Below are 70,428 nucleotides of genomic sequence, written 5' to 3'. Positions count from 1 at the left end.
TATCATCTTTTTCATCATTTTTCCCAAATTATTTCCATCGAAACCCTAGCTAAGAGAAAGTAGCTCAAGCAAGCTTATTTTGATCAATTAGGTATGTTTTCTTGTCCTGTTTTTAATGATTTTTATATTTCCGAGATCGTAATAGCTTAATCTAGCTATCTTGGGGACTAATTTGTAAAGTTATCAAAGAAATAGGGTTTTTCCATTGATAAACATAGTTGAATTATAAATTTTATGATAGAAAATGAAAGGTTGTTGATAGATAAACAACTTTTGTAAAGTGAATTTTGATGAAAATGTGATTTAAGGACTAAATTGTAAAGATGTAAAATTCATAGAAAATTCTAAATTTTATGAAATACATGGGCTATAAATGTTACACGTAAAAATCAAATAGGCTTGGAATAAGGATTAAATTGCATGAATTTCATTTTTCGAGCCTAGGGACGAAATCGTCATTAATTAAAAGTTTAGGGGCAAAATGGTAATTTTGACTAAGATGTGAATTGAATTGAAATGAACATGAATTAATGTTAAATTCATTCATATAGATTCAGATAGAACAAATTTGAATTTTAAACGAGGAAAAGAGAAAATGTCGGATTAGTAGGTTTTACGTACACAAACATTTGTCAAGCTAAGTTCATGTAACTAAATTATGTAAATTATGTATATTAATATGTTTGGATTGAATGTTGTGTATGTGAATTGTATAAATGCCAAATATATGAAATTGGTTACATATCCGACAAAGCCCGATAAATAGTAAATCTCGATTGAATAATGGAATTCGATGGTGTAACAGCCTGTTTTTTAGTGGTGTCAAAAATAATGGTTTTCAGGCCACCAAATCCGATGAGTAAGTTCGTAAATATTATTATTTAATATTTACGAGTCAAATGTGATTTTAAAAATGTTTTTAATTTGATAATTTATGTTATATAAGTGATTTATTAAATTCAAGTGGTTTTAGAAAATGAGGTATCGAGACCTTGTTTTTATAAACTAAGCCGTAAATATTTTTATAAATATTTATGGAGTGTCATTAAGGTGATATTAAAGTTTCATTAAGAAATTTTAACGTTTGTAGTTAATTAAGATAAAAGGACAAAATTAAAAAAGTACATTCTTGAGACTCCATTCCGTAAATCGGACTTGTAAATATTTTTAATAAATATTTACGAAACTAGTTGTGTAGTTAATTAGGTTTTGATTAAGTGAATTTGCTTGAATTAAAAGTAATTAGGTATAAGGACTAAATTGCATATAGGGTGAAAGTTGAATTATAGATTAAAGAAAATTTAAGGGACTAAATAAGCAATTATGCCATTGGCATTAAATGAGGCGGCATAAGGATGAAGATATTTATAAAATTTAAACTTAAAATATATATTATAATATTATAATATTATATCTTAATTATTAAGTATATATATTATATTATATTATATTATAATTATAATTATGAAATAAAGAATAAATAGAAAGAAAGAAAGATAGAAACGAAACAGAAAGAAAAAGAAAGAAATAAATGAAACAGAAAGAAAAAGAAAAAGGAAAGAAAGGAAGGAGAAAGCCACGACCTTAGGGGCTTCAATTGTTCAAAGTTCAATTGGTTAGTCAATTTAGTCCTTTTTTCTTGTAATATTTATGTTTTTAGAATCCCGGTGTTAAATACTACCCGACCCATGTCAAAATTTTAGAAATTATCGAGTTTTTAAGTGTTGCCTATGTTGAATAATTTTAGTATTATGGACTAAATTGATAGATTTTTAAGCTAGAAATAAAAAAGGATTAAATTGTAGAACAAATTGTAAATTTTGAGTAATAGGGACTAAATTATGAAAATTCAAAATTTAGGGATTTAAGTGAAATTAGAGAGTTAAATCTAGTTTAAAGTGGAAATTGAATGAAAAAATAGAATTGATTGTGAAGAAATAAAATTAGTCTCTGTTTAGGGACTAAATTGAAATTTAGACAAATGTTGAGTAAAAATTGAAATATGCAATATGAAATTGAATTGTATTGTATTGATGAATTTTAATTGTTTTAATTCCGCAGCTAACGTCGTATCGGAATCCTCAACTAAAAAAGGGAAAGATAAAGTCGACGAGGAATAGCTCGGAATTTTTGGTTTGTATTTCTATAATCTGAATTTTGTTGTTAATTGTTATAATTCAATTTAACGTATATGGTAAGTGTTGAGGTGAGAATTATTGTGTTTTGCAATTGAAATGGATTGATTTAGTATGTTATGAATTTATTGAATTTATGTTGAGTGAATTGGTATATATATTGAATATATTGATTATTTGAATTGAAATGAATATTGGTTGTATTTGAAAAGTGAATTGAAACCCTATTAACTATAGCGGGTTGAGTCGGATATAGATGGCATGCCATAGGATTGGAAGAGTTTAGGGATTTCTTCGACTTCGAGTCGATGAGACGCTGGGTGTCAATTTACTACTTTGAATTAATTCGATGAGGCACTGAGTGTCAATTTACTTCGATTTAACAATGAGACACTGGGTGTCAAATTATTACTTCGAATTATCCGATGAGGCACTGGGTGCCAAACTGGTGTGTTTTGGTTGGATCCGTGTATCCATCCGAGTCCAAGCCGTGTTAATAGGGGTAAATGAATAATAAAGTTTTATAATTGATATTGAAATGATATGGTATGAGAAATGGAAGTGAAATAGTGAATTGAAAATAGAATGTGAAATATGTTACAAATATATAGAATATATGAGTTATATACTCATGAAATGACTATGGAATGGATATTGCAATTGTACAATGAAATGTGAACTAAATTGTGAAAAGCTATTTATATAGCAAGTATGGGAATTGAGATATTTGTGAAATAAATGAAATATGATATGGTTGTTGTAATAATTAAATATTAATATGTGTTTATATTTCAATTGTATATTTATAATTTCTTATCTTTAAATATTCGAATTATAGAAATACCACTAAGTTTAAACTCAGCGTACGGTTTTGTTTCCCGTGCCCAGGTTAGGTACTTAACTTTTGATCGCCGATTCAACATCCAACAACGATCCCGAACTCAAATGTGGTGATGTTTATCCTTTGTGTCGGCATGTACCTAGGGTGTCTAAATAATAGTTATTTTGTGGTTTGATTGTAAATGAGGTTATAAGTTTAATTTTGGTTAGTTTTATACATATAAATTGTGTTTGTTTTTGAAGCTATATTATGGCATGGTAAATTGAACTAAATTTAGATAGGTGCATGTGAATTTAATTCTATGTTTAAGTGCTCATGAACTAGGCAAAATTGATTTGGATTTGATATGTTTATAATTTGGATTAAAATGATGCTTTGATGACTTATTTTGATGATATGAAATGTTTGAAATTTCTGCCTGTTTGATCTGTAAACTCCAGTAATGCTCCGTAACTCGGTTCTGGCGAGGGATACGAGTTAGGGGTGTTACAGATGGATACAAGATTTCCCGATTGGTTGTGGTCCTGCATGTGTTGCGGACACACTACAGCTTCTACAAGCATCCCGTTATAAGCCTTTTTGAGCTTCACATTATATGGTTCCTGCAAGCATCCTAATCGGTAGTGATCTTGCATGTGTTGCAGACTACCGCAGCTCTTTGTGAGCGTCCTCTTATATGACCGGTTTTGATCCTGCATATATTGCGGGCACAAACGCAGCTCTTTGTGAGCGTCTTATTATGGCTCGTTTGAACTTCCCGATATATGGCTATCCGGGGTTCCTGATTAAAGGCTCTTCGTGAGCTTCCTAATTAAAAGTTCTTTGTGAACTTCCTGATTATGACTCTTATGAGCTTCCTATTATATAGCCCGGATAAGCTTCCTGATAAGCTCTTTGTGAGCTTCCCGATTAATGGTTCTTTGTGAGCTTCCTGTTATATGGCTTGAGAGAGGATTTTCCGATTATGTGCTTTAAAGAGCACTCCTGAATATTAATTGACAGATTTCTGATTTGTACACTTAGAGTGTAATACCACTACCTGTGTATCCATCGATATTTTCAATGATTCAACGGGCAAAATCCTGGCATGAGAAAATATGAACATGAAATTAATTAATACATGTATCTGCCTGAAATACATGAAAATGATGATACATGATATATGGAAATACGAGATGATAATATATGAACATGGAATTTGTTTGATGAATATGTTCATCCATGATTATAGATTTGTACACTTTGAGTGTATTACCCGTGTGACACTAACATTTCAAATGATTTAATGGGAAAAGTTCTGACATAAAATGATCTAAACTCGAGATGAATTATTATGAAAATGTACTTGAAATACAAGGATATGATTTGTATATGTGTTATGAATACATGATGTGGAAAGTATATGTACATGGAAATCTAATTATTGTTGAGCCCATACATGTTTCTTGATATTTATATGAAATATATGACTAAGAAGGGTGATGAGGATATGTGTTAGGGCTCGTGATCAAGTTTATTGAATGTGCCTTGTATGTTTAAATTGAATTTAAATGAGTAGTAAGTTAATTAACATGTTATACGAACTTACTAAGCATTTCATGCTTACTCTGTTTTATTTTCCCTTGTTCTATAGTAATTCAGAGGCTCGTTGGATTGAAAGCTTGGCGGAGATCACTCACACTATCCATCAGCCCATTTTGGTATATATATATATATATATATATATATATATATGGTAAATCAATTATAGTTATAATGACATGCATAGGTTAATTGACCAATATCAGCATATAAATGCTTTAATTGTAACTAGCCATTGGAATGACGTGTGATGGATATGTTTGGTATGTGTTTGAAATGGTTGATTGATAAAAATTATATTGGCATATTGATGATTGAATTAAGTTAGCATATTTGATAAGATATGCATATATGTTAACTTAATAATTTAAGTAAGTGTGTATACTTCATTATATGAGGTATTATATCATGTATAGGACTTGATTTTGAGTTGGGTTAAATGACTTATAATAGCTTGTGAATGTGTTAAAGTGTTGGTGTAGGAGGATGACAAAATGGGGTGAGAAATACGGCTTGAAAAATAGTCTATTTTCGTCCACACGGATAGAGACACGGGCGTGCGTCTCAGTCGTGTGTGACACACGACCTAGCACATTGGCGTGTGACCTGGCCGTGTGTCCCTTGCATCTTTAAAATTTCAAAATAGAATGCACATGTATTTACACACGGCCTAGCCCATGGGCGTGTGTCTTGAACGTGTGACCCAAGTCAGAGAGTTACACGGCCTGAGACACGGGCGTGTCCCTTGGCCATGTGAACCACACGGTTGTGTGACCCCTGCACCTAGGAAAAATTTTGAGATTTTGCGAAAAATTCTCTAAGAATTCGGTTTAGTCCCGACTCATTTCTAATGCATGTTTTGGACCTCGAGGGTTCATATAAAGGACTTTATGTTTGATTTTTTACATGAATATTGTATAAAATGAAATATCTATTTACTTGATCTGTATATTCCGGTAATGCTTCGTAACTCTGTTCCGGCGTCGAATACGAGTTAAGGGTGTTACAGTTTGCCTTATTTAAGCACTTTACGAGCAGGGGTGAAGCAAAAAATTTGGTATTAGAGGGACCAAAATAAAATTACAATAGTTTTAGGGGAAAAATGAAAATTTTCATTTTAAAAGGATTCAAATTAAATCATTTTCAATTAACAGGATTCAAAGCTATTATCATTTCATTTAGCTAAGGGCGCCAAGGCCTTTACTTGTCCCCTCTAGCTACACCTCTGTCGATGAAGTATTCTCACTCTTTGAACTTGTTGTTTTTTCAAGCTACCTCTTTATGCACTCAAGCGATCTCAATAGAGATAGGAGACAAAATCTCCACTATGGATAATACCTAATGTGTTGCGAGTTGAGGCACGTGTTTGAGTCTAACATGTGTAACACGTATGGTTCGCCTCTTACTCTATGAAAATGTCACCCCTTCAAGCACTTGGGTTCCCGACAGAGATGAGAAAAAATCCCTCACTGTGACAATACTTCACATGTCAAGAATTTGACCCATTTGGTCCTCAATAAATTCACTATTTTAAAATACAATATATTATTTTATTAAAAAAATAATTAACATGCTTTTGAAAAATCATATGAATAATATAATCAAAATTTTCTTAATAAAAGTAGATGGTAGTGAATATGAAATATTAATTTTAAATATTTCTAGGTAATTAATATTAATTATTTATAAAATTTAATTTGAATATATAAATTATATTTTAAATATTTAAATATAATCATTAAATGGAAGATCTCGAAGAGAATGGAAGAAAATAAAAAAGAACCAAAGAGAAGAAGAAATTGTTAACGTGAAAAATGATGAGGACAAAAAGGTAATTAATTAGTGTAATAAGGCCCAATCGGCCTGGGCCCACATAATAAACCAAAACAAAAAAAATAATAAGCAGGCCTACATTTTACACGGCCCAATAACCCAAAACAACTAAATGGCCCAACAATTAAAAAAACTAAGCAGAAACCCTAGCCTCTTTGCTTCAGCGCTGCAAGTAGTCCCCCGCCTCCAGCAGCCTCTCCAAGCACCGCACGACTCGGGGCCGACTCCTCTCCACGCACGTCATTCGCGCGCACAACACCTGCAAAGAAACAGATTCAAAGAGTCCCGAAAGGAAAAATAACAAAGAAAATAATTTGTACCTAATTTATTTTGTTTTTTTTCGGCCTATAAAAGGCCTATCAAAATCTGTAAAAGGGAGAAGAAAAAGGGGAAGCAAAAAAGGAGTAGAGAGAAAACACTGAGAATACATAGATTTTCAAGGTGAAATTGGATTTTTGTTCTTTTTCTTTTCGTTATTTTTTTTCTTTTTATTTTGTTTTTCTAAATAAATAATACAAAAAAGGAAAAGGGAATCTTACCTCTTTCACCGGCGACGCCAAGGGAGGCCGGCTCCGTCGCGATCGGGCACGCACGAGACGCAGGCGAGCAGCTAGGGCGCTAGGGATTAAACCTAGCGAGCAATCGAATAAACATTTTTTTCCTCATTCGGATTCAAATGATTTTTAAAAGAGAAAAAATTGTTTTAAATAACATGCAAAACGACGTCGTTTCGTCCAGGCCTGACCCGCGCGGTGACCCGAGCCGAAGGGGAGGATCCGCGCACTCTGACGTCATATGGTCTATTTGCGCATTGAGTCCCTCCTGTTCGTGGCGTGTTGCAATTAAACCTGTTTGTTTTTTAAAAAATTAGGCCGCATATTTGATCCGCGTTTCGATTCAGTCCTTAGCTGCGCAGTGTTTTGAGAGGATGGATTAATTTCCACTTGGGTCCTCCTACTGTTGTGCGCACTTTAATTGAGTCCATTCGCGTATTTTTTTTAAAAAAAATTCGGCCCTCAAAATTCTTTTACTTTTCGATTTAATCCTTCATTTGACATTTTAGTTTTTTTTGATATTGTTAATATTATTATTGCATTCTTACTGTTATGTTATTTATTAGTTTTGTCATCACTATTATTTTCATTTTTTATATATTTGCACGCATCTTTCATATACATTTTTTATAATTACATGTGCATTTTCCATATATATATATATATATATATATATCCTATTAATATTTTATTTTCATTATTTCCTATACATATATATATGCGCATAGTTTTTATATAATGTACATGCGTTTTCATAGTATACCCATGCATTTTTTTAATGGATATATGTTTTTATAATATATGAATATTTTAAACTTTTTGTGCATACAAGCAAATTTTGATATATGTATACTCTTATATTTTTTTTACTTTTGAAAATAGTATTTATGTATATTACCATATATTGTATTTTCATATATTATTCTTCATTTTTTCAAATATATATATACATATAAATATACACACACATTTTTAGAATATACAGGTATTTCCTATATTTTATTGTAATAAAATATATTCATTTTCTATAGTATATACACATATTTTTAAAATCTTTTTCTATATTATACTTATATATATATTTGTAAATATTTATGTATACATGCTTTAAATTAAAGGATCATGATCATATTGTATATTAACTTTTGACATACCCTTTTGAAAATATATTTTTGGTTTTAACCATTCATCAAAGTTTTTTTATTTAAAGGTTTTTTTTTGAATAAAAGCATTTTTGGAGGTTTGGGATTTTCGAGGGGAATTGAGCCCTAACGTATTGCGTTCTGATTTTTTTTGTCAATCTTAAAAAGCCGAGAATAGTCTTTATTCAAAATGCATAAAAATCATTTTTGGGAACTTAACTTGTTGTGCCCTAACGTATTGGGTGTGGCATGTTACTTACTCGAAATGAAGATTTTTGAATAAAATAAAAGTGATATTCAAGTTTGGGGATTATGAGGAATTGTACCCTAACGTATTGGGACTCGATTTCTTTACATGACTTGAACAATTGATTATCCTTTTGCAAATTTCATCATTCAAGCCTATTTTAATTTTTTTTTTTTTACTTTCGACACAAAGACATTAAATAGTCAATTTGGTATCGATTTTTGGGCGTTACAAGGGTGCTAACCCTTCCTCGTACGTAACTGACTCCCGAACCTGCTTTCAAAATTCGCAGACCAAAATAATTTTTAAGGTGGGCCGGTCACATCTTAATAAAGGATCGGTGGCGACTCCAGTTTTATTTTTTAAAAAAAGTCGACAACTAAATTTTTGTTTTCAAAAAAACGGTTTCGACAATTAGCCAAAAGCACTTTTAACTAGAGGTTTCCATGGGCCGAGAGGCCCGGCCTGGCTCGATGGCCCGCCCAAAATATGAGAGGGTTTGGGTAAAAATATAGGCCCGAAATATGGGCTTGTGAAAAAAAAAGAGGCCCGTTTAGAAAACGGGTTGGGCCTCAGGCAAATTTTTTTGGCCCAGCCCGGCCCAAAAACATATTAAATATATATATATTTTATTTTTAAAATATACTAGTTTTAGTTTTATTTTAAGTTACAAAATGTTAGATTTTGTTACAACAATTAATACAATTAACAATTAATAATTTGATATAATTTGATAATTTTACTAACAATTAATACAATTAACAATTAATAATTTTACTAACAAAATGTTAGTAACAATTAATAATTAATAATTTGATATAATTTGATAATTTTAGTAACAATTAATATAATTAAAAATTAATAATTTTACTAACAAAATGTTAGATTTTATAAAATGTTGACTGGTACAAAAAAATATAATTTGATACAATTTTAATAACAATTAATTTTGATAACAATTAGTTTTAATTTTAATAAAAATATAATTTTAATTTTAATTAAAAATGGGCCGGGCCGGGCTCGGGTTCTATATTTTTTCCCCAGGTTGGGCTTGGACAAAAGTTCAGGCCCATATTTTGGGCCGGGCCAAGCCTAGGAAGCGGGCTGAAAATTTTTTAGGTCCAACCCGAACCCAGCCCAGCCCATAGACATCTCTACTTTTAACCTAAAAAAATTTAAAAATTGAAAAAAAAACTTTTTAAACAAACTTTTTTTTTTAAGTTAAATTGAAATTTATTCAATAAATAATTTAAAGGGAAAACACGTTTTGAGTGAAAAGCGTTTTTTGAAAGCACAGATAAACAACCCCTTAATCAATATCGTTGAATCAATAGCATGAAAAATTTATCATTTTTCATAAATTTGTAAGGTGCACAAGTTGACATAGCAACAACAAGGCAAAGAGGAAAAGGAATTTGATGAAATGACAATTATATATATATATATATATATATCAAGAATTGGTGTTAGCTTCACTTCCTTTGAATCATACTAGAGGTGCTCATGGGCCGGGCCGGGTTCGGGCCGGACTCATAAATTTTTTTGGCCCGGGTCCTAGGCCGGCCCTACCAAATATGGGCCTAAGATTTTGCCAGTGCCCAGCCGAGAAAAAATCATAAGCACAGGCCCGCCTATTTTTATTTTAAAAATTTTAAAAAATTTAAAAAAAGCATTTTAAAATATTTTAAAAATATTTTAAAATAAAAAAATAAAAAAAGGATTTTAAAAATATTTTAAAATTAAAAAAATTAAAAAAAGTATTTTAAAAATATTTTAAAATTAAAAAAATTAAAAATATGTAAAAATATTTTAAAATTAAAAAAATAAATATATTTATTATATCGGGTCGGGCCGGGCCGGGCCGAGGTGGGCCCAGGCCGAAAAAGTGGTGCCCGAGGCACGGCCCATTTTTTAAACGGGCCTCATTTTTTTGCCCAAGCCCATGTTTCGGGCCTATATTTTTACCCAAACCCTCCCATATTTCGGGCGGGCCGTCGGACCGAGCCGGGCCGCCCGGCCCATGAGCACCTCTAAATCATACAATATGAAAATGATTGAAAAAAAAACACTTATTTTTATTTTTTGTTGAAAAAGTAATATAAACTATAAAGTTCAAACTTAAAATAAAAAGTATTATTCTTGATAAAAATTTGTACTTTTGCATGTGTGTTTTTTTACTTTTTTGCTTTAATATTTTGAGCTATTTTTAGGTAAGATTATTTATTAGAATGTAAATTTACCAAAGTCGAATTCAATTTTGGTTAAAAGTACCTTTTAAGAATTTAATTTCTATCATTTTACCTAAACATAGTTGTTGTTGTTGTTTTTATATAAAAGAAGAATTAAATGATAATTTAAACTATTTTAAGAAAATGATAATTTAAATTATTCATGACCAAATCACTCGGAATAATCATCATGTAGTGGTAATAGGACTTTATCCAATGATTATATAAAAAGCACCTACTCTCGATCTTGAGAATATCATTAATGTTAACTCATCAACTACCTTATTACCATCTCTAAAAAATACGCTTATTATACTATTCATAATTTGAAACCCCAAAATAGTATTTGAAAATTGAAAGACGTATCAATTCATATTTATTAATTGTTAATTGACTTATCTTTTGGCCTAATTCTGTTTTTAGTCCCTATACTCTTATTATCTATAAAATTTATCCTCATACTTTGATCCCAAGAGTTTAGTCTTTAATAATCAAAGTTTGACTGATAATTTCCATTAAATCGGATTAAGGGCATTTTAAAATTAAAAAGTTGTTCATGTAAGCAAATAAAAGTATGGAATCAGTAAGGTTTTCAATTATAAATCTAGAGTGTAATGTATACAGTAAAGTGAAAGTGATAATATTATTTATTTACATTGTTTTCATGTGAATTTAAATTGATCATATGAGGAAAAAATCATTTTAAAATGCAACATGATCCAATTGGACTTCAATTATTAAATAAAGAATAGAGATACTATCAATTCTTGTCATTAAAGTAAAGATACTAAATTTTAAATCTTCAATGAATGAAGGGACTAAATACAAAATTAAACCTTCGCTTAGTATTAGATAAACCCCAAGGCTGAGCTGTTTACACGTGTTAGAAGCTTAAATACTGTGTGTTTGTTAGGACGCAATGATTGGATCTTATCATACCCACGTAAGCAAATATGGACGGTATATGATCCTCCACTTTTCGCTAAATCAACGGTTAAAAACATAGTTTTACCCAATTACTAAAAAATATATTTTAGAAAAAAACTGTTTAATCCACTAACTTACGCTGTTGCATCTCGACCGTCGGATTTATTTTACATTAAAAGAATTGGCTCTATAAATTTTAGAAGAAGACGAAGATTATCAGTTCATCATCGTCACAGTTGAAAGAGAAAATCTTGAGAGAGAAAGTAAAGCAAAAATAAAAAAATAAAAAAAACAAAAAAATGGAGATGAGTGAGAGATCGTAAAATATTAGGGTTTTCGATTTTCCCTTTTGAAGTTTTTTTTCATTGATTAAAAGACTTTCTCTCTTCGTCTCTGATTTGTTGAATTTTACCCCTTTTTTATCAGTGAATTCAACGTGCTTTTTTTTCTTTTTAAAAGCTTCGATTTTTTTGTTGTTTTCTTCCGGTGAAATTCTTTTCTCCGACCGCTTGTTTCGTCAGTAATAGCGGCTGAAAATCAGGTTGATCCTTTTCCGATCATGGGTTATCCCGATTTTTACCAGAAGGTCATTTTTTGAATCAAAATCGGATTTTTTCCAATTCTCAAAATTTTTGAGCTTTTTAGCTGTTTATGTAATTTAAAAAATGGGTTTCCTTTTTTGAAGTAGAAAATTTTGCACTTTTTGAGCTAAGAAAAAAAGGGTCATAAACGGTGGACTTTAAGGGGGGAAAAAGAACAGTGATATTAGAACAAAACTCGTTTGATTGGATAAATTTCTCTCTTTTTTTCCCCTTTTTTCAAAAAAGGAAGAATCTGAAGAGAAAGACAATTTGTTTGAGCTTAATTTACAAGCTTTTGACTTTAATTATGATTGAAAAAATTGTTGGATTCATTTAATATCTTTCCAAAATTTTGTCCTAATTTTTGAAACTCAATTGACCATTTCCTAATTGAGTGTCTAACTGCAAAACAATGGAGTTCTAAGTTGTTCAAACATGGCAGTTTCCTTCCCTGGTTTTCCATGGTGGTTTTGGGGTAATAGTGGAAATAAGGAGAAACAGCTTGTTTCAAATGGATCTTCCTTAAATTCTTCTGATTGGGGTTTAGGTTTACGAGAGCCTGAAACTGTTAAATTCCCAACAAAAATAGCCTCAACTAAAGGAAAACCAAATTGGCAAGGTAATGAAGAAAGGAGAGTGGTTGATAAAGAATATGACCTTGTGATGGTTCCATCAGATGGTGTGCATTTATCTGGATATGAATCAGATGGTCCAGAATGGTCCATTGGGTGGGAAGAACCACATGGTCCTGGTTTTCATGGTGAAGATGATGATGATGGGTTTGCTGTGTTGGTTCCATGTTATAGACCTGGTTGCAAAGAACTTGTTGAAAGCCCTAATAACCAGCTCTTGAGTGCCATCAAGAACCTCCCAACTGGGTTCTCTTCTGGTAAAAGCTTTGTTTTTTCCTATATGGATCTTTTTCATTTCTGATATTTAGTTTGTTTGAATGTGGATTGACACTTAGAATCAACTTAGTGGTGGAACTAATACAAATTTATCTTATTTTTGTGGCATCTTTATCTGCACCATAGACTTTGAAGTCTACATGTTAAAACCCATTTTACTAGGGAACATAATGGAACAAGTGTTTATGGAGCTTGTATAGCTGCTTGAATGGTCACTGCACATAGAGTACACTAGGATGTCATCAATGAATACAATAACAAAGTGACCAAAAAAGGGCTAAAACAAGGCGAATCAGCGTTAGGGCGCTTGGGCTTTGGTGCTAAGGTGTCGAGTGGTGTGGGGGAATCAACATAATCCTTTTTTATAAAAAAAATTTATTCATTTCTATCATCAAAAACTGCCATGACTAATGAAATAACTAGATAGTTACATGTGCTGTGTCACTTGTAATATATAAAATCAGTTTTCTTTTTGATCTAACATATAAGGACTAAATTATTCATTTTCTTTAGTAGATGGAGAAAAATGCAATCTGACTCATAGTATAAGGGCCTTACACTTGCACTTGTTGACAATGTTGCTTTGAACTTGGTTGAAACCGGTAGAGATCAACCTCTAGGATTAAAGTACCTTTAAATATATGAAAAGTATTTCGCAGAAACTGTTATATCCTTTATCCCTTCTTATTTCATGGTGGATATTGTCCTCTTTGTTTGCATATGTTAAGGTGAGATTTCCAGTCACATGTAATGCCATTCCAAGATAATTTGGTTGGTAAATCATCGATGAACATGTCCAAATGTCTCGGTGACCTTTACAGGATCAGTTTTCTTGCCATTATGTATTGGGTGCTAGCTTCTTCTACCTTAGTGAACTTTTATAGTTTTAGGTATCAATTAATGTCAAGACCTTAGTCTTATATGTATTTGCTGCTTCGTACATTATCAATCTATGGCATTGATTGAGGCTTTGAATTAACTTTCATGGATTCCATCATATCGGAGTTCTTGTGGGTGCTTCCGAGCTTTTAAACGATGTTAATACATGTACTTTTCGTTGCCCTTTGACATGGACATAAGGTTTTTAATTTTATACAAACTTTTTCTCTGCAATTTGGCTTAAAACATGCAGAGGGAAGCAACTCAGTGCAGCAATGGTTATCTTCCTTCCCGAACTACTGAACTGATCAAGTCACACTAGTCTGTAGGCGAAGTTTCCTATTGTAGTATCGGCGAATAATGTGTATATATATAAAAGAAGTTGCCGGTTCCAGTAGAGATGAGGATCTGTATCAGCTTCTGGTTCATCATCCTTCCTTCTTGCTTACGTGCGGTCTCGAAATGATCTCTGCGGAATTGCAAAAACACGGTGGAGAACTTTTGTTGTTCTTTTTTCTGTAAATAATATTAATGTGAATATGCAAGGAATGAAGAATCCTTGCTTCCAGCACACTGCTACTGTGTAAAATTTTGATCTTTACTCCCCCCCCCCCAGCAAAGTATATCTATCATCATATCAATTTTGTAAATACTATGTTCTATGAGATTGAGGACCAAAATTCTTAGTTCTTACATTGTTGATTTCTCAAGTCTCACAGTTAAAATTACCCAAGTTTGCATGATTCTCTCTATCACTCGCCATATACGATTGCCATCTAAGCCTGTCGTCAATTTACAATGTCATATGAACCGGATCAAATCTGTGAAATCTAACGATTAAATATAATAGATTAATACTCATCAATAAGTAAAAGAACATACCTCAGATTCAAGTCAATTTGATGGTTAGTATCGAATATTAAATGAGAAAATTATTTGTATTTTGGTTCGTGGATTCATGATATGCAAAGTTGTTTCATTAAAAAGACAGATCTGTAAAAGACAAAAGAAAAGAAAATTTAATAGTTCAACGACTTGAATGAAAATTTTAAATAATTTAATGATTATTTTGCAATTTTTAAAATTAAGTGACCAAAGCGTAAACTTACTAATAATTTAATGAAATTCAGTGTAATTTATTCTAATAGTTAAATAAAAAATTCAAAAATTGTAATAATGTTAAAAATTATAAACTAAATCATCATATTAAACTACTAATTTTTATCTTGATTTTATGCCACACGAATAGAATCACTCCCAGTTTAAAATAAAAACAATTTGATAGATTTTTCTCTAAAAAGTGTGAAAAATAATATGTAGATAAGAATTATTTATTATTTAATTATATTTTATTTATTTCAATATTATATTATCCTATAAAAATTTTATATTTAAAAGTTGATTTTATTTATAATAAGATGAAATCATTAAAATTTAAAGATAAAATAAAAATTTTTATATTTCAAAATTTATATTTATCAAATAATTTAATTATATTCCTTAATTAATTTTAAATAATATATCAAATAATTTTATAATTTAAATTCATTTCTCAACACTTATTTTTTATCACTTAATTTTTTTAGTGTATCATTAAAATTTCAAAGCAAATACAATTTCAACATGTTTTACATAAAAAACAATCAGATAAAACATAAATTTTTTTTTGATAAATTAGGCTAATTATAAAGAGCCAAATCTAGTAAACAATGGGGTGAGTAAAATTCAATTCGATTCGAAAAAATTGAAAAAAAAATTGAATTTCGAGTTAATCGAATTGAGTTACTCAAGTTCGAATCGAGTTGAATTTTACAATTCGAATGACATATTTATATAAATATTTTTTGATCTCTGTCAGTTTTGAAAATGAGCAAATTGATCTCTCTCAACAAAAAATTTAAAATAAATTTAAAATTTTAAAATATTTATAAAAATTTCAAAATTTATATATTTTTAAAAATTATAATAACTTTAAGAAAGTTCTAAAGAATATATAAAGAAAGTTAAAAGTTTAAAAGTTTTCTATTCTTCTTTTTTCTTTATCTATGATTTCAAATTTATATGCTCTAACATAAAATTAGTTATCTTTGTAACAAGATTTTAATTCGATCTATTTAATTCTTTAATTTAACTTAAATGATTTCACTTGATTCGATTCGAATTTAATTTCATTCGGCACAATTCAAAAAAAAATTCAAATCGAATTAGGATGATAAAATAAGACTCATCAACTCAATTAACTCAAAATTTTTTCAACTCGATTTGATCCAACGCTTACCCTATCAACTGAACTTTTCCATAGATGCAATGAACCGAATGTTGAATATAATCCTAAAATATCTTCATATTGTTTTTTATTTGAAGTGGTTAATCTAACTTAAATATTTGGTTAAAATCCAACCATCCCAGTTAACTACAAATGCTGAATTTTTTTCTAAATATAACATTCAAATAGCTGACTTTGCTTCATAACTTGAGATTTCTTTCTTAGCTTTATATGCAAGTATCTGGTGGGCCTGAAATTGATTTTTTTTTAAAAAAACTAAATCCGTTTAAATTATTATTTTAATAAACAAAAATATGAAAATACTGATAAACAATTAATCAAATTGAATTAGTTCGAGTTTTAAGTAAAACAAATTTTTTATAACTAGACCCGTAATTAGGTCTAGTTAGCTTAAACAACTTATGTTTGTAATAAAATTTATTGTTTTTTCACACTTTTTGAGAAGTATATATTAAAAATCAAATAATTCAATGCAAAATAGAAATAAAATAAAATAAAAAGCAAGTGTTTTTTATGTTACAAAGATGTTGCAGAGAGCTGCTAGCAATGCATATTCATGGTGGTGGGCTAGCCATATCAGAACAAAGCAGTCAAAATGGTTGGAACATAATCTTGAAGGTATTTTATATGTTTTTATATTCTATTTCATGCTTAATGCATAATAATTTCTGGGGGTTTAAAAAAAATGAAATTTGGGGATGAACATATGTGTGTGTACTGTGTATGTATGTATGCTGTAAAAACTGTAAGAAAATACAATGAAATTTGCAGATATGGAGGAGAAGGTGACATCAGTGCTTAAACTCATTGAAGAAGATGGAGATTCATTTGCTAAAAGAGCTGAAATGTACTACAAAAAGAGGCCAGAATTGATTCATTTTGTCGAAGAATCGTACAGGGCTTACCGTGCCTTAGCTGAACGATACGATCACATATCGACTGAGCTGCAAAATGCCAACAACACCATCGCTTCCGTTTTTCCGGATCAAGTCCAGTTTGCTGTGGACGATGAAGACGAATATGAGTCCCTGAGTTTCTTGAACAAGGCTACGGAGAACTCGAAAGGCAGTATCCCCATGGTTCCGAAGCTACCTGTTAAAGATTTGAAGAGCTTAACAACATCAGCTACTAAGGATATGCAGCGTAAGAAATCAATGAAGGCTATTACCAATGCAGTTGCTAAATCTGGGTTGACGAAGACCGAGGGGATCGAAGAGATCGATAGGCTCTGTAAACGAATCCTGGCAATGCAAACCGAAAAAGAGTTTGCAAAGAGTAGTTACGAAAGTGGATTGGCCAAGTACTGGGAAATAGATAATGAGATCAAACAAATGCAAGAAAAAATATGTAGCTTGGAAGACGAATTCGGTGTAGGTAGGGTCATCGAAGACGATGAGGCTCGAAATGTGATGGCTGCAACGGCTTTAAAATCGTGCGAAGAAACGTTGGTTCAACTGCAGGAGAAACAAGAGAGATCAGTCGTGGAAGCCGGAGTGGAGCAGAAAAGGATCAAGGATGCCAGGGAGAAGTTGGTCGCTTTAAATAACGAGTTCGGCTCGGAAAAGCCATCGGCCAGGGAAGATAAAGCGTGTGACAGTACCAAAAAGAGAGAGGACATGGAGTCCTTACTGGAGAAGCTGAAGGAGAAGTTTGAAGTTGGCATCGGTGATTCATTGAGTGTACCAGACATGGAGGCCAAGATTGATGAACTTGTGAACAAGGTGATGAACTTAGAAACGGCAGTCTCCTCGCAATCGGCTCTTATCCAGAGACTTAGTGCAGAGACCGATGAGCTTCAAGCCCAGATTCGAGCTTTGGAAGTTGATAAATGGACATTAATTGATGGAAGAAATCATTTGATGAACAAGTTAAAGGAAATGGAGGAGAAGTTGCATCGGATTCAGGACTTGAACTGGACTGTTGAAGATCGAAACAATGATCTCCGAACTCATTTTATCGAAGCACATTGTAATATCAATCACCTTTCAGGGAGACTGTGTAACGTGAAGCCAGATGAGATCGAATCGTCAAAAGTGAATGCAGGCAAGGAGATTGAGGTTGCCGATGCATCAGCCGACGTGAAATCCGAATTAGGGTCTGAAGAAAAGGAGAGTCGGAATCTGTATGCAAGTGATGGCTGCGGAATTCGGAGTGCGAAAACAGAGATGGTTGCTGTTGGTTCAGTACAAAAAGAAGACTCCCTTGCTTTTACAAATGAAGGTGGTGTTAGCCGTGGAATAACAGAGAACAAAGTTGATTCGAAGAAATCCGAAGACCGAATAACAGAGAACAAAGTTGATTCGCGAGCTTCTTCGATGTTAGTAGACACTCATTCCATAGCTGAATCGGAAGGACACAAAAGAGAACCCGAAGGCGAACCGGATTGGAAGCAGTTGTTCATGAAAGGTATGGAAAACAGTACAATGCTTAGGAACCACAAGGATACCAAGCAGCAGCTCGTGGAAGTAGAGACGAATAACCAGAATAGCCTGCTCGAGATAACGTTGCAGCTAAAGGAGCTGAAAAGCAGCAATGCCACAAAAGATGAAGAGATCCAATCCTTACGTCAGGAACTAAGCCTTTGTCGAACAGGTCCCAACGACAACAACAATACCGATCAATATGCGGAACCTAGACCAAGTTCTGACATGCCGATAGTGACTGAAACCTCATTGAACTCGCCATCCAGAAAGGAACAAAATGAAGACATTGGGGTGATGCTGAGCGATCAGCCTCAACCTATTTCAGAAATCGAAGAAAATTTCCGAATAAACATCGATGAACTGCTGAATGAGAACTTGGAGTTCTGGTACAGATTCAGCACTGTATTCCAAGAGTTACCTAAGTTCAATACCGGAGTGAAAGATTTACAGGCTGAGATATCGAAACTCGATGAACGACAAAAGCAGGATGGAAATAGCACCAGGAATTCTCTGCTAATATCAGATGTGCGACCATTGTACAAACACCTAGGAGAAGTTCAGACAGAACTGAACAGTTGGGTCGAGAGAAGCTTATTACTGAAAGATGAACTGAAGAGCCGGTTTTCGTCTTTGTGTGACATTGAAGAAGAGATAACACAGGCATTAAAAGCAAGTGCAGCAGACGATGAGATCAGGTTCACGAGTTACCAAGCAGCAAAGTTCCAGGGCGAGATTTTGAACATGAAACAAGAGAATAACAAAGTTGGTAAGGAACTGGAAGCCGGTTTAGATAATGCAAGAACCCTGCAGCTCGAAATCGAGAGGACCCTGGAAATTTTGATAGATGACTGGGAACTTTCAAGATCCAAGGCCAATCGAAGCGGCCAACTACCCCACTCAGAGAGTCGGAGTAGAATTCCTTTGAGATCATTTATCTTCGGTGTCAAACCGAAGAAGCAAAAGACATCCATATTTTCTTGTGTACACCCTGCAATGTATTGGAAGTATAAATTCGGGATGTAGTAGCAGTAGGTAAAACATTTCGTTGTGTGTGTTACCTTCAAAGTTGCTCTTCTTTGCTTCCATTGACACTCTCACAGAGGTCAACACTTTTTCCTTTTTCTCGTTTTCATTAGGAACTGGAAGAGGCATGTTTTCTGTTGGCTTATAACCTGTAATTATAATCACAATGAATGGGATAGTTGTTTCTTTCTATTCTTATTTTTTGCTGCATTTCTCCCTTATCATAAGGACCTATCAAGTACAAAACAGCTCGTGCTTGTTTTTTGCAGTGCATAATGGCCTACGTGACGAGCCGTAAAACAGCTCGTATACGAGTTTAAATTCACATATAATACACAATTCTGGCAATCTTACATGCCATATAAACATAGGGTCTTATAAAGCAGCTACTGAGACCTCAGATACAATCCTTGCTCCCCTACCTTTGGCCATGTATAAACCTATGTGATGCATCAGATCCTGCCAAAGAACTAAAATACTCGGAGAGTTTCTATCGATAAACAAACAAGCAGACAGTTTTCTTTTACGTTTCATTCAGATATTTAAATAAGAAAAATCATTGTGGTTGATGAAAGACCTCAGAGCAAATCATTTTAATTCATCTTAGACTAGGAACTTTAAAACATCTTCATAGTAATACGACGTCACGATTATCGTGTCTCCATCTAGGCATTGCCACTGCATTTTTAAGGTTCTTACGGAACTCTATCTGTTTGCGTTACATTATAATTCTCTAACTTACTCTACGTGAAGATGCTGAAGGTGACAGTTTACGACTACGAGGCATATCTATGTATATGTATGTGAATCTGCAATGCATGTAAGCTTTAACTATTCCCCCACTATATGTTTTCTTCAATATCAGGTTTTCATGCTTCTTTGCATATGTGTGTGCATCGATGGTTTGAAGTACCTGGGGATGAACCAAAGCACCACTGATATTTCTGGCCACATGAACCGGAAGATCGAAAGTTGCAAAAGCACTAGAGTACGCAATAACATCCTCAAGTGGGGTCAGAATCCTACGATTCAAAGCAGAAGATACGAAATCCAGTACACATATCTGTGTATATACCTACAATCAGTATCTTCAAGGTCCAGAAAAGGTAAGCAAGACTGAACTGAAAATCCAATCAAGAATTATGTGTAGTCTTTCCATATAAAACAATACAAAGAACAATCGGAAACTGAACTCTGTTTCTGATCATTGGAAAAAATATTTACAGTTTTGATCTGATTATTCTTAACCCAATCTACAAACAAATTGGAATCATCTTCCTGAATTGAACCAATGAAACCAACAATGCAATTTTTGCATCTAAGTGTAGCATTAGGCTCATTTTCCAGCCACTGGAGAGCTAGAATACAGAAACATACATGTCATTGACTTCATATAATGGAAAGGAACAAATGAATAAATAAGAATCATAAGTATAGTCATATCAAGTACCAGGAACCAATCTGGTTTCATCAGTTCCAGCAATGCAATGAGGAGGAAACGAAGGCTCAGGAATATCGGGAAGATGGGAATCAAGGAAAGCAAAAACAGGCCATTTTCTCTCACATAATAGCCTGGCTAGCCTTGCAGATTCTTCAACCATATCAGATATCTGTTTATCAGGTTTCATTGGAGCCTGCATAAGCAAGAAAAAATGAACAGAATAACCCAGATTGCCGTTTGTCCAAAATAATTAATACAGTTGCTTAAAAAAACATGCAATATCTAAAAATTTTAGTTTTACCAGATTTCCAGCTCCAACAGTGCAGAAGCCATTAACAACAACAACAAGAATAAGACCAGTCTTAACATCTTGAGAAAGAACCAAAGAGTCTTCTTCCAAAGGAAGCTCTCTCTTCATGAGATCAATGGCTGTTGACACCACTTCTTCTGTATTGTTCTTTGCTTAACGAACCCAAAAGAGAGAGAATTGGAACAGAGAAGAGACAATGTAAAAGTCAATAAGGATTGTTGGTAAAATGAACGTGTTCACCACTGATTCGATGAGTGCCATTCGGTCAGACATGAACCTCTTTCTAGATTTTTTATTATACAAGTACCCTTACAATAAAATTTGGATTCCTTGGAGTTGGAGTTACCAGTGGTGGTTGGTGATTACAGAATCTCTAATGCTGGGTGCGGGTCCATGTTTTGAAAGAAGAAAACATAGAGATGAGCTCAAAATATTATTAATCATGCAAATGAAAAGACTCCCAGGTCTCCTTATAATCCTCAGTTCAGAAAGCAGTAACACAAAATCCCAGATTCAAGTAATATGCAGAGCATTGGAACTTTTGTCAAATTATAAGACAAGATATGAAGACAGTAATTGTAAGACCTGAAATCATGGTACTCGGTGTCATTCCTGTATTCCGTTGAATACTGGTCGTACCAGTTGAATTCCGATCGATACTAATCATACTATTGGCATAAGTAATTTTTTGTATTTTAAAATTTACATATGACAAAATTTGAATCCATGTCACCATCATTTTTAAAAAAAAATTTTATCAAAATTTTATTTTTTATGACACTTATATTTGAGATTTATTTAATTTTAGTATTTGATATTTGTAAATACTTTTTATATACATATCTCACATGTATAACGATACCGTCCACGGTACAGTTATGACCACTTTGACGGAAATACAACTTGTAGTTTTCTATTGATTCTAGATGGTATTAGATTGATTCTCAAAGCAATTTGCTACCTTAAGTTACAAGAAGAATGCAGCAGCTACACGTAAATTACAGTGAATTCCTATTATTTCCCTGGTACAAACTCATTTGCCCTTATTGTCATCCTTAGGAAGATTAACACCCATCAGCCCAAGCAAATTGGAAGTTGGACCAGGAAGTCCTTGTTGACAAGAAAAGGAGTCAAGAAGGTTTTTAACAAGGTTGACATCCACATCCACTGGACTAAACTCTTCATCCATATCTTCTGTTGCATTCGATGTTCCCTGCAAAGTTATCTTCACGCATTAACGACCATTGGTAAAATCACATAAACAAAGGCCGAAATACATTGGTGGCTAACTTGGGACATGAGCTAGTCTAGATTTACAATGTTCTACATGTTTCATGCCCCATCTAAAGCAAGGCACGATAGCAAATGCCTGAAATTCAATTAGATTCTCGACCAGCAGAATGCACGACAGGGATTATAAAATATTGGCATATCACGTTAAGTCCACTAGAGTATCCCTATGCAAAACACAAAAACATACCTCGTTTTTAACGGAGGTCTGCTCGTTTGCATTAACGAAGCTCTTCTTGAGGGTAGTACTCTTCAGTTCATTGTTCATAACATCGGAATAAGAATGCATGAACGAATCCTCTCCATCCTCATGATCGGACATGTCACTTCCATCCTCAGACTCATCTGCAGCTTTCATTAATAAATTTGAATCAGCCCCTACATTAATTAGATAGGGACATTTCATTCCCTGATCATATGCTAATGCACCTGCTTAGTATTGTAACATATATGCAATAGGGAAAGGGGCAGTTTTGTTGCGCTACCGACAAATAAAAGAGGCATTAAATTTGCAGAAAAAATGCCTTAATCTATGAACTACAAAAGATAAACCGTCAGCAAAATTTCACTCATTCCCAAAAATAATATCCTAGAACACGTAGAGAAATATGTCTCTCAGGTATTAAATCATATAGATTTAGACATATATTGAGATATTAAGGTGTTTTGGTAGACATGAAATTTACCATATCTGAATTACAAATAATCCATGAAGTTTCAGGCCAAAAAAGGAAGTCTACCATACATATATGTTCCACAAAGATCACGAAGAAAGCAATCATGTATGTATCCTGTTTGCACTAGAGATATAATAGTTTTTCTGTGTGAGATATCTAGTTAGCTCGTATACGTTTCTATGACTAGCTAACATTGTCTGCTCAAAAAATTGCAATTAGGCAAATCCTATAAAAATATGAACTGTCACTTGTCAGTGATAAAGGGTTCATACCAAAATCCATGTCCGAAGAACCTCCGTCATCATCCATATCACGAGTCACATTTTCATCACCTTGGTATTTCATCACCGACTCCACATCCTTCATAAAGCGCTCCACATCAAGTTCCACCTCTTTAGGATCCCTGCATAAAGAGGTAAAATGTTATTTTAACTTGACAGAATTAGCAGTGGATCATAACATATCCCTACATTAAAAATCAAATTAGGAACATATCATAGCAGAATTAGCTTTAATTAAAAGCTCCACCAACCTGTCATTAGGAACCTCAGCTCCCTCATAGCTTGACATCTTATGGATAAAGCCTTGCATGGTTTTCACAAGCTCACTAAGATCAAAATCTTCGCCTTTCAAGCTGGATGACGCACCAGTATCCTTTTGCTCTTTCGACTTCTTCTTTTTACGTTTAAGCTCGTAAAGTTCCATCTCCTTTTGTCTATCCTGTAGAGCAGAGTTCAACTCATCTTCTCCACTGTAAAGCCAAGAATCGTCATCTGAAGGTGGAGCATCCTCGTTCTTAAATTCATCAGCTGAATATGGTAATGAAAGAATCTCATCTATTTGTCTCACAGGAGCATTCAACATTTCACTGCAACAATAACCACAAGCTCAGGCTCAGTCAAAGAACTAATAAACATAAATTCAATTCGATTAAGGTAAGAAACTAAATGACATACCGGGTCTTGGAAAACAAAGAACTGTTCTTGTAATACTCTTCAGCATTCTCCATTAACCTTTTATACTCATTAGACCCAGGAATCAAGCCCTTGAAATACCCGCTCTTCTCCAAACTCTCTTTGTACTTTTTCCAGCCACTCCCTTTCCCTTCTTCCCCTTCTTTCTTCTTTTCTTGATACATCATCTCAAACCCACAAGCTATCTTCATCCCCAGCTCCGCCTCCAAGTCACCCTTCTTCGGCGGCATAGGATAACACTTCGGCGCCTGAAACCTCTGCTGCATCAGCTGCGCGTACATTGCCCTCGACATCTTAACTGCCACTGTAACCATCTCCTCTTCTCCTCCTTTCCCTCCCTTCAAAAACCGTTCCATCTTCGCCGCGTGTTTCATCGAATCCATGTCCCGGTCGTAGAACCCTTCCACCGCTAACGAAATCAAAGACGGAGCGTGTTTAAACACTCGTGCTACCGAAACCGGGACCCGAACTCTCACGGAATGGGTATTCAGTTTCGCCTTCTCCGGATAACCAGCGATTCTATTCTGGATGACGGATTGCATGGAATCCGGCGCCACCGCTGCTTGTTCATTTTCTATTAAGAAATTTAGGGATTCGGTTAGAGTCGGGTTAGGAAGGGCGCTTTGGGGGATGATATGGAGCTTCCCGCGTCGGATAAACGAGCGATTTTGAGAGTTCTCGGGGTTTAGCCAACGAGGGAGATGGTAAGCCGCTTCAATCAAAAGAAAATCGCCATCAGAATCGTGAACTTGGATGGAAACAGAGGGGAAAGCGACGGAGATTCGAAAGAGGAGGAAAACAGTGAACCATTCGTCGTTTAAATTGTCACCGAAACGGAGGTGACCTTTGAGGTGAGGGAAAGGGTGGAAGGCAATGGAGAGGGTGAAAGGCTCGTGCTGCCAAATGTAAGAGGTAGTGAAAGGGGAAACGGCGTTGAGGATTTGGAGGTGGAGCGATTGAAGGGAGTCTTGGGAAAGGGGATTGTCTGGGTATATGGAGTAGATCACAGTGTCCTCCGGGAGGCGAGAGGAGCCTTGAGTTAAGGGATTGAGGTTGTTTGAGTTCATGAATGGTGGCGGAGTCGCCATGGACGGCGGTGTATGCGGTGGTTGAAACGGCTGAGTTGTTTTGGTTATTACACTTCGAGAACCCGCTGAATGTTCTTGAAGTGTGCTTGTGAAGTAGAGAGTTCGAGTTACCAATATATTTATACTACGCGGGCTAAAGCCCATTTTTCAGGTTTTCTGAATAAAAATAGGCTAAACTATAAAGATAGTCATTTTTGTTTGCTTCAAATTATATTTTAGTCACTTATGTTGAAATGTTACGTTAATTTCTATTACCTCCAATGACGGTCCTACGTGGCAGTCTAAATTGGTTTTAAATGCCAACTTGGATGTCCTATATGGTAGTCCAAATTAAATTTATTTAATTAAAAACCTATTTTCATCCCAGCAACTGAACATCCAAGTAGGCATTTAAAATCCATTTGGATTGCCACGTAGGACTGCCATTAGGGAGATACTAGATTTTAAAGGTAGAGTGACCACTTCGTAACAGAACGATAACGTAAGTGACTAAAACGTAACATTTCAAACATAAGTGACTAAAATGTAATTTAAGACAAACAAAAATGACTATTTTTATAATTTACCCATAAAAATATTATTAAATAATTAAAAAATGATTTTTTACCTAAATAATAAAAAATTAATTATGAAAATAGGATATATTATAAATTATTTATAAAATGATATATTTTTAAGATAAAATTAAATGTGTCAAGCAGTGAAGAACCATCCCATTATTATCAAATAATTTAGTAATAAAAATTTTGGAAATAATCATCATAATATTAATATATAGTTACATAGAAGGTGTAATACGTTAAATTACAAATACATTAAGCATTTCTCATAGCGAAATACGTATAATAGTAAGTGTAGATTTAGATGTGTATAAATAAAAATAGAAATATTATTTTATTTGTTCAAAGATATTAATATTAAAATAAATAAAAACACTTCATATATAATAAACAGAAATAGATAATTGGTAAATAATAAAGACATTAATTGCTTTAAAAATAACATAAAAATTTTATAAAAAAAAAAACAAATCTATTCTATTTAATAGAAAGAAATTACAAATACTTAAAATGTATTAAGTAAACTCCTTAAAGCTAACTTGATTGTATTGTTCTCCATGGCTTGCTCTTTCCATCTGCTTGTTGCTTTTATGCATTTATGTATGCATTACACTTGATTATGGTACAAATCCTTAATTAAAGGAAAATTAGTACATCACATCTTTATTCCTTTCATGACAACATTACATGGTATCTCATATTTTACGTATTTAATTTTATATATTAGTTTTCAAATAATCACTTGAATGGATTTGATAAGCGTTTATATCATCATTATTCGAAAGTCATGAGTGAGGGAGCATTTTAGGAAAATATATTTTGATCACAATATTTCTATAAAAATACATATGGGTATTTTGGATCATTTTATAATCTTCCTTCAACAAATATTCACTAAGTCGAATTTAACACATATGTTCAAATCATTTCAATTAGTATAAATATTTACATAAACATATACTTCTAGCATTCTAAATCCTTCAAGGATTTTAATATAAGCTTTACTATATAGTGATCCATATAAAACCGTAACAATAATCATTAGACACATATCAAATTTTCATAATTTGTCAAAACTAATAAGATATTTAAATATTATTGCATTCACGACAAATGAATATATTTTCATAAGCAATACTAGGACTTAGTAAAAAGCTTCATATTTCTTATTATGTTTTTGCAAATATTCTCATTTGTACCTTTAGATGTTTGGACTACTGGTCTAAAAACTTTACAAATTTAATTTTACTTGAATTGTGCCTTTCCATTTGGCCAATTTATTCTATCTCTATATTTCTCAACATATTTATTCAAGACCCTCATTTTCTCTCATTATTTCATCACTGCAAAATCATTGTCAACAACTTTTTATTTCCACGGTTTCATATTTTCTCGTACTGACATAACTTATCAAGATCTCTTTATTTTTATCATTTACATATTGAGGTACCTGAATCTCTTTTGAAGTTTTAATAATTAGTTATGTCTTGGGTATCTTCAAGAGTACCTGCCTCCACTATATGATCATCTTAATTTATCTTTTACAATAATTTTCACCAGTTGGAACCAATCAAATTACCATGCTTTAGGCATGCATTACTTTCATTTATTTAAACAGGTTGTCCTATTGGGACTTTAAAACATTAGCTACTACGTAATACTTGGTTATTCTTATCAGGTCAATGAATGCGTTTGGCAATTAATTTGTAATAAAGTGAATCATCTTTTGAACTTCTAGTTCAAATTGCTTTCTAAGATGATCCAAATAATGATAATTCATTCTAAGTAATTATTTCATCCACCTGGTATTATTTCTCCCCCGATGTTAGGAAAACTTGTCAAATCAAAATAGTAATAAATTCATGTCATAATTGAACTTTAATTTGTTTAAAACATCCAATAATACAAGGAAATTCATAATTAATATACATTCTCAATTTCCTTTAAATACCCATTTTGTGCGTTGTGGTGAAGTGACTTAAACATATACTGCACATTCACAAAATTCTAAAATGGATTGTATTTGGCTATTGACCAAATCCAATTGTAATGGAGAGTATTTGTCATAACTCATTAACATGATGTGTGCAAGTGTATATTCATATAAAATATCATATCCTTATACAAAAAGATTTGTTCTCAAAAGTGATGCTTTAGCTATTAACTGGAGGCATTGAATCATTAATTTTGCTAAACCATTTTACATACATAAGCATCAAGCTTTACGATATTTACTCGCGTTGACAATCTAACATACAATGATCATTGAAAACTTGAGAAATAAATTCACCAACATTAGTAATAATTAGACATCCATGGTATGGCGGACTGAAACCCGACGGCCCTTAGAAATATGGGAGGGTTCGGGTAAAAATATAGGCCCGAAATATGGGCTTGGGCTAAAAAACGGGTCGGGCCTCGGGCACCACTTTTTTGGCCCGGGCCCGGCCCGAATATAATAAATATATAATTTTTATTTTAATTTTTTAATTTTAAAATACTTTTAAAATATTTTTATTTTTATTTTTATTATTTTTAAAATAATTTTTTAATGTTTATTAAAAATGGGCGGTAGACTCGGGCTTATGATATTTTTCGGGCGGGCTGGGCAAAATTCGAGCCTATATTTGGGCCGGCCAGGCCGGGTCTAGGAGGCGGGCCGAAAATTTTTTCTGGGCCCGGCCCATGAACAGGTCTAGTAATAATTGTCTCGATTGCATAATCTAAAGTTTTGTTCTTAAACAAATTATTAAACAAGTAATCTCACAAACTACAGGTTGTGATTTGATAACTCACATGTGATTATCTTATAGATGCATCTACTAAAATCATATCAAAATATTCACTTGTTGGATAAATAAGCTCATATTTCTTTCAAAAATGCAAGAGATTCAATCTCAACTTTGCTAGTAAGGTTTAATAAATCTTCACTGAGAATAAGCAACACTTGATAAATGAAGAATCTTTATGTTCTTTAATAAATATACATACAAATTTTTATCTTGTCGCATCATATTGATCGGGATGGTTAACCGATCATGCCAACTAATTTGTATATTTGGACTAGTAAACTTCTTGTTTACTATGCATGTTATTCAACAATACTAATGTAAACTTTTAGTTTACAATCTTGTGTGATTTAACCATGCTAATATATACATAGTACAAACTAGAGCAAATCGATAATTTCCAATACAAAATTCTTACCCAATGAATAAATTTAATGTATGAAAATTAATCACCTCCTCATCCATAGTCTCAATATTGTATCTGTTACAACGTATGCCCTTTTAAAAGATAATAATTTCTTTGAGATCGACTAAGACATTATACATTAATTATCCTTTTGTTTCTTGAGATAATAATGTATTAGCTCTTCGGAGCCTTAAATTAATTTTGTTCCATGAAATATTAACATGTTTTATTACCACATTGAACATAAGTTAATAATATATTAGCTCTTTTGGAGCCTTAAATTAATGTATCACCAAAGGTTGGTTTGTTTCATTACCAAACAAGAAAAATGTCTTTTATCCTTAATGATAGTATGCATTGTTGTATTATCTATTGGATACAATTATGCGATACGATAGGTACATATCCAACAACTTTTCATAAGTTGTCTCTCTTCTTTGAAAGGTTATATTGAGAATTTTTGTTGTTATCTTTATATTCTCACTTCTTGTGGTAAGAAGAGTTATTACTAATAAAATATCCAAGAACCAAACAATAAGTTCTACAATTCATAAAAAGGATGCAACTCACACTTTTAGAAATTTTGTTTTAACAAAAAACATACAATCCTAAGAAATATGGCAGTAAGATTTTATATAAATATTAAAATAAAATAATATACTTAAGCTAATAATGAATAGAGAATAGATTACAACAACAAGTTCCTCGATATAGATTATAGAAATCTTAAAAACTGACAAGCTAACATCTAAAATGATCCCCATCATAGAGACACTGCCAATATCCCTTTATTATTTAATTTCATCACGATCATCAATCTAGCATGTCAAATTTGATTTAACATCATTTTTATTATTCGTTTCTGCATTGTCTCCCTTCCATTTGATGGAATCTTGATAGAGTTTAACTAAATGTTTAGGCATACAACAGGTACGTGACCAATGACCTTCGATAATATAAGTTATCTCCACTCCTTGAAGGGTTCTCTCGGGAATTCTTATTCATCTTTTCCTTATTTTTATTTTTCCACTTTTGGTGGTGAAAAGAATTACATTTTTTGGATTTATCATGTATTGTTGCATTCACTTCAAGGAATGGAACAAATTTAACAGGAAGGGCTTCATGATTTTCATTAATAGCTTGTTATTTTATTCAAGCATAGGTAAGCATTCAGGATATATCTTAATTCACGATATTGCTACTGTAGGAGCATATTTGAAACATGAAAAGCTAAAACAAATTCTATAACTAATTCTCATTAGTAATATTCTTTCCACATTAATTTAATTGAGAACCTATCTTAATTATTGCAGAATTATACTCACTTACAATTTTAAAATCTTACAACTTCAGGTGCATTTGATCACAATGAGTTTTAGATAGGTGATATTGCAACTTCAGGTGCATAAAATTATCATATTCTAATGGTCATATCTTTCAGAGTTAAACATTTGCATGAATAAAGCTCACATCTAAAATATAAAAATCTAACATAATTCTTTTTCATAGCCACCATCGTAAACATGAATGAATTTCAATTCAAAATCTATCCGTTCATGTTATTGCCATGGTTAGTCTCCAATTACAATACATACGCTACAATAAAAAAAATCATAGTAAAATATACATGAAAACTATTAACATCATGGTCATCATCCTGGTTATTATCACGAAAGCGGTATTACAAGTACTAAAACAATTTTGTTTTCTAGCGTTTATAAATTAATAGTAAAAACTATTTATAAAACAATCATTTTTTCGTACAATGCTTGAAAGTTATCCGATATACATTGTACCAAATTCCAATACCCAATATATGTTATGGATTATTATGACAATAAATTATTTAAAATTTGTAATTCAATTTAAAACGTTTAATCCAAGCGTTCAACAATAATAAATTAATAAAACTCGATAATCAGCAACAATAAATTAGTAACACATTCTATCACTATTTTAATCAAATTTCAAACATATTCAATAACAATAATCTTTAATCATTTAAATATCATCCATAAAAACCCCATTTCAAAAGAAAACTTAGAATAATAAATAATAATTTTACTTCCATAAAGAAACATAAAGAATGGAGGGAGAAACATACACTACGGATGTTTATTTGTGTGGGGATGTTGGTTGAAGCCCAAAGTTAATTGCACTATAGGTCCCCCAAACTACAACCTCATTCTAAATTGGTCCATAAATTTGAAAACATTCTATCTACATCATAAACTATCGAGATTATATTAATTACGTCATTTTGTTATTAAAACCATTAATTTAATTATTAAGTAACATGACAGATCTTATATGACATAATTTTAAATGATTTTCTTAAAAAATAAAATATTTAAATAAAAAGATAAATGAATGATTAAAAGAAAACTAAAACATTCTAGCATAACTTTTACCCTTCTTTTCAATTTCATTTTAAAATTTCCATCTTTTCCATTTGGTGTTTTCTTTAAATTTTATAAAATTTATTGTTTCATTTAATGGTTAAATTAATGATTTTAATAACGAAAAGACATTATTAATATAATCTCAATAATACGTTTTAAAGTCTCGAGACTAGTTTAAAATGGAAATATTAATTTAGACACATGTATCATAATTAACTCATATTGTGTATATTTATCAAAACGTTTTGATATATTTATTTGTACTTAGTGCATTTTTTTGTATATTTTAGTGCATTTTTGTATATTTCTTATATTGTGTTCTTGGAATGGATCAATTCATTTAATATTTAATATTTAGCATAATTTATGTACATACAAATTTAAATTTTCAATTTATTAAAAAACATAGTTTTCTAATTCTCATCTTATTTATTTTTTTATTTATTTTTATTTTGGCCACTTAATTTAAAAAAGTTACAATTTAGTTACTAATTTATTTGAAAGTTTTCATTTAAGTTATTGTACTATTCAAAAAATTGTATCCAAGTCACTAGACTGTTAAGTTTTTTTTAATTAAAAAGTTCCGCTAGTGAACTCAAAGTGACAATTTGGTGATCGATATAATAGATCAGTACCCATCGACAAGTAAAAAAACATACCTTAAATCTAAATCAATTTGATGGTCAGTGTCATAGATCGGAGAAAAAAACTGTTTGAATTTTGGTTCACAAATTTATGACGTCTAAAGTTGTTTCATGAAAAATAATTGGACTGTACAAAAGAAAGGAAAATATAACTTTTGATTGGTGCTGATAGTGCAGATAGAGGAAGTCATATAGCATCGATTTTAACAACCCAATGACTTAAATGAAAACTTTTAAATAGTTCAGTAACCAAATTGTAACTCTTTTTAGTTAAATGACCGAAACAAAAACTTATCACATAGATTAGTCTAATGGTGTAGTTTACCCTTTTAAAAAAACATTTACGATTATTCTAAGATTTGATCTGCCCACCACGTATGCTTTCTTCAAGCCGTTCGATTCAATCAATCCAACATTGGACCGGTCAACCCGACCCATCAAAAGACGATACCAAATCCAGGAATCTCAGCCAACGGTCCAGATCAAACGATGAGCACATCCATCATTGATCCCAAACGTGCTGTAACCAAACCTTTTTCGCTCGCAATAACTCTGCAACCAAAACTTTCTTTTCCTTCATTCTTCCATCCTTCGAAACGACAAACGTTTCGATCTCCACAGACAAAAAAAATTCTCTGAAGAGAAAATGTGTTACGGTCATCACCGACGATCTCTCTCACCGGACCGTCCGCCGCGGAACAACAACAACAACGCATTGGTGGTGAATACGCTCCGAGTCCGGTTAGCCGAGACGGAGGCTCGACTCGAACGAGCCAGGGCTCGAGAAGCCGAACTCACTCGCCGACTCGAGGAAATGAAGCGTTTCGTTTCCGTCATGGAGATCCTCGAATCTTACCTCAAACAACGGTTCCGCGAGCAGCAAGAATACGTGGCGCGCTTCTTCTCTTCGCTTCCTGCTAAATGAAAAACAAAAGAAACAGCTTTTCCTTCGGCGATTTTAACAAAAATACCTTTTTGTTAATATTTCCTTTTAGAATATTTTGTTGTTGGTGGTGATGGTGTTGTTTTGTGAGTGTTGATCATGTTTGATAGATAGAAGGAATTACATTTTAACTGATTTGAAATTGTAAAAGGTTTCTGTTTCTTGCTCTTAGGGTTTGGGGAGCTCAAAAATTTGTTGGTATTTTACGGAAAATAGTTATTTTGCTCCTTTTTTGTGTTAAATTGTTTAAGTAGATGTTAATTATGTTTGTTTGTGGTTAAATTGAAGGCTTAAAATTAAACTCTCTTTGGAGCTGCTTAGTTGATTGAGTTTTACTAATTGCTCTTTTTTCATTGTGATTAATCCTTTTTAATCTCAATTAATTTCTTAATTGATATTGATTTGAGAATCCTCATATTAAGTGGAAGTTTCTGGCATTAGAGGGCTAAATTATGTTTTTCTGATTATGTGTTTAAGTTGTGCAAATTTAGGCATTAGCTAAGTGAGAAGAAAAGAGAGAAAGGGAAAGTGGATAGCGCGGCAAGGTGTTTGTTGCATTTCAGTTTCAGGTTGTATCAAGTTGAACGGAGTCGTTGAAGGCTTAAGAGGCAGAGATCTAAGTATAATACTCTTTGGAGTTGCTTAGTTGAATGAGTTCTAGAAATTGGTGTTTTGTCTTTGTGATTAATCCTTTTTAATCTCATTTATATTGATTTGAGAAGCCTCATATCAAGTGGAAGTTTTCTGTCATTAGAGGGCTATATCATATTCTTTGATTACTACTTAATTTGTGATCATTTAGGCCTTTTAGCAGAGCTAGAAGGGAAAAAGAGCAAGCGTGGCAATATGTTTTCTGCATTCTAGTTTTCAGGTTCTATTGAGTTGAATGAGGCCATTGAAGGCATAAGAGTTGCATGCTCAAAGATCCCAGTATAATTGCAGTATTTGTTGTGTTCTAGTTTCAGGTTGTATTGAGTTGAATGGAATTGTAGAAGGCATCATAGTTACATGGCAAAGATATCCAAATAATTGCAAGAAGTTACCCAGGTGTTCTCTAAGAGGTAATGGTCGTATTTTCATGAGCAAATATGGTCAAATTATTCGTTTTCCTTTGCTGTCTTGTGCTGAAACTTCGAATAATTACTTCCTATATTATGTACTGATTGGGATGAACATGATTGGACTGTATGCTAGCAAAATGGTAAAAATGAAAAGCATGCGTATTTTTTATAACAATAGCAATGACTGATCCAAAGAGCTGCACAAGAGAAACATATCAAACAGCTTGAACTCTATATCTATATTTGATATTGTTTACATTGATTTATTATACAAAGGAGTTCGCCGCTCGGGATTGCGAGATTCAAATATCAAACTTATTGGATAACGAGGCTAGGCTATGTGATGATAGCACTGTTACTTGGGTCATAGGCAAAAGCAATAAATAACCTATGAAGAAACTCAAACGCCAAATCCTTAAATCTTCTCAAGGAAATATCTTTAATTCAACAAGGCAAATTTGCTCCTTTGTTCTGCCATTCATGGATGAGGGAACGAAGGGTGTGATTTGGGGTCAGGAATGTGTGCTTAAGACACAAATTTGTCATGGGAGAAGTATCATGCCCCATCTTCAGCCATTCTTCTATGGCTTCCAATTCATATGAAAACCCATCAGCTGCCACATGTGGATTTTTCATCACTTCCTGCACCCACAAATGCCATTCAAACATATCAAAACCATAACCAAAATCTCATTGTAATTGGACTTGTCAATTGGATGTGGGTTGGGTGAATCTAGGTTGAGTCAATTTGTGTTTTAAAATTTCCATTCCATTTTGGTTGGTGAATTTCAGGTTTGTATCATTTTGGGTTTGGTCAATTTCGAGTTCAGGTCATTTGGTTGCGAAGTTTGGTTTTTTCTTAATTTGGGTTATTGTGGGATGGATCATTTGGGTTTTGGTTATTTTAGGTATGCATCATTTCAAATTACTTTCAAATTGTTTTTGGGTTTGAATTGGTTTTAAGTTCAAGTCAACTCGGGTATGGGTTGAATGAACTCGGGTTTGCTTTTCTATGGTCAAATTGTGTTGGGTAGGATTGAAATGTCTAATTGCAATGAATAGAGTTTTTTTTTTCTTAGGGATTTGCCATTAAAGTCAAACCTGGATTATGGGGCAGAGGAAAACACTTGGTGCCTCATTTGAGTCTTCACTGTTTACGTTCTCATTGCTTACCACTTCAAATCCCCCTCTAGCCCTCAGTTCATCAGCTTTCTTTTTCAGCTCATGTAGTTCTTCCATTACTGTTGCAATCTGCAAATCTGGGTTCGCCCCTCGGCACACCGACATGCATTTCATAGATATTTTTGCAAGTTCTACTGCCAAGTCCGAAGGCCATTTCCCTGCTTTCTCATCCAAGACCTTAATGAGTGCTGCCTGGTCCTCCACTGTCGCATCTTCGATCAGGCCCGCCCAATTCCTCCCAGTTAACATATGCATCAATAAAACCCCAAAAGCTCGAATATCCAATCTTATATCATAGTGATCATGGTGCTGTCTCAAGCCAAAGCCGCTAATCTTTGCAACTAGGTCGCGGTCTAGGAGGATGTTGGATGTGGTTAGATGACCGTGAACTATGGGCCTTGGCTTTGCCGAGTGCAAGTAGCCCAAGCCCGAGCAAACCTCGGAAGCTATTCGGATCCGTCCATACCAACAAAGGACTCGGTTTCTGTTTATTTTCCTACAGCTCCTTTGGGGGGTAAATAAAATGTCTCTCAAGCTACCATTGTGCATGTATTCATAGATTATGCATGTCAGCTCCGAGCAGAATCCCGTTAGAGCAACCAAATGTGGATGTCTTAAGTCATTAAGAAGCCTCACCTACAAATATTCACGTTGGACATTTATTCAGATATATGTGACTATCTGTCTGATTAGATACAACTACTTTAACTAAAACAAGTAGTCATTCCTCATTCATACCTTAGCTTGAAAGTCTTCTTGGGACATTCCATTAACAGAATTGAGCATCTTGATCGCAACCGTTGAATGATTGATTCGTCCTCGATAAACATTCGACCAATCTCCACTCACTTTTAATCGCAAACGCTCCGAAAAATCATCAGTTGCCAATCTAATATCCTCGGCCATATACTCTCTGTAACCACATCTTAACTCGTTTGATCGTGCAACCATTCTGAGTGCATCTTTCTCTCTACAAAACTCAATCCTACGTTGAAAAACATCCCTTTGTCGCCTCAATTCCTCGATTTCCATCACCATCTTAGCTCTTGTAACTGCAGCCATTTCTAACTGAGCCACAGCATTTGCTCTTGCTTGACTTGATTTCTGAAGTTTATTTGATAGTTCAACTTGAAGTTCCTTAAGTGAATTAAGCCTATTTTTGCTCTCTTCAACTTCTCTTTTAACTTCAAAGAGTTTCTCTTTTTCAATGTCCAATACGTTCTTAATCTCTAACCGGTGGGTGACCTCTTCTTTTATCTGAGTTTCGAGTTCCTCAGCCTAAAAGAAAATAAATGAATTTAAGGCTCCAAACACACACGAAACAAAATCAAAAGAGCTTGAAAAAATACCTTGGCATTGCATAAATCTATAGCCGATTTAGCTTTTGCATGTCTTTCAACATCAGCCTTAGCTTCTTTCTTCTTCAAAAGAATAGCCTCATGTGCTTCATCTATCTTACATTGCACAGCTTCCATTTTTTCTTCATCATTCTGTCAATAAGACAATGCTTTTGTCCAATTACTCATCAACATAATTGTCAGAAAATCACTGTCTTAAATGCGTGTTTAGTTCAGTTGATTCATGTAGACATTTAGCAGCTTTGGGGTTGGAATTCTACCACATGCAACCATTTTCCTTATGGCATGGAAATGGAATGATGGATGCTCAATAATTATAGAATTAGGTAAATGACAAGACATTCAAATCTAGACAAGGGACCAAACATAATTAAACATCCTGTCCCTGTCATATGCCTCTAGAGTCAAGAAATGAACATAGATAATTGTTGGCAAAACAGGATTTAGTTAGTCATAAACAACAAAAAATTTCTACCTGCTGCAAACATTTTAAAATGGTTCTTATCTCACCATGTTGGAATTAGTGCTTTCTGGTGTATCTGACTCCATTGGATTAGCTTGTAACATATCACTCTCTTCATCCAAATTCAAAGACAACAATTGCTGGAAATAGCTTTCAAGCTCTTCCACATTATTGTCCCACCGATCCTTCACCGAATCTTGGTTTGTTGACGGAAGGGACGAACATTTTCGGCGTTCGCAGAAAATTCTTCCTAACAAGCTTTTAATGCTTGGTTTTTCTTTTATTTTTGCGACCATGAACCCTCCTCCATCATCTTCCATCAACCCTTCATTGATGTTCCCATTGAGGACCACTAGTTTTCCCCCACATATAATGTATAGCTCACTAAAATCAGGTTTATATTGATGAACATAGAATGCTCCACTTATTGCACTCTTTGATCTCCTATGAAAGGAATAAATTAATTCTGATGTTGAAAGGAATAAGTTAATTCGAAACATCAGAATTCTTAAATTTAATAGTAGAAAGATTCAACTTGAATATAAGATCTATATAATCGCATACCATGATGAGGATTTCATGAATGTGATTCCCATTACAAGTTTGCCAATTTCAAGACCTGACATCAAATCTACTATGAGCTTGTGGATAGGTTGATCATATTTCTCAACTTTTAATATCTCAGCTTTTACCTATGAAAAAAAAACTATTATAATCAGATCAATGGCAACAAAGTAAAAAAAACTAATCTCATCAACCACCAAAGCCATTTAAAAAAAAAAAAGAAAGAACCTTTCCACAAAAAGCTATGTACTTGGACATTAACTTTTCAGTCTTTTCTTGCTCATATTTCTTCAATATTTCCAGCTTCTCTTCACTCACTGCACTTGCTGGAAGTTTTCCAACTATATAGAAGGTGAAAAAAAAATGTTAGGGTCGAGTCAGACCATGAACAAACTCTTCGGTTTATCATGGTTCTGCAAGTTCAAGCACTCCGAGATGCGTTCATGATGTGAATCAGTTAAAGTTCTCGGTAGAGTAGAGAGATAAAACCGAAAATATATACATGAACCCTAAGTGTTTGATGATTGAACTTACATGGGGTATAAACAAAATCAGTGGAAATGTTGTAAGTAACATGAAGGAGGACTATGGTGAATGGTTGAAAACTCCATCTTCTTAGCGTCCAAGCCAACGTTTTATATCCATCTCTTACATCGTTCCCAACTGCAACATAGACCTTCTCCACTTGTGTTTCCATTGGTGATCTTAGCTTTCAAACAGTAGGGTTTTTTTTTTTTTTTCAAGACTCAGTGAACATCCATGGAAATATAAAGCAATAAAGGGTTGTCAAAGGATTAATTTGAAAAAAAAAATGATTGGAAATGGAATTGAAGGAAATTGGATTAAGTTGAATTTTGTGAAAAACACTGAAAGGGGTTGTTGTCAAGTTATAGATGTTTTCAAAGAAGAACAGAAAATTAGGAGCGTTGAATGAGAAGGTAGGACGGCTAGTTTGGAGCTTGTTGTATGGATTTAATGAAAATTTTAATTGCTGTCTAATTAAGCACCAATTGTAAGCAAACAATGTATAAAATATATATTTTTAAATAAAATTGTAATTATCTATATAATAATCAAAGATTTATTCATCAATTTAAAAGAACACGAAATGAGAATGGAAATTTGTTGGAAGCCAATATTTCAAGTCTTGGGATTTTTATTTTTATTTTTTATTCTACATTCGTCTTGTTCGAAAAATGGTTTCTTCTTTTATCTAAGTCCGGCATGATTTAAAATCCGACCCAATTCCTCCATATTTGATTTTTTAGATTATTTTTATTAAAAATTATTTTTTAAAAATATAATACATTAAATACACTAAAATAAAAGTTCTCTACCACGTTCAAATATATTTATATTAAAAACACTATCATAAATATAATGAATGTTTTGTTATATTAAAAACACAAATAAATATAATAAATGTTTTATTATGTTAAATATAAATTTTAAAATTTTATACTTTGGGTTAGGTTATTTAGTTAGGTAAGTTTTATTAGGTCTTGGGCGATGAGTTTAATTGTTATTAAATTAGTGATTTAATATAAATATAAATAATAATTATTTAACATATATAATTAATATAATATTATTTTATAACATATTATTCATGTTGGGCTGGGGTCGGGTCAAAAAAATTTACCCAAGGTTCGGCCCATATAAAAAATAGACCTTAAATTTTACTTAAGCCCATTTTTCATATAGAAGACACTCCCATTTTTCATATAGGCCTTCGGGCCTAGACCAGTGGCTTAGCCCATGAGGAGGTTTTATCTCATATCACTTAGCTAAATTAATATTTATTATTTAGGCATAATGATTTATTTGGACTTCCAACTTTATAAAAAAAATCATTTTAGCCCTCCATTTATTTTTCTGCTTTTTTTTAGCCCTTAAACATATATTTTTTTTATCAAACCACCTCAAAATGGATGGAAAAGTTAATCTTTTTTAACTTTGTTAATGTGATATCTGAGTGGGTTGCCACGCCATCATTTAATTCAAGGTTTTAAAATTTTAAAAATATAAAATTTATTTTTAAAAATTAAAAATTATTAAAATTATTAAAAAGTATAAAATTATAAGAAAAATATTTTTTATAATTTTTTAAAAAATTAGTTAAATGTTGATGTGTCATCCACGTGGCAATTCATGTATTTGCCATGTTAAAATGACTTTTTAACCAAAAAAAGTCAAATAAGTCAAGGCTAAAAGAGGAGAAATATTAAATGGAGGGTTAAAATGACTTTTTTTTATAAAGTTGGAGGGTTAAATAAGTCATTATGCCTATTATTTATAACATGTTAGTCAGTATCGTTTTGGTGCATCCCATATCGACCGAAACGCTCTGTTTCGGTAATAAATCGGAACAATAAACTTTAAGTTTCATTCTGGTGCAAATTCTAATCGGTACCGGTCGTACTAGTTGATTTCACTCGTATCGACCGGAATATGGTGTATCAGTCAGTACTAAAAAAATTTCTTTTAAAATATATTTTAAAATTTATTATTTATTCGTAAAAATAATTTTAATTTTAAATTTACTTTTTTATTATTTATTTTTTATAAAAAATATCAATTTAAAATATATTTTAAATTTTTATTATTTATTTGAATTTGTTGAATTATTTATGGAATATATTTTTTCGTTGTTTAATCTGAGTTTATTTAATGATGGATTGCATTTGCAAAGTTTATTAAAGAATATTTTATATAATTAATGAGTTCTTTTATCTTAAAATTTTGTGCGGTGATATTTGAACCTATGCCACAAACATTTTTAAAATCTTTTCTTTATCAATTTAACTAAATTTCTTTAACCTCATTATTTGATATTTGTAAATACTTTTATACACATATATAAAATAGCGATAAACTTGAAACCGTACAATAGAACAGATCGATACCAGTACGTATCAGTACTAGTAGAAAAACAGTCTTGGCTACCCTGATTTATAAACTATAATAATTTATAAAAATATTATTTAATACACTATGAGTGAAGTTAAACAGAAGTGAAATACCATAATATATTTTTAAGTAATATTAGTAAATTAAAACAAACACGTCCAACAAGCTTAATTTTTATAATAAACTTTATTCTTAACAATTATTTGAATTAAATATTTAAAATAAATTTTAATTGATATTTTTAATTTTTTAATTATATCAAAATTTTCCTACATATATTTTGTAATAATAATGCACATATAAAATCATGTATATATAAAACTTGGTTTTGAATAATTTAAAAAAAATGTATATATAATCATGTATATTCTTCTGGGCCAGGCCACTTGTCCAGGTCCAATGGTTCGCTTAAAAAATGGGTTTGGATAAAATTTAAGACCCGTTTTATATATAGGTCGGACCTTGGGCAAGATTTTTTTAGTTCGACTTCGACTTGAATATATTATGTTATAAGAAATAAAATAATTATATATATTTATATTAAATTACTAACCCAATAACAATTAAACTCATTACCCAAAATCTTACCCAACTAAATAACACAACCCAAAATATAAAATTTTAATAAATATATTTAATACAATAACATATTTATTATATTTATTTGTGTTTTAATATAATAAAACATTTATTTTTTTTGGTAGTGTTTTTAATATAAATAATTTTAATGTGTAAGAAAACCTTTATTTTAGTGTTTTTTAGTGCATTTAGTGTATTATATTTTTTAAAAAATATATTTTTAAATAAAAACTAATCTAAAAAATCAAATATGGGAGACACGAGTCTAGGATTACCTTTCTTAATTTCGGTCAAACATGGGCAAAAAATTAAGCCCATTTTTTGAGTCGAGCCGAGCTTGAGCTTAGAAAATTGGTCTAGACACCTTGCATGGAAGTGGCTCGAACCTGGCCCATGAGCACCTCTAGGAAGAAGGCAATAACTTCTTTTTTACGTTTATTAATAGAGTAATACCCTAAATCAATATAAAATAGAGTTAATTTTGTCTTAATATTTTAAGGATAAACTACACCAATTGTCCCTAACCATTGATTAAAATTACATTTCGGTCACCCAACTTTCAAAAGTTATATAATTGTCACTTAAGTTATAGAAATGTTACATTTTGGTCACTCATTCGTTAACGTACGTTCATAGGATGATGCGGCATGTTAATTTAAAGGTTAATAACCAAAATATCAATTTGATACTTTTAATTTTTTTCTTAATAATAATTCTTAAAAAATTTAAAGGTTAAACTACTTAGAAAGTCACTAAGTTTTAATGCATTCCTATTTTGGCCAACGAATTTTTTTTTGTTAATTTAGTCACTTCCATTATATTAATTATCAATTTTAATCACTCCACCGATAAAATGCATTGGTCACTAAACGAAATGCTGATGTGGCAATCTTTTGATTGGTATAATAACAAATTTAGCTATTAACACTTTACACATTCTGTCAGGTTGGTCCTAATTTTAAAAATATTCAACAAATTTAATTCTCAATGTTTGCACATTTTGTCAACTCAGTCCAAATTCAAAAAATTCAAAAATTTTATAATATTTTATATTTAAATGTCTTTTATATATTTTCGAGTTTTTAAATTATGATTTTTTTGAATTTGGACCAAATAATAAGAGTTAGTATTTAATACTCGACAATGTATTTTTTTATTCCACAAGCAATTTTAAAAACTGTCAAATGTCTCATTTTAAAGAAAAATATTTAACTATACTCCTTATAGGACACTTATCAATCCCTAACTTTATTTATGGAGTCTAAAAGCTCCATTGATTATTTTTAGTTGTAAAGTCCAATCATGAGTGAGAAATTTATTATTTTTCAAAATATAATAAAAAATCAATAAAAGTAAAGTATAAGGGCAATTCCCAGTATTCAAAATATATTGAAGCTAGAAAACAAGTGTTATTTGGAAGATCCGGAAATAGACATACGATTCTTCTAATATATTTATCTAACAATATTTCTTGTAACATCTTTTATGAACACAGTGGTAGGGTTAGAAACTTATTTTGGGTGGAAATTAAATTGTAAATTTTATGATAGTAAAATGTAATTTTATCATTTTAATAGTTTATATATTTATAATTTTAAATGATTAAATCAAAATTTTATTATTTTTGGAAAGTCAAAGTGTAATTTTACCATTATTAATTTAAAAATTTATAAACTATAAAAAGTTTAAATGAATTTTTTTTATTTTACAGGAGACCAGGGCCCCTGCCAACCTTCATTGGCTCCGCCATTGTATGAATGAATATATATAAAGGTTGGTTTGGATATTTTAGAGATTTTTAAAATACATTGTTTCAAAATATCTGTATTTGTAACTATTTTTTTAAAATTGATAAAAGAAGAATAATTATATTAAATAAAAATAATATAAAACATTATATATTAAAATTAATTAAATATAATATTTTGTAGTTTTAGTTTTTATATAGTGCGATATTATTAACATATTAAAAATGTTATATTTAAATAAATATTGTAATCTCGGGGATGTAGCTCATATGGTAGAGCGCTCGCTTCGCATGCGAGAGGCACGGGGTTCGATTCCCCGCATCTCCAACACTTAATTATTTTATGGGCTCTCAAACAAGCCCTAACGAACTTGACTGAATTGTTTTTAGAGGTTCGGCCCAAATCAGCAATATAGTTTCGTCCATTAACTCACTTTTAAACGATTTAAGAAAAAAGAAAGCCCACTTCAATCTTTTGCTAATGAATATAAAATGAAGACACTTAAATTTAATTATTTTCATTATTTTGTTAATTGTATAAATTTATCCACCATGAATACATTGTGTAAATTACAAGGACATCAAATATAAAATCTATTTAACATAAATAACACCAATTAATCTAATAAAAATCTTGAAATAATTAGTAACCACCGATACCTCAAATATTAAAAGCTCGAGTTTGAGTCTCATTTACGTAAATCATATGTTAATGTTGTTTAAATTTATTCTGATTTAAAATTCATCGATGTACTCTATTTTTTTATGATTGTAATTGTAATCACAAGCTATAAATTATTATTAATCTCTTGAAATCTCACGTGATATAACAATTTTAAATTACAAAATGCTCCAAAACCGACAAAAGGAATTGCAAATTTCAAACTTGACATCAAAATTGTTTGATTTAGAGAGTACAATCCTTATACAAATGCATACAACAAGCATGGTCAAATGGTAAAAGCTTTGGCTTTTTTTATTTATCTATTAAAAATGCAATGAAAACTTTAGATCAAAGTCTATGCCTCCAACTTGCTTTGGATACTTCACAAGAAAGGGAAAAAAAGAATCACTTTTTTTGCCCCCCAATTTAGATCCATTTTTACAGCTAAGTAGTAAGTACTATAAAAAAGAAACATTGTTCTAATTATAGTTTAGTCCTTCTCTAATTTGATGTAATTTGCTTTATCAACCAGAAGCTGCTGTTGTTAAAGTAAACTTTGATTGAGTCGATGTTATGGGTTAGTCGGATATCAACTTAGTTGAGGAAAAGACGAAACTACTCTCGATTTATAAAGTAAATTATATTATTAATTTTAAGAGTGTCTTTGTTATTTTATATAGAAATAATATAAATGTAAGATTTAAAGCTTACTAATGCATTATAAAAATAAAAAGAAAAGTTAAATTAAATTAAAAAATGATTAAGAAATGTGTAATTAAATATTAGTAGAAACAATAAACATGGAAGACATGATTATTATAAGTTGTCGGGGACAGAGAATGCACGTGCGTCACCGAAATCGTCGACCGAAAACATTTGAATTAAAAGATGCAGCGCACGTGCTTTTCAGTCAATGGTCAGAGGCAGTGATTACACCACCAGTCTTTTAATCTTATCATATAAAATTTAATTATTACTATATTAAAGTACTAATTATCATTTTTTTATTAAAAAGGAAAAGATATCCCAAGATGAAGCCAAGATAAGAACGATGATTAGGATCTCTTCTATGGAATCTAAGCCCTTCATCATCACCACTTGATTTTTTTCAAGTCATGGACAATATTATTTAATGCACTTTTATTTTTACTTTACCTATAATGCATGATGTGATTTATTTTATACCTATTTTGATATTTAAATATTTTAATTTGTTGATACGTGTTGAGGGTTTTGTCCTAATAATGGAACTTCATGCTGAATAATTAAAGGTATTGTTTCCATGATGAGATTTTGTTTGTGTAAAGATTATCTTAAAAGGTCTGATGTAGGTTCGAGTGTATAAAATTGAGAGCGTTTTAATTAGTGGATAACGTGTCAGTATTGTACGTAATGTTAATTATAAAAGTCACCAATACGAGGAGACTCGAGCCATCAACCTAAGACATATAGGCTACATACTTACGAGCACCATAACACGAGCTATACTCAAACTTCTTACAGAATCAAGTATAAAACTCCTTAGGAGGAACAATATCTTATATTATTGGGAATCTAACTAATTTTTTGTTGAATGATATTTTGAAGACTTTTTTTTTTAATTTGTAAAGTAAAATCCGACGTGGACAGGGGTTTATACATATATTAAACATGGTAGAAATAAAATCTCAATGTGGGACGTGACTTAATTAAAGCAGTCAACTTGTGCCAAGTGTATAACAAAAATTTATCAAATTAAGAAAACAAATATTCTTAGGGTTGATATTTTTATTTAAATAAAAATACTAAACTCGCATATATATATATACATTGCAGATGACGTGTAAAATATTGATAATGATCGAAATCAAGTTTAAGTCGTAAAGATATCATGATGCAAAGTTGCCAACATGTTACTATTTTAAAAGAAGACAACGTGGGGTGCCACGTATTCGCCACGTGTCTTGTGATATATGGATGAATAGTAGGATATTTCTCATCAGCCGCTTTTTTTTTTTTTTCATGATGTATTTATAGGTAGAAAAATAGATAATTAAAATATAATATTGTAATTCCGTTTTGCATGGGTTAGTCATTATCACGTGTGATGTCACATGCCGTTAAATGATGCATATATTATCAATTCAAAAGTCAGCAAAAGATGCAAAGTGTGAAACTAAAGCCATTTAAATCATGTTGGTGTCTTAAAAATATGTTTTTATAGCCATTAATTTAGATTATAAATACTAAAATTTATATTATTTGGCGAAAAACTCTAATTTTTTTTTCTAAGTCGTTTGCTTCTTATCTTCTGTATTACTTAGCGACAGTATCAGTTTTCGAGTTAGTTATTACCTGCTTTTTTTCTCTTTCATCAATCCTTTTTTTCTTTATTCTTTTTATTCATTACACATGTCTAAACAAGTTATAATGGATAGATGATGGTGCTCGTCATTCGCTAAAACTCTATCGGCCACCAGTAATTTTTATTGAAATGTCGGTAACTTTTCGTCAACTTCTTAATCTGTTTTTGTTTTGAGAGTATTTTAGAATAATAAATGATTTCACATGTCGATTTAGATCCGTGTTATCTTAAACTTTATATGTTTTTTTGTTTGTTTTTCTATTGTTTAACAAGTCTTCAGTTTTAAAATTTTTTGTCTATTCTTGTAGTACGTTTTTTAGTCTTGCTTATTATATATATAATAGTAGTTTTATGAGTGATTTTAGAAAACAATATCAAGTAAATTGAAGTTCAATCAATATATTTAATTTTAATTTAATTATATACATAGAATTAGTTTTAACATTAAACTTCTTATATTTATGTAATTTTGTCAAACATCCGTACTATATCCTTTTTGAAATTTTTCCGAAAATTTTTGTTTAATTATAGTATTGTTTCTAAATTGACAACATTAGAGTCATGGCTAAATGTTAGACTTAGGGGGTGAGTTTGGATAAGCGGTAGGGTGCAATTTGGTATGTTTAGTTCACTTTTTGTTTCACGCTACAATATCGTTATAGTATCTAATCTTATCGCCACTGTTATTTTTACACTAATCGTAAGTAAACGTACTGCCCATCTAAACCCGCCTTTATTATTTTTCTTAAATTACCTTCCACCCGTGGGTGGTAACAAAATTTTGTTTTATATTTAATATTTAAACATAATTATATTTTGAAAATAAATACTTAAAAATAAGTATAAATAATTTTCAAACAATAAATATTAAGTTTATTCTAAAATTAATTTAGTTATATCTCTACAATAAAAGGAGTTGTTGGATACATTCACCGAAACCATTGAGTAATTGGGATTTTACTATCCCTGATGGTGATGGAGTACGAAACAAAGAAAGAAGAAAAGAAAGGCGTCCAAATGAACCAAACCTACTACTGGCGTTGCGGTTGCGTAGCAGCCGCTGTTGCTGCTATACAGTCTGTTGGGCACCGAAGCTTTCAACAAATGGCCTTCCAGCAACGTGTCTTATGACTATATAATTATACCTTACAATAAAAATTATTTTACAAACTCGACGCTGCCGCCCGCTTTCAAATCTACATCTTCGTGTTGAATCAATCAATGATCGGTCCAAACTTTCAATTTTTATACATTTCAGATCGTTTCAGACTCCCAACATTAATTATTCTACGCACACTGTCGGAATATTCACGGAAAAGATAATTCAAACGCCCATTTTCCTTTAATTTCAACTCTGAAAACAATTTCATATGCATGCATAGGGTAAACTCTACAAAATTTTATTAAATAATTTTATTAACTCTATGTTTAACGATTATGAAAATTAATAAATATGATTAATCGAACTTAAATTCAAATTTAAAAAATAAAAATATTCAATCAAGCTTCATCCAAATATCAAACTCCATTACACTCGTAAATAAGCAGTAGAATACGTCGGATTTTCACTCGCCGGGATTACAAATTACGGAAAACATGCATGAGTTAGAGGCTATAGAGGGTATAGCTTAACTTAGCTCATATGGGGTACGCAAATTATGGCAAAAATCAAACATTGCCTTAAATTGATGGGGTTGTTTGTTTCGATTTAACTAAGGAAACCAATACAAATTAAAAGGGTTGAAGGTGGTGAATGGTGATGGGTGGCCGCCTCACTGTTTCCTGGTTTTCTAGCTTTTTGGTCTCGCACTTCATTGGTTTCCCCTACCCCAATCCTTAACTTTTTTTTTTTTTGGCTTCTTCTTTCTGCACTTTCAAAGCAAAAAATAAAAGCAAAATTTTTTTTACCTACGCATTCAATATTCCTTTGACCGAATCTCATGTAAATCTAAGTGTTCAACTTAGTGTTTTCATTTTCTTTTCTCCCCCACTTTTACTTTTACTTTCTCATTTTTGGCTTTTCTTAGTGCTTACTATGTTATTTACTGCATTCTTATGTATACAATTACCTTTCTTTATAATATTGTAACTGTAACGGTTAATTTTATTGTAAAATTGATTTATTTTTCATATGAAAATTTCTCTGTTAATCATATTTTATTAAGTTAAAAAAATTTAAATTGTTTCCAGAATAGTGAGATTAGATAATTAAATATAATCTAGGTAGAAATATTTTATTAAAAATATTATCTAGATATTAGTAATTAATGTTATTGATATATTATAATTTTAAACTTAAAATGAAAAAATCAAATATAATCTATAATATTCATAATTTTAACAGATAAAATATGTTATTATAAGAAGGGTTGAGTGTATCATAAAATGAGATCATATACAAAAATGAATATAGTTTTAATAACTTAAAACCATCAAACATAATTGTGTCCAACTTATAAATCATAATCACGATGAGCCTAAATAATATATAATGGTAGATGTTTTCATCTATTTTACCGTTCTTAAAATGACATTGTTCAAAGGAGATAACATAAATTTCGACAAACGAACATAAATCACACCTTATATATTTCCTTAACAAATTACATAAATATTATAAGCAAAAAACAAAATTGAACCATTTTATTTTAATTTTCATCTCCATATTGCGTGGTGCAACATCTTTTGGATTTATCTTATACATTCAAGCTTTCGTCATTTTCACCTTTATCTTTATCCTTCTACTTTTTTTTCTTTTTCCATTTGTTGGGTATTTTATGATTTGATTAAATTCTTTTGTTAATTCCTCTTTGTTTTGCCAACTGAGGCGTAAAAGGAGTTGGAAAAAGAGTCATAGTTTTGGGCGCGCCATGGCACGAGAGACAAACTTTTTTTCTTTTTCCAATCAAAAGCTTTAGAGTGGAAAAAATTGTAAATAAATAAATAAATAAATAAATAAATAATGTTTTTATACATCCCAACTTAGCTTAATAATATTAATTTTAACTAAATATAGAATGTAGACATGTTTGTCTTACACATTCTTTTGTTATAAATATTTTAAGTTTGGGTAAAATTATATTTGAATATTTGAATTATAATTAAAAATGGATTTTATTTTCGTGGATAATAAATTTAGTTAAATTTATGGAACTAAATATTACAAAAAAGAGATGAAGGGAGAATAAATACATAAACCTAACCGACCCTTAAAGAAACAGCCAATGGGTAATAAAAGGTTGGGAAACAAAGCTGCATGTCGGACAAGTGTGTAAAATCGAGAACATTACATTACATTAAAAAAACCCCTCACTTCCCTTTTATTAATTAATTAATTAAAATATATAATCTCTTTACAAATAATACAAACGAAATAAATTTTTTTTAAAAATATTAACCCTAAAAAATTCTAACCCACCTAGCCCGGATCTTTCGCGACGCTGTTCCAGACAAATTTTCTTCACCGCGCAGAGCTAAAAGTCACCCTCACATTGCCTCTTATTTTTTTTTAATTATTTTGGGTATAATTTTGTTTTGAATCCTTATAAATTTTAATTTTTTATATTTAATCTACTTGTTAAATTTAAAAATTAAGGTCGGATCGATAATACTGTTAACTGACTTCTTTAATTTGAATGTGTATTATCAATTGAATTTTAATTTTTTAACTCATTATTTGAAATATTAAAATACCACATATTTTAATTTAACAGAAATTTATTAAAAGTTTTAAAATTAAGACTTTAATTTTTACGTAAGACAAGTAAAATAATTAGTTAAGTTTAGTCGGTTAGTTTAGTTTAGTTTATTCAATTTAGTGATTGTAATAATTAATTTCAGTCGACAAAGGACTAAATTAAAAAAATCCAAAGAGTAGAAGGTCTTTTGGAAAATTAAACCTATATATATTTCGATTTTAAAAATCACTCAAACAAGTTCCTTTTGAATGCGGCTTCTCTCTAGTTGGCATTAATAGTTTTGCCCTTTATTCTCTATTTCTCGATCCCTTTAAAAACCCGAACACCTCTTCTCTCTATTTTCCTTTTTCCTAGTTTCCTTTCTCTCTTAACCAAAAGGCTAAACCAATTTCAAAGAAATCCCAGACCAGTTCTGCATGCATTTAACCCTCTTTTTAAGCTTTTAGAAAAGATTCTTTTGCCCATTTTTCTTAGTTTTAAGCTTCGTGATTATCGTAAAGGGGGGCAGTTTTTAAGTAACGATTAAGTACATGATCAGTTTTATTTTCTCAGCTTATGATTCGAGGTTAAAAAAGTTTGAGATAGTTTTTTTTTGTTTGTTTCCTGAGAAAAAAAACAGTTTTGGTTTTTAGTGTTGGTTTTTTACAAGTATTAAATGGCACCAGCAACAGTGAGTAACTGGCTTTCCTTTTCACTATCCCCGATGGAGATGTTGAGGTCTTCATCTGAGCCTCAGTTCGTGTCATATGAAGGATCCTCAGCTGCTACTGCTTCTGCTGCTTCTCCTCATTACTTGATCGATAACTTCTATGCCAATGGTAATCTTTTCTTTCTTTCTTTTCTTTTCATGGTTTCTGTTTGGTTGCCGAGAAAATATAGGGTGTTGTTTACTGTTACATATAAAATAAACCCAGAAAGGCATACTGAGTTGACTCGTTTTATGTGCATTTTTGGTTTTCTTTAATAGAATGGACGAATCCAAAACATCAAACTCAACAACCAGCCATGGCGGCCGATGAGTCATCCATTCTCTCAAGCTTTCACCATCATCAAGTTCCGAAACTCGAAGATTTCCTCGGAGATTCCTCGTCAATCGTTAGATATTCAGATAATAGCCAAACCGAAACCCAGGACTCGTCCTTAACTCATTTAACTCAAATCTACGATCACCACCACGTCGGTGCTGCTGCTTACTTCAACGACCACCAAGATCTCAAAGCCATTACTGGGTTTCAAGCGTTTTCGACTAACTCGGGGTCTGAAGTTGATGACTCAGCTTCAATGGGACGAACTCAGTTAGCTGCTGTTGAGTTTCCTGGCCACTCAAATTGTCCCACCGCCGGTTCCTTATCCCTAGGTGTTAACCAAACCTCCGAAATTAACACCACCACCACCAATAAAGCCGTCGTTTCAGTTGACTCCGATTGTTCAAAGAAAATCGTTGATACTTTTGGTCAGCGAACTTCAATTTACAGGGGTGTCACCAGGTATACAACTTCATTTAACTATTTTTTCCCGAAAAATTTTTAATTTTTTTTAATGGGGGTTACTTACATGGCAATGGTAAATACAGACACCGATGGACGGGTAGATACGAAGCTCATCTATGGGATAACAGCTGTAGGAGAGAAGGTCAAGCTCGGAAAGGGCGTCAAGGTACATAAATACATACATATATGGTTATATATACACTGTTTGACAGTGAAAAGAAACTTGCATGCATTCAAATGATAGCCATTTGTTGTCAGCCTTTTTTTTATGATTGAATGACTGATGTTATATATAATGTACAAATATTACTTTTTCTTTACAGCCAAACAAAACACATTTTTTTTTTTATTTTTTCCTTCTTTGATTGATTTGATCAGATATGCCGCCATTTTAGCACCCTGTGTTTGAAACGTCCCACACCCACACACCCACTGGTTCAGTCCCCAGGGTCTGTGAGAGAGAAGGTCTGGGTTTGACCAAACTACCCATTGGGTTTATTTTATATGAAAGATTAAAAAAAAAGTATGTGTGAAACCCCCACTTTTATAGCCTAAACTTATTGACAGTGCCTCTTGGCTAAAAAAGCTGATAATGTGGGCTATGTTCTGGTTCACACTCAAGCTTAATAATCTAGCCATAGTTGTACTTTTTTTAAAATATTTAACCTAATGTAATTTTTGAAGTTTAATTAAAGGGTAAAATAATAGTGAAGTGCAAGAATTGAACAGTATAAAAAATGATTGTTATATTTTGGCTTTGCATTGCTTTGTATGAATGATTGGAAGCAGAAAATTTTGACTAAATTTATTGCCTGATATTGACAATTTTTTCCTACTTTTTTGCATGAAAATGCGGGATCGTGGCCGATATTTGTTTTCAACAGTGTACTTAGGTAAGAAAACTCAATACAGTTTCATATTTTGTTGTATTTAGTTTTAAGTTTGTAGGCCGATAATGTGAGATTTTGTAATTTTCCTCAGGTGGATATGATAAAGAAGAAAAGGCAGCTCGGGCTTACGATTTGGCTGCGCTGAAATACTGGGGTCCTACTGCAACCACCAACTTTCCGGTATATATGATTTCAAGGTCCTTTTTGTTGCTGAATGATATTTTATGTGTGAACTCGTTTAATTGTTCGATCTTATGCTTGGTTTAGATTACAAACTATTCGAAAGAGTTGGAGGAGATGAAACATGTGACAAAGCAAGAATTTATTGCTTCTTTAAGGAGGTAAAAGCATAGTATTCTTAATCAGTTTGTGATTCCTTATTTTCTTGGTTAATTGCGGTGATTTAATGTATTGTTCGTCTCGATTGAAATTTAATAGGAAGAGCAGCGGATTTTCAAGGGGAGCATCAATTTACAGAGGTGTCACAAGGTTAGATTTTGAATTATGCACTCCGGATTATTTTCTATTATTACAAACCAAGACTAATGCTTGAATTATCAACTTAATTTTGGCAGGCATCATCAACAAGGTCGATGGCAAGCAAGGATCGGTCGTGTTGCTGGAAACAAGGACCTTTACCTGGGGACTTTTGGTAAGGCTGCAAATGCGTGTGATGATGATCCGATACCTTATTGTAAGGGTAACTATTGATATCTAATAATAATAATCATATGTATGATGACAGCTACCGAAGAGGAGGCAGCAGAGGCCTACGATATAGCGGCCATCAAGTTTAGGGGCATAAATGCGGTGACCAACTTTGAGATGAGCCGCTACGACGTCGAAGCAATCGCCAAGAGTTCTCTCCCCATCGGTGGAGCAGCTAAGCGGCTAAAGATCTCACTCGAGTCGGAGCAAAAACCAGCAGTAGTAAACCACGAACAACAACCCCAGTGCAGCTCTAACAGCAACATAAGTTTTGCCCCCATGCAGCAGTCGATATCTACTATCCCTTGTGGAATCCCGTTTGATGCAGCGGCATTTTATCAGCATAATCTCTACCACCACCTTCAGGCTTCCAATATCAGCATCTCTGATCTCCCCGGTTCTTCCTCAACGATGACCACAACTCCAACGACCTTAATGTCGCAACCAACAGCGGATCAGTTTTTCTTATGGCCTCACCAGTCTTACTGAAATGACCCTTAAATCAGGTTTTTATTTATTTATTTAACAAGGAGTAGTTTTGCAATTCAGCTAACATTAGTAGCAAGAAGCAACCATGTTTCCCAGCTGACCCCATAATCTAACCATCACCAATCTGATCTACCTTTTGGGTTGAGGGTTTTTTTTTTCTGGTTTTGAAGGCTGGATTTTGTAAAGTATCTTATCTTCATATGTTAGAGATGAGAGACATGCTGAAATAGGCAAAATCAATTCCATTTTCTTGCGAAAAAATGTCTTCCAAAGTTTTTCATCAAAGTCCAACCACTGGCTCCAAGGTTCAAATTTTGCGGATGAGTCGTTATGGAAGTCCTCATATATGGGGAAGAACTGGATATGAAGGATATTTTAATCATAAAAAAATAACAGGCCATTCGAGGACTCACAAAAATGAAGAATGCCACACAGAATATCAAATGAAATTTAGTAGTTTAACGTTTAGGGATGGCAATGGAGAAGACTAGGGTTGGTGTTGTGAAATCTATCAGTGCTTCACAACGAGCCTGTTTTTCTCCGCCTCCCGTCTTGTTTCACTATTTCTATTGACGCTTCACGTTAGTCCATTATTGTTTTTATTTTTAAAAAAATAGGTGAATATTTAAATATAAATTTTTAAAAAGATTTGAACATAATTAAGTTTTAATTATAATAGAGGGAGTTGAGATGGAACAAGCAATTATCACAACTATTTTATATTTTTGGATACAATTACTTTATATTTATTATCCAAAAAGTAGTCCATTTTGCTCCTCTGGGTAAAATTTCTCCAACCAATTTCTGTTATCCCTATCATGAAGTAAAAATCTTAGTTGCCAATGCCATAATCTTTTTCATTCATTACTTGGTCTCTAATGAGAACATGGATGCTTGAATTGGTACCTAATCATCTAAACTTGGAGCAGGTAAGCTGAAAAGGAGGATTAATTAATTGGCTTTTTGGTTGTAGGCTTATAGCAAAAGTGAGTGAGGACCAAAAACAAAATATATAAAGGGGTTTAAAGACATGACAAGTCTGAAAAGAATGGGGGTAAAAAGCAGCAGAAGGTGCACATTTCCAACTTTTCTGCCCCATTCAATTTTGACCATTTGTACCCTTGTGTCATTTATCCTTTTGTTCTTTTTGAAATTCTATATTTTAAAACTTCATTTTAGAAAGAGCCTGGAGTTATTGAGTCTTAGGCACAGTTGTTTAGATAGGATTTGCTGGGCGACTCTTTCTATAGAACACTATACTCTGTCTGTTACGGGGTTGGGCTGGACCCAGAACTTAATTACACGCTTATGGTGTCAATGGCGACGGCACTTGAATCTTTAACTCAGTTTAAGCTTATGAGCTTGTCGCTAAAACTCTACTCCAACGGATTGAGGAAGATTATGAAAACAAGTCAGCTTTATTATTGATACTATTTTGATTGCTAAAAAAATTTATGAGACGACTGTTAAGATTGATATTGAGAAGACGTAGAATCAATTTTGCTTTTGTTTATCTCTTTTAGCTTTGCCCTTGAAGGCATTTCATGTGAATAGCATTGTCGATTATGCGGAAAGTGTTGGAAACTATTTTACATACAGTGAGGGATTGTCAGATAGTTCCATCTTTTTTTATTTGTGTAATGACATTATTAGTTATGGTTTCATTTAATAATCTGATATCATATAAAATTATTTTTGCATGTCTTTGTCACACCAGTTCCAGGAGAAAAAATTGACAAAAGAATTGATCTTTTTGAGAGAAATCAATGTCTTACTCCATTACTTTGAAGGAACAAAACAAGAGAACAATAGCTTGACAAATGGTTCGGTCCGATTCGGGTGCTGTTTAGGCAAGATCCGAATCGAACCCATCATTGATTTGAAATATTGATAGGGTGAATACCCGGTCTATTCAATGCTAGGCATAATGAGTATAAGGACTTCAAAAATGCTCTTTTCGTCCTATGAATCTTAATGTGTATGAATTTTCATGGAAGACATATATATATATATATATATATATTCAATTTATTTCCTTTATGAATTTTGATCTAATATATAATGTTATAGCTTATATATTAATTTAACTTAATTTAGTTTTCATAAATCGTTAGAGCAGTTATCGATATAATTTCATGAAACAAGATCTCTAACTAATATCAACTTATTATTACAACCTCTTATTCATCGTTCCAATATTTAAAAATTGTACACTGTTCTACTATTTCAATATTTAAAATTAGTATATTGCCAGGAGCCAAGAGATTTTTCATTTAGGTCATTTATAATTTATAAAATTTTAAATTAGTAATGGTAAAATTACACTTTAACTTCCAAAATGATAAAAATTAATTTAATCTCTTAAAATTATAAATATGTAATAGACTATTAAAATGATGAAATTATATTTTTACTATCATAAAAATATACAATTTAATTCCGACGCCCTACAATAAATTTTCTAGCTTCGCCACTGTATACTGCCCCACAACTCAATCAGATTAATCATCATTCTAAATTTTTTAAGAAAACAAATTGTAGTACTAATAAATAATATTTATAAATAAATTAATAAACATATGACATGATAATAAAAAAATGAAATTCGCACCCGATTCGAGTTTGACCCAGACAAAATATGGTAACGATACGAATTACATTTTTTTTTGTTGTTGTTGCTGCGACAATCTTATATGCTAGGTGTTACATTCTTTGAGAAACAAGAACTAATCTTTTTTTTAGAAAAGAAAAATGAGTACAATATTTTGACCTCATTGCATATGGATTTTTCTGATATAATTTTCTTCTGAGATCATTGCAGGTTTCTCAAATGGTTGTTTTTTTGAAGAATTAAAAGCCAGTTTTATAGTAAAAGCTGAAAGAAAAAAAATATCCTGAAGAACACTGTTTTTTATCGACGAGGCCGACAGTATACTCTGTACAGCTCGGAATTTTTTCTCACACAAACAACTAACAAAAAAATTAGTAGCAGCAGCAACATCAATCCTTACTTACTCCATAACCAGCTGCATATGACGGTTTAAGTCATTTTGGTAGGTGGTTCGATTATAAGCTTGGGAGTCACAGTTGTCTATGATCATCGCTTTTTCTCCGGATGACTTAGGTTGATACTCTAGAAGACCTTGTTCTCCGTTTTTAAGCATATCTACGACCTGAAAAAAAGAAAAAGAAAAAGGTAATCGGCGTGAATTTCCGGGTGGGAGACATCGAACAACATGTTAGTATCGATGTTATGTTTACCTTCATCATGCTCGGTCGCATGGTGGATAAGTGGCTAATGCAGAGAGAAGCTGTTAGCATTGCTCTTTTTAGTTCAGTTGGATTATAATTGTCTCCAAGTCTAGGATCTACTAATTCTTCGACATTATTTGATTCAAGAAGTGGTTTTGCCTGTTACAAGACAATGAGATTAAGTTCCTTTGTTTATGTATCGTGTTTTGATGATATTTAAGTGGAGAAGGTGTACCCAAATGACAAGACTTTGTCTCGACGATGAATCGACGGCACGGCGACCTGTTAATATCTCCAATAATAAAACTCCAAACGCGAATACATCGGTTTTTTCATCGACAATTCCGTGCATGAAATACTCTGGAGCTAAATACCTGAAGGCAACGTTATGAGTATGATGACCGAAGTTAATTGAAGAATTTAAAAGACGATGGATGGTATTACCCGAATGTTCCTTCGATGGGGTGGACAACATGGTGTTCCCAGTTCTCCGGGAGCCATTTCGCAAGACCGAAATCGGATATCTATAAACGAAATGCCAATGTGAGCCAATTGAATGAAAAATAATCATCAAGTGCACGTCGGAAGTACCTGAGCTTGGTAATCTTCGGTGAGCAATATGTTGGACGCTTTGATGTCTCGATGAATAATCCGTCTCGGACATTCATGATGCAGGTATTTCAATCCTTCGGCTATCCCCAGAACAACCTTAAACCTTCTCTTCCAATCAAGGGACTGCTCAATTGAACCTGCAAATGCATCAACAATATCCTCATTAGTCTCCAACAGAGCTTGGCAATGGCAATGGTAATCACAGATGGTTACCAAAAAGCACAGAAGCGAGGCTGCCATGAGGCGAAAACTCGAGGACTAAAATCAAGCCGCGATCGATGCTATAACCGATCAAATGAGCGGCATTCGGATGATTAATATGCGTAATAATCCCGAGTTCCGATAATAAATCACCGGCTCTCTCTTCAGTTTCCTTGTCATTTTTAATAAACTTCTTCACTGCCACAACTTTACCATCAGATAATATCCCTTTATACACTTCAGCACTTCCACCTTCTCCAAGCAAATTCTCTATAATACAAAAAACAAAAACGGGGATTAATCATTCATTAATGATGTAAATTAATTAAAATAGCTTACTTTGACTGAAATTATCAGTAGCAGCAGCTAGGTCAGCGTAAGAAAAATTCTTCCATGAAGGTTTAACTTGTGGGATACAATCATCATCTTCCTCAGAACCATAAAGTTTAGCAATTTTCTTCATAAAATTCTTCCTAGAAATCTCATAACTAGTAACCAAAGGGAAGATTGAGAAACTTATGGGGGATTTTTTCTTGAAAGTCCCAAATATACTCTTCCATTGTAAACCATTGAAATCCAGGTTGTTCTTATTGGATGTAGAAGAAGAAGATAAAGAAGGAACCGGTTTCTCTTGTAAACTCAAGCTTGAACTGCTGCTGCTGCAAGTGCTGCTATCTGAATCTGATCCAACCCCATGGTTTTCCAATACACCCCTTGGAGATTCCTTGTCTGATTTTATCCCTGCATTTAAAAAAAGAAAAATAAAATCTTTATCCAAAAAGAACCCATTTTTTTTATTAAAAAAAGAGCAAACTTGAATACCTTCAGCAGCCATTATTGTTATTATTATCCAAGGCTTTTCAAGTTCCTAAAAAGAAAGAAGAAAAAAGTTTGGGTTTTTTATGAATTTTTTTGGGTTTTGATTGTTTTTTTTTTTTCAATTCCTCTTCAACATTAAACTTGAAAAGTTCTTGGATAATGAAAAAAAAAGTTGAAAATTATTCCACCTCCCCACAATAGAATGAATCAACTAAAGTTCTTCCATATTCATGTTTTGAGGGTGGAGATTTACAAATCCCAATCCCCAATTTTTTTTACCAAAGAATGATTATTAACCAATGGAATTTTAGATATACAGAGTGGATTTGAAGAAAAATAATGGTTTATCTTTGGAAATTGGTTATTCTTAGGGAAGATCAAAGCAATTGCTAACAACCAGCTTCATGAAATTGTTTTGGAATTTCTCCTATATTTATACACTCTTTTTTCTTTTCCTTCTAAATATCCATTAAAATAAAAAATTACTAAATTTGATTCTTGTTTTAACTAAAATAATTAATAATTTTAGATAACGATATTAGAAAAAGAAGTAAAATGATTAAACTATGTTAAATTAAAGTATAAAGATTAAATAATTAACGATATTCATGTGTTGATGAAATCTTGACCGTTGGTTTTTGGCGCTCGAGATTTACACGCAACTAACGCTTTACGCTTCTGAAAAGCAGAGTAACGAACCGACCCACGGTTGGTAATTTGTAAACTTATTTGAGGGTGATTTAGGTATTATAGAATTTAGGAATTTTTTTTATTTGCTGAGGATTCCATATCCCGTAAAATATTGGATAAAATTGATAATTTTGTTAATTTCTTTTTTTTAATCATTAAAAGTTAAGGTAGTTAATAAAATAATTAAATAATTACACGTGGTGTAGTATATGCATTTTATTTTGATGTATATGAATTAATTTTAATAAAATGATCGATTTACCTTTTTTATTTTAAAACATAATAACTAATTTACTTATTTTTTAATAGAAATATTAAATTATAATTCGTTTATTAATATAAAACCTCTGTAATAATTTATGGAGTATGGTAGTTTTAGCCAAACTCAAGTCAAACGTAGGGAATAATATTTTGCACTAAAATAATCACACTTCAGAATGAATCTCAGTTTTTTGAGCCCATCTCTTTTTATGTAATTTCCTTCTGACTTTCTTTTTATTGTTAAATATAAGTTTAAAGTTAAAGAAGAAAAAGGTCAGAGATTTAGAGTTAAGTAAGGATAGTAGTATAAAGATGTCAACTGGCGCTTGTAGCTCAGTGGATAGAGCGTCTGTTTCCTAAGCAGAAGGCCGTAGGTTCGACCCCTACCTGGCGCGTAAACTTTTGGATATGATTAAAAAAACCATGTAATTAAATTTTGAGTTAATTGCACCAAATATTTTTAAATTATAATTTTTATTTTAAATTGATTTTCAAATTATTAATAATATATCAATTAAGTCACATATTTATTTTTAAAAGTAAAAATTTTAAAAAATAAAATAAAACTTTAACATGAAAACTTTAAAACTAAGATTTTGAAAACATTTACTTTTATAATATTCAATTTTTAATTTTATTTTAAATTATGACACGAAATGTATCATTTAATAGTTAATTAACGATTTTAATAACAAAATAATCTTTTGATATATACAATTAAAATGATTCAAAGTTATTGAACCAACTTAAAATGATGTCATAGTTGAGGGACGTTTAGAGTAATTAACTCTATACTTTTGGAACATTTCAGCTTGATCATAAGCAGAAATGCAACCGCTTGATCATTCTAATAATATGTATTATTATTTAATCCTTTGATTAAATTGATGTCATGAATCAACCGAATATTAATTTAATTAGTAAAACTATAAAATACTTTTTAACATTTAAAATAAGTCATTATTTAAATGTATTTTAATCTCTTTATTTAAAAACAATAAAGATTATGATAAACCTTTAAATTTATCATCAATCAAAGATTTACTTTTAATTTTTACATTCATTTAAATAATGTTATTATTAAGATTAATATTAATAAACTGGTAGTGCATGATTTTTTCCACAAACAACATTAAAAATTAAATTTTCTATTATTTTAAATATTTTACTATACCCCTATATATTGACCATAATCTAAAAACTCTATTGGCAATGTACCAAATATTTTCCCTATTATTAATGAGTAATTATACTATCCACTCCACAAGCCAATCTAAAATGATGCCAAGTGTCTTTTTAATTATTTAATTATTATTTTATTATGAAACAATAGAGTTTTAAACTCCACAAATAAAGTTAGAAGTTAAAAATACCCTATCAGAATATAAAAGATATTAAAAAATAAATATTTAAAAAAAATCATGTTAATTTTTAAAGCTGCTTGTGGAATAAAAAGATACATATCGTATCAAATATTCACCCTAAAACAAATGATATCAATCCAACCCCACAATTTCTAATATATATAAAGCAACTGAAAATTATTCTTATAATATTCGAATTTAAAAATAATGAATGCCATCTAATAAATGTTTCACGATTAAGATAAAACAACCAAAACAAAACACACACCATATGGAAAAATGAACATAAACATAAACATAGACAAGAACACACAATTGTGTCAAAACCTATTTAACAAAAATCATTCATGTCAATATTTTCTATAATGAACACTTTAAATATGATGATGATAAAAAAGCATCACAAACATGAAACATGACATAAATTGCCAGATATAATCCATAACCATAGACATCACTATTTTTGGCCATTAACCTAAAAATCATAATTAAATTTGAGTTATACATGCCTTTGAATAACATTGTTTACAAAACCAACTCTATCTTCATCATGTCTGCATATAAAGTGAAGCAGTCTGTACTAAAATGCAAAAGAGTAATCGGAAGAATAAACAAATAGTTGATCTTTGGGACTTAATAATTTTGAGCATTATGCACATAAAATACAAACTTTTGGTTGTTAGAAAATAGAAATCAACCTTTGAACATATATAAAAGCGAAGAAGAACTTACATTAGCTAAATAAATCAACAAAATTTTAGTATTTGATTACATGGTGGCGCAACCAAAGTTCGTAAATAACCATGTGGAATGCATCGAACTTTACCGGGGGTGTATTCCATTGGAAATGCTTCTGAACCTGGTAAAAGAAGATAAATAGCATCAGAAATTCTCATCAATGAGTACTGCTGCAAATTGTTATTTACATGAACTTCGATTTTAGTGAGAAAAAAAAAAGAAATAGTATTGCAGAAAGGACGACTACCTTAACCAAGTTGTTATGTAGTGAAACAAATTCCTCATGGGATATGCTCTTCAGGATCTGCTTCAGCTGGTAAACATCACTCTCTCTAAGGATGACAGCAAATTTTTGCCAATCGAGAATGTCGTTGAATGGCAGGTCATAATAGTTGGATAATATTACTGCAACAAAAGCAGCCAAATAGGTTAAGGGAAACATTTTTAATCATTTCTCTCTCTCTGGTTCAGCTGTTGACATGGAAAATAAAAATGCACAGCAGTGTGCAAAAACTTGTGCCTCAAAATGAGGATCCGTTGAAAATACTATAGCCCTTACTCCAAACTAATTCTTAAGTTTCACAAATCTTCCCAGAATAAATTATTGATAACAGACAATGCATCTCGTGTTCTGATAGATATGATACAGTCAAGGTATAGTTATGGATAAAATCTTATGTCCAAATCTTAAGAAAATTAAAATTCAGGAGATATTAAAGCTGCTGAAAACTAGGTAAGATTGAATCTGACTCATACTTTGTGACAGCCTACAGAATCATCAGACTCGGATTATGCTGGGAAGCTACCAAGTTTCACACTATCTCTGAAAGTAACAGAGATATTCCCAGGTTTTTATGTGAATAAAAATGTAATACTTTTTCTGCACTCCAAAGGGGTGCCTAAAAGAAGCACACTTTCTTACATATGTCCAGCCTTTAAGAGCAATTCTGTCACTAGTACATCTGGAATCTATGTCATGAAATTGGAGTCTCATAGCCTCCTCTAAAGCATAGCTAATAGCCAATTTGATAAGCTTATTCAGTTTGTGTATTTTGTTTAAAAATAATCACTCCTATTTTTATTTGTAGTTCTAGGATTGTCCTTTCTATTATAGCTAGCATATCCTATAACTTAGCAGTCCACATAAACCACTAACCAAACAAAAGCAACAAATGAAATAGAAATTCTTGAAACGTTGTTCATTGTATCAATCACAAGAAGTCGACACTTGAGAATGCTTACCAGGAACACATCCATAATGGATTGAATCAGTTATGCGAGCACTGTTGACCTGGGAGCCACCAGGGCATATGCAGAATTTAGTTCTATAAAACCTCTTCTGGTACACTAAATGTCCAGTAGCCCTGCTTATTCTATTATTTGAAATGTCAAGCTCAGTATCATTCTCCCACACACGAGCCAGTATCACCCTAATCTTCGAGTTCCTATGACCAGCCCAAAAACCAAGCGACGTCCTACAAAAACATGCCTCTTAGTCATTATGAAGCTACAAACTTACATTCCCAACAATTAAAACAAAAGAGTTTCCCTAACAAGTGCGTATTTATAACCACTGAATACAAGCTATTCTACAAAATAACAACGCATTGAATCTAACATCCATATATAAAAACAGAGGATTTCAGTTCTACCTATTTTCAACATCATTTCCACCAGCAGGAAGAGCAAAGGGCTGCAAAACTTGAGGGAGAGCAACATCTTTATGTGGAATAAACCCAACATCATAGCTCGGAGAACAAACAACACGAATGGCGTTCTTTACAAGAAATGGAACCCCTTCCGTTGCACGAACACCGACATCATGACAAGTAACGAAGAAATGATCGGCACCTAGTGTTCTATTCCAATAAGGATATTTAGCTATCAAACCATCTAGATAATTCTGAACAATTATTGTCATATTCTCATACGACGTTCCCTGCATTAATAATTTCAATGAAAATAAGTTTCTGAATTTAACTAATTTGTGTAGATCTAATTTAAAAAAGAAGAAGAAGAAGAAGATAATGTATACCTTGCCGCGCATTTTGTGACAAGAGATTGGGATAAAGAAGAGGTGAGCTTGATCTGGATCTTCCGTACGAAACCGACTCTCGCGAATATTCTGGAAAAAGTAACCTTCGCTGGCGTATTTACCGGTCAGTTTCCGGGGAGTTTGGTAGAAAGTTTTCGGATCGCCGTCGGGGTAAATGTAGATCTTGAATTTCTTCTCCATTTCTTCGAAATTCAACTTGAAAAGCTTCGGAGAGTGATAAATATCGGTAAAAAAATCGTCGTCGTTGTCTTCTTGTTCTTCGCCGACATTGCCTTCTTTTTTCTCGGCGACGATACGAGGCTGAGAAGGAGTTGTGGTGTTGGTGCCGGTGGCGGAGGAAGGGAGGAGAGTGATCTGAGGAGTGGGAGGGGAGAACGGAAGAGGAGGACGAAGGGATTTGAAGGAGAAGTAAGTGAATGAAATTAGGGTCAGAATAGAGAGAGTGAGAACGGATCCCTTTAAAGAAAACAGCTGAGATTGCTGTAACGGTGGCTTTCCGGCTATCATCGCCGGTGACTTGCGGCGGATTCCGGCGACGCGAATATTTTTCTTTACCTTTCTTTCTTTTTTTTTCTAGCGTGACGATGACGGTACGGTGGAGGGTGGCGGACTTGAGTGAATCAGCTATTATGGAAGGGGGAAAAAATTATGACCTGAAAAAACTGTACTCTTTACCGACCATAAAACTAAAAATTATTATTTTCTTATACTAATATTCTATGTAGTATTTTTTGTTCTTTTCTTTTTTGAATGTTTTATCAATACTAAGAAAATTATTACATATGCGTGTAAAATTAGTATTTAAAAAGTTATTTTAAAATGATATATAATAAATAATAAATATAATTTAAAATCAATTAATAGTAACACAATATATACGGTATTAAAATAAAAGAAAACATATTAAATTGTGAGTAAAATGAAATTTAAATCTAAAACATATCAAATTAAGAATATTTAAGGTAGTGTTTGAAAAGCCACCTAATAATTAGATTTGGGTGTAATTGTTTGTAATTACACAAGATCGTATATTTAGTTAAGATGGGTTCTCTTGAATTGGGTCCCAATTACACTCAAAGCCAAATTTTAAAAATTATTTTATATTAAAAATTATATTATAGACATGAATATGTATAAGTGTTCAAGATAATTACGACAAAAAATTTCTTGTATTATAAGTCTTAAAATTATACTATTTAAATCTTAAAAATTTCTAAAGTTATGGTTAAAAAGTTTATTATAAAAATTACTTTACATATTATAAAAATATTATAATATATTTATTTATAAAAATTTATGGGTTAAGAAGTATAGATATAATTTAATCATGCGTTCATACTATACATTATAAAAATAATATAGTTATTCATTAAAAATGTTATAATTTTTATCATAATTTATTTATAAAAATAAATTTTTAAATTATGAAAAATATATATTATTTATAAAAATGTTATGAAAGTTATTATACAATTTATAATTTTTATAAAGCTTATATTATTTTTATTTATAAATCGATAATGGTCTTCAATGGATTTCTCAAATTTCAACTCAAATGGTATCGTTGTTGTTACACACCAATCTATAAATCATGAGCTAAAATATAATTAAACACGTGATACCTTTTATGTTAAGAATTGAAATTTTTTGAATAATTTAGAAATTGTATAAAAGGAATTACCCAAATAATTTGAATTTTGTATAAAAGAAATAATGCACACTTTTTTTTTAAAGATTTTCAGAACTAGACTGGTGATTGAATTAATTACACCGTCAGTTCATTTATTTCACCGATTCGACCAGTTCATTCAATTCTATTAAATAAATTATTAAAAAAATAAAAAAAAATAAAAAAAAAATTAAAAATTTAATTCAACTAATCTATAACAACTGATTTAATACCCGGATCGATTTCACCGATCCAATCAACCTTATTTTTTTAAAAGAATGCTCACTATTTTTTATACCCATACTTTCATTCTAAAATTGTTTTCTTTTACATAAGTTGGTACAGTGAGCGATAAAATCCAGTTAGTTATAGTGATCTTCGCGAACAAAAATCTTTGGCCCCTTTTGCTTGCTACTAGTGCCCCACCAATTATATTGAGGAGAGTGACTGGGCAATGCTGGTTATCAAGTTAAAAGGCGATAGAAGATCACTATGTATGGATTTGGAGAAAGTGAAGGGAGTATGTTGGAGATGCCTATTGTCCGTCATGTTTCACTTCAGGTTCTACTCTTGATACCATCGGTACTGATGGTAATTCTTTTAAGCTTCGTTATTTGAAATCTGCCTACTCTTTTTGGATTACCTTTAATTTGAACCCTTTTCTGATTAAGCTTTTTTTCAAAAATTTTAGTAATTACTTGATTAATATAAAACATCAGTATTGCCAAATTTTCAATCCATTTAATCAGATGTTCAGACTGTCATTTTAAGTAACAATCTCATGAATGTAAAGGCTCCACTAAATGTGTGGACTTGTAAAAGGAAAAATGTATAGAAATAGGCAAATTTGGTTGAGTTTTTGAAATTCAAAGCTAAAAACTTTGAATCTCAACAAATTCGTAGAAGTTAAAAGAAACATCTTTTTCGATAATGAAAGTAAATGAAATTTTAGGAGGAATTTTTTTTTTCAGTGTTAACATAAAAATAAAACATAGAGTTAATCTTACACGTAAATCACTAATATTAGTGGGGTACAAATCGGAACAAGTACAAGTAGGGGTATTCAATCGGTTAATTGAACCGAACTAGTATTAACTGAAGTTTTTATGTTTTTTAAATCGCTTAATATTTAATCACCAAACAAAATATCACTCTGAAAAAATAAACAAAACCTAGAAAAATAAATAGAAAAAGGGACCAAAGTCTGAAAAGAAGCAAAGCAAATGGGTGTCATCAAAGAGAGAAAAGAGTGTTTTGTTTCTAGAAAAAAGCAAACAAGCAAGATGAAATAAAATATAAAATAAAAGGGAAATTGAGAAGGATAACGTGTATGAATGATGATAGGGGTGTTGCTTATATTATATACATCAACCTGATTTTGGTTATATAATGAAAGATCTCCATGAATTGACGATGAAGAATGAAGATGAATGAGAATGAGTTTCAATTTATAGATTAGTGATTAGGGTTGTAGGATTGGGGATTTTTGTGTTTTTTTTTAATTTAATTTTTGGTTAGGGATTTTTGGGTTGGGTTAAGGTTATTGGATTAGGGTTAGTAAGTTATGGATTTTTAATATTGGATTGGGTTTATTGGGTGGGCTGGTGGTTGGGGCTTGGGTGGGCTAGCTAAGCTTAATATATATAATCTTTTAATATTGGTTTTTTGAAAGTTCGGTTAATTCGATTAATTTTTCGGTTTCGAACCGAATTAATCGATAATCAAAATTTTAAAAAATCATTAAACGACCTCCGACCGAATTAGATCGATTAACCGAATTAGTTCTATTTTATCGGTTAATTTAAACACCGTAAATAAAAGGGGTAGAAATTTTTTGTTCTAATTTGGTAATTATTATAATAAGATATAATAATATGATATGTTTATTTAATATGTCAAATATAATAATAATAATAATAATAATAATAATAATAATAATAATAATAATAATAATAATTGTTATGAATGTTATTAAGTGGATGTTCATTATAATCAACCTTTCACCTTTTATCTTTTATATTTCTTAACTCTTCATCTTTTATCTCTTTGTAACCCATTTCCTATTTATGTATTAGAAAATAAGGAGTTTAATATATATAGGAATATATTGTTGCTGCTGATGATGAAAATAATAGAATGCAATAGAAATCCCCTATTCTCATATCTATCTTTTATACATTATTCTTGTTTTATAATACGTTATGAGCACGAACACTTAAATCCAAGAGTCTTGCATTTTTTGTTAGTTTGGATCAATGTATATTTGCATTGTTAAAAGTTCCACTAACCCCGTAATTTATTAAATCTTCTAACATAGCCAATTTACTTGTAATTTATTTTGTGACTAAATTGTTGTAATCGCCTGAGTACTCTTCTATTATGTTATGCTTGAAAGTTTGTTAAGGGACTACTTGTGTTTATATTAAATTTGCATTGTAGTTGTATCATCAATGTCAAACATTGCAAAACTTAAATTTGTGGCTCTTGATATTACTGGAAAGAATTATTTATCCTGGATGTTAGATGCTGAAATGCACTTAGATGCAAAAGGCTTTGGTGAAACTATTAATGAATGATATGGAGCATCTAGTCAAGATAAGACCAAATCTATGATATTTCTTTGCCATCACCTTCACGAGGGACTAAAAACTGAATATTTGACTGTTAAAGATCCACTTGTCCTTTGGAATAGTTAAAAAATATATATGACCACCAGAAAATAATAATACTTCCTAAAGCTCGTTATGATTGGCTGCATTTGAGATTACAAGATTTTAAATCTGTGTGTGAATATAGCTCAACAATGTTTAGAATCACTTCCCAATTGAAATTATATGGAGAGAAAATAACTTATGAGGATATGTTACAAAAAAAAATATTGATAACTCTAAATTATATAGACTTTTTCAAAGATCTTCTAACTAGTAATTCATGTAAATTTTGAGTGTTTTGATAGCAAATTTTGTAATTTTATTACAAAATAACTAAGATGGACAAAATTAAAAATAAATCTTAGCAATAAATGGTGAAGACTTATGCTTAGCAATATTTGATGGTTATTGTATTATGTTTTGAACTATCTACGTAAAAATTTTATATATTTGAAAATTTATGTGACATCTATTTATTTTCTTTGAAGAATATGAATACCTCTCAAATTCAATTAGCGATAAATGGTGAGGACTTATGCTTAGCAGACGATTGCAACTACTCATACTATACTTAAGAATAATAAATATTTTTCTCATTTGACAATACAAAAAGCTAGTGTGAGTATAATATCGGTAGTACCAAAATTATAGAAGGCTTCAGAAGAGCAAATATATTATTGCCTAGAGGAACTAAGTTTCAAACTAATGATGTGTTATACTCTCCTAAGTCTCAAAGAAATTTATTAAGTTTTAAAGATATTCGCCATAATGAATATCATATTGAGACAATAAGAGAAGTGAATGATGAATATCTTCACATTACGAGTATAATTCAAGGAAATAAACATGTTTTGGAGAAATTGTCCACACTCTCCTCTGGTTTGTATTACATGAGAATTAGTACAATTGAAACACATGTTATAATAAATCAGAAATTTACTGATGACTTTATTATTTGGCATGAACGGTTAGGCCATCTCGGTTCAATTATGATGTGAAAAGTTATTGACAATTCACATGGGCACTCATGGAAGAGCCAACAAATTCTTCGAGTTAATAATTTTTCATGTGATGCTTGCTCTCAAGGCAAATTAATCATTAGGCCATCACCAGCCAAGATAAATGATGCGTCTAACGTGACTAACTAAAATACAACTAAGGCAAATGCACCTATCGATAAATAGTATAGATATGGTGAGTAGAGATATCATATCCACAAGGACTAAAAATGTTAGTAATTACCATTTTTCTATTATTTAGCCAACAATTTGGAGTGATTGGTTTTAAGCTAAAATTACTAAACTAATTTAACTAAGGACTCAACAGAGAATGAATAAGGAAAATAATCGAACAATAACTAATGAGAGAGACAATACCCAGGAAAGAATTCACCTAGACTTCATCTATTATTATGAATCTGAATTAAACGATTTATTCACTTAGTGTCTTGATCTGTAGAAATCTCTAAATTATGTTAATATCTATTTCGAGAGTAAGGACAACTGACTCTAGGTTGATTAATTGAAATCTCTTTCTAATTAAAACCCCTATCATCGCATTAACTCGATCTATGGATTCCCCTATTAGATTTGACTCTAATCCGGTAGATTTATGTCATCCTATTTTTAGGATTGCATACAACTCCACTCAATTATGCTATATATACTATTAAATAGGGACTTTTCCTCTATTGAATTAAGCACATTAAACATGAATTAATATCCTAAAAATATTAAAACAAGAAATAAACACACATAATTGAGAACAAGAATCAAATATTTATCGCGTATAATAGAAATTAAATAATAAAATTCATCATAGGTTTCATCTTCCCTAGATATCTAGGGAATTAGTTCATAATTCTAAATAAAAACATCTCAAAGTTAGAAAAACCACAAGAAATAAAGAAACTCATAAAAACTTCAAAAGAAATTAAAAAGAGGTCTTCTATCTTGATGGCAATCTACTTTAGAGTTGGCTCAAATGGTGTTCTTCGAGTTGTTTTCTTCGATCTTCCTTGATGCACTTATATCTCTTCTTCTATTTGGTATTTATAGACTTTAAAATGCTTAGAAAGCCTAAAAATTGTGTTTTTCTGCGTGTTTGAGAAGCAGGTTGCGAAATCGACACGGCCTGGCACATGACTATGTATCCAGCACGTGTGGCTCACATGGTCGTGTGCCCAGCCCTTGTGGGAAGGCCTGGCCTGTGTGGCTCTTGAAATATACTCTTTTTGACTAATTTTTGCTCGTTTCTTACTCCTTTTGCTCCCAAATGCTCACATAAGTATATGAACAGAAATTTAAAGGATTAGGAGCATCAAATTCACCAGTTTGCATAAATAATCATCTAAAAACGCATTAATAACGTGATTAAAATATGTTAGTTTTATCATTTATCAATAAACTATGAATCTATCACTTTTCTAGAACAGATACAAGGAGATATATGTGGATCAATAAACCCTCCGTCTGGACCATTTAGATATTTTATGGTTTTACTCGATGCTTCGACTAGATGGTCACATGTATCCTTGTTATCAACTCGTAACCTGTCATTTGTGAGGTTACGTGTTTAGTTGATCAAATTACGAGCACATTTTTCAGATTTCCTTATCAAGACAATTTGTCTTGACAATACTGGTGGATTTACTTCTAAAGCTTTCAATGATTTTTGTATGTCTATTGGAATATGTTTTGAACATCTTGTAGCACATGTTCATACACAAAACGATATTGCTGAATCATTAATCAAACGTCTTCAATTGATTGCAGAAACGTACTTATGAAGTCAAAACTTCCAATTTCTGCTTGGGGGCATGCCATACTAAATGAAGCATCATTAATTCGAGTCAG

At 31.7% G+C, this 70,428-nt stretch overlaps 9 protein-coding genes and 2 non-coding genes across 12 annotated transcripts; 6 read left to right on the top strand and 5 right to left on the bottom strand.

Annotated features, from left to right (window-relative positions):
* The first annotated feature begins 11,704 nt into the window (after window positions 1-11,704).
* Window positions 11,705-14,549, top strand: LOC105787754 (uncharacterized). Its single transcript, XM_012614313.2, has 2 exons — window positions 11,705-12,958; window positions 14,110-14,549. The coding sequence occupies exons 1-2, from the start codon at window positions 12,505-12,507 to the stop codon at window positions 14,157-14,159; spliced, it is 504 nt and encodes a 167-aa protein (XP_012469767.1). The 5' UTR covers window positions 11,705-12,504; the 3' UTR covers window positions 14,160-14,549.
* A 2,118-nt stretch (window positions 14,550-16,667) lies between these two features.
* On the top strand, window positions 16,668-19,683 carry LOC105787755 (protein NETWORKED 2D). Its single transcript, XM_012614314.2, has 2 exons — window positions 16,668-16,761; window positions 16,915-19,683. Exons 1-2 carry the CDS (start codon window positions 16,668-16,670, stop codon window positions 19,587-19,589), a joined length of 2,769 nt encoding a protein of 922 aa, XP_012469768.1. The 3' UTR covers window positions 19,590-19,683.
* Window positions 19,684-19,964: 281 nt separating this feature from the next.
* LOC105789461 (nicotinamidase 1-like) lies at window positions 19,965-21,448 on the bottom strand. Its single transcript, XM_052627768.1, has 5 exons — window positions 21,332-21,448; window positions 21,040-21,223; window positions 20,814-20,947; window positions 20,503-20,664; window positions 19,965-20,048 (listed from the first exon to the last, which is right to left on the bottom strand). Exons 1-5 carry the CDS (start codon window positions 21,446-21,448, stop codon window positions 19,965-19,967), a joined length of 681 nt encoding a protein of 226 aa, XP_052483728.1.
* A 785-nt stretch (window positions 21,449-22,233) lies between these two features.
* LOC105787751 (protein ecdysoneless homolog) lies at window positions 22,234-25,450 on the bottom strand. 2 transcript variants are annotated; one of them, XM_012614302.2, is made up of 5 exons: window positions 24,264-25,450; window positions 23,840-24,175; window positions 23,580-23,710; window positions 22,821-22,981; window positions 22,234-22,553 (listed from the first exon to the last, which is right to left on the bottom strand). In XM_012614302.2, the coding sequence occupies exons 1-5, from the start codon at window positions 25,367-25,369 to the stop codon at window positions 22,374-22,376; spliced, it is 1,914 nt and encodes a 637-aa protein (XP_012469756.1). In that variant the 5' UTR covers window positions 25,370-25,450; the 3' UTR covers window positions 22,234-22,373. The 2 variants fall into 2 exon arrangements, with proteins under 2 accessions (XP_012469756.1, XP_012469757.1); XM_012614303.2 differs by having other exon boundaries at window positions 22,821-22,975.
* Window positions 25,451-32,705: 7,255 nt separating this feature from the next.
* On the top strand, window positions 32,706-33,433 carry LOC105787749 (protein SKIP34). The gene has a single exon (XM_012614299.2). It carries the CDS (start codon window positions 32,817-32,819, stop codon window positions 33,093-33,095), a length of 279 nt encoding a protein of 92 aa, XP_012469753.1. The 5' UTR covers window positions 32,706-32,816; the 3' UTR covers window positions 33,096-33,433.
* A 954-nt stretch (window positions 33,434-34,387) lies between these two features.
* On the bottom strand, window positions 34,388-38,689 carry LOC105787748 (putative U-box domain-containing protein 50). Its single transcript, XM_012614298.2, has 8 exons — window positions 38,276-38,689; window positions 37,970-38,082; window positions 37,742-37,869; window positions 37,225-37,621; window positions 36,706-36,846; window positions 36,095-36,634; window positions 35,276-35,992; window positions 34,388-34,816 (listed from the first exon to the last, which is right to left on the bottom strand). The coding sequence occupies exons 1-8, from the start codon at window positions 38,436-38,438 to the stop codon at window positions 34,619-34,621; spliced, it is 2,397 nt and encodes a 798-aa protein (XP_012469752.1). The 5' UTR covers window positions 38,439-38,689; the 3' UTR covers window positions 34,388-34,618.
* A 4,543-nt stretch (window positions 38,690-43,232) lies between these two features.
* TRNAA-CGC (transfer RNA alanine (anticodon CGC)) lies at window positions 43,233-43,305 on the top strand. Its single transcript has one exon. It is a non-coding gene; the product is annotated as a tRNA-Ala (tRNA).
* A 6,680-nt stretch (window positions 43,306-49,985) lies between these two features.
* Window positions 49,986-53,360, top strand: LOC105787747 (AP2-like ethylene-responsive transcription factor AIL6). Its single transcript, XM_012614297.2, has 9 exons — window positions 49,986-50,501; window positions 50,651-51,170; window positions 51,257-51,339; window positions 52,058-52,066; window positions 52,155-52,243; window positions 52,331-52,404; window positions 52,502-52,552; window positions 52,639-52,715; window positions 52,809-53,360. The coding sequence occupies exons 1-9, from the start codon at window positions 50,339-50,341 to the stop codon at window positions 53,258-53,260; spliced, it is 1,518 nt and encodes a 505-aa protein (XP_012469751.1). The 5' UTR covers window positions 49,986-50,338; the 3' UTR covers window positions 53,261-53,360.
* A 2,734-nt stretch (window positions 53,361-56,094) lies between these two features.
* Window positions 56,095-58,511, bottom strand: LOC105787746 (receptor-like cytosolic serine/threonine-protein kinase RBK1). Its single transcript, XM_012614295.2, has 8 exons — window positions 58,148-58,511; window positions 57,665-58,066; window positions 57,338-57,595; window positions 57,104-57,261; window positions 56,957-57,036; window positions 56,748-56,886; window positions 56,522-56,671; window positions 56,095-56,433 (listed from the first exon to the last, which is right to left on the bottom strand). Exons 1-8 carry the CDS (start codon window positions 58,158-58,160, stop codon window positions 56,272-56,274), a joined length of 1,362 nt encoding a protein of 453 aa, XP_012469749.1. The 5' UTR covers window positions 58,161-58,511; the 3' UTR covers window positions 56,095-56,271.
* Window positions 58,512-59,417: 906 nt separating this feature from the next.
* Window positions 59,418-59,490, top strand: TRNAR-CCU (transfer RNA arginine (anticodon CCU)). The gene has a single exon. It is a non-coding gene; the product is annotated as a tRNA-Arg (tRNA).
* Window positions 59,491-61,067: 1,577 nt separating this feature from the next.
* LOC105787745 (probable glycosyltransferase At5g03795) lies at window positions 61,068-63,945 on the bottom strand. Its single transcript, XM_012614294.2, has 5 exons — window positions 63,233-63,945; window positions 62,850-63,136; window positions 62,440-62,672; window positions 61,445-61,602; window positions 61,068-61,318 (listed from the first exon to the last, which is right to left on the bottom strand). Exons 1-5 carry the CDS (start codon window positions 63,758-63,760, stop codon window positions 61,217-61,219), a joined length of 1,308 nt encoding a protein of 435 aa, XP_012469748.1. The 5' UTR covers window positions 63,761-63,945; the 3' UTR covers window positions 61,068-61,216.
* Window positions 63,946-70,428: the final 6,483 nt, after the last annotated feature.

Source organism: Gossypium raimondii, chromosome 2 (assembly GCF_025698545.1).
Source record: "Gossypium raimondii isolate GPD5lz chromosome 2, ASM2569854v1, whole genome shotgun sequence".
NCBI classification, from domain to species: Eukaryota; Viridiplantae; Streptophyta; class Magnoliopsida; order Malvales; family Malvaceae; genus Gossypium; species Gossypium raimondii.
The sequence above is the reverse complement of the archived record's forward strand: the minus strand, read 5'-3'. Positions and strand labels throughout refer to the sequence as shown.

Bases quoted from the DNA above. Each gene is read 5' to 3' on its own strand.
- LOC105787754 (XM_012614313.2), top strand. From the start codon at position 12,505: ATGGCAGTTTCCTTCCCTGGTTTTCCATGGTGGTTTTGGGGTAATAGT. The intron at 12,959-14,109 runs GTAAAAGCTTTG...TAAAACATGCAG, and splicing joins CCCAACTGGGTTCTCTTCTG to AGGGAAGCAACTCAGTGCAG.
- LOC105787755 (XM_012614314.2), top strand. From the start codon at position 16,668: ATGTTGCAGAGAGCTGCTAGCAATGCATATTCATGGTGGTGGGCTAGC. The intron at 16,762-16,914 runs GTATTTTATATG...TGAAATTTGCAG, and splicing joins GTTGGAACATAATCTTGAAG to ATATGGAGGAGAAGGTGACA.
- LOC105789461 (XM_052627768.1), bottom strand. From the start codon at position 21,448: ATGAAGAGAGAGCTTCCTTTGGAAGAAGACTCTTTGGTTCTTTCTCAA. The intron at 21,224-21,331 runs GTAAAACTAAAA...TTGCTTATGCAG, and splicing joins CTGTTGGAGCTGGAAATCTG to GCTCCAATGAAACCTGATAA. The intron at 20,665-20,813 runs GTAAATATTTTT...TACTGATTGTAG, and splicing joins AGAATAATCAGATCAAAACT to GTATATACACAGATATGTGT.
- LOC105787751 (XM_012614302.2), bottom strand. From the start codon at position 25,369: ATGGCGACTCCGCCACCATTCATGAACTCAAACAACCTCAATCCCTTA. The intron at 24,176-24,263 runs GTATGTCATTTA...TTATTGTTGCAG, and splicing joins TCTTTGTTTTCCAAGACCCG to TGAAATGTTGAATGCTCCTG. The intron at 22,554-22,820 runs GTATGTTTTTGT...ATAACTTTGCAG, and splicing joins AGACCTCCGTTAAAAACGAG to GGAACATCGAATGCAACAGA.
- LOC105787749 (XM_012614299.2), top strand. From the start codon at position 32,817: ATGTGTTACGGTCATCACCGACGATCTCTCTCACCGGACCGTCCGCCG.
- LOC105787748 (XM_012614298.2), bottom strand. From the start codon at position 38,438: ATGGAAACACAAGTGGAGAAGGTCTATGTTGCAGTTGGGAACGATGTA. The intron at 37,622-37,741 runs GTATGCGATTAT...TTCCTTTCATAG, and splicing joins TTCATGAAATCCTCATCATG to GAGATCAAAGAGTGCAATAA. The intron at 36,847-37,224 runs GTGAGATAAGAA...TCTTATTGACAG, and splicing joins AAAGCACTAATTCCAACATG to AATGATGAAGAAAAAATGGA.
- LOC105787747 (XM_012614297.2), top strand. From the start codon at position 50,339: ATGGCACCAGCAACAGTGAGTAACTGGCTTTCCTTTTCACTATCCCCG. The intron at 51,171-51,256 runs GTATACAACTTC...TGGTAAATACAG, and splicing joins ATTTACAGGGGTGTCACCAG to ACACCGATGGACGGGTAGAT. The intron at 52,553-52,638 runs GTTAGATTTTGA...TAATTTTGGCAG, and splicing joins ATTTACAGAGGTGTCACAAG to GCATCATCAACAAGGTCGAT.
- LOC105787746 (XM_012614295.2), bottom strand. The intron at 57,262-57,337 runs GTAACCATCTGT...ATGCATTTGCAG, and splicing joins CCTCGCTTCTGTGCTTTTTG to GTTCAATTGAGCAGTCCCTT. The intron at 56,672-56,747 runs GTACACCTTCTC...GTCTTGTAACAG, and splicing joins GACAAAGTCTTGTCATTTGG to GCAAAACCACTTCTTGAATC.
- LOC105787745 (XM_012614294.2), bottom strand. From the start codon at position 63,760: ATGATAGCCGGAAAGCCACCGTTACAGCAATCTCAGCTGTTTTCTTTA. The intron at 63,137-63,232 runs GTATACATTATC...TTATTAATGCAG, and splicing joins GTCACAAAATGCGCGGCAAG to GGAACGTCGTATGAGAATAT. The intron at 61,603-62,439 runs GTAAGCATTCTC...CTTTTGTTGCAG, and splicing joins CCATTATGGATGTGTTCCTG to TAATATTATCCAACTATTAT.